Source organism: Cynocephalus volans, chromosome 14 (genome assembly GCF_027409185.1).
Source record: "Cynocephalus volans isolate mCynVol1 chromosome 14, mCynVol1.pri, whole genome shotgun sequence".
NCBI classification, from domain to species: Eukaryota; Metazoa; Chordata; class Mammalia; order Dermoptera; family Cynocephalidae; genus Cynocephalus; species Cynocephalus volans.
In genome coordinates this window covers 64,725,611-64,797,699 of record NC_084473.1, presented here as the reverse complement: position 1 = coordinate 64,797,699, position 72,089 = coordinate 64,725,611, and the positions used below count along the sequence as shown (strand labels likewise).

General features: G+C 43.7%; 3 protein-coding genes and 1 pseudogene across 3 annotated transcripts; all 4 read left to right on the top strand.

Moving 5' to 3' along the window:
- Positions 1-16,821: 16,821 nt before the first annotated feature.
- On the top strand, positions 16,822-23,166 carry LOC134362760 (uncharacterized protein C2orf78-like; the record flags this gene model as incomplete). The annotated part of the gene is made up of 3 exons (XM_063078004.1): positions 16,822-16,918; positions 19,830-20,591; positions 21,434-23,166. Coding segments are annotated over exons 1-3 (2,592 nt in total), but the record flags the coding sequence as incomplete, so codon positions are not given.
- Positions 23,167-28,515: 5,349 nt separating this feature from the next.
- Positions 28,516-41,647, top strand: LOC134362751 (uncharacterized protein C2orf78-like; the record flags this gene model as incomplete). Its single annotated transcript, XM_063077992.1, has 4 exons — positions 28,516-28,612; positions 31,492-32,253; positions 33,096-34,043; positions 40,851-41,647. Coding segments are annotated over exons 1-4 (2,604 nt in total), but the record flags the coding sequence as incomplete, so codon positions are not given.
- A 5,349-nt stretch (positions 41,648-46,996) lies between these two features.
- On the top strand, positions 46,997-53,308 carry LOC134362761 (uncharacterized protein C2orf78-like; annotated as a pseudogene).
- A 5,345-nt stretch (positions 53,309-58,653) lies between these two features.
- On the top strand, positions 58,654-64,968 carry LOC134362765 (uncharacterized protein C2orf78-like; the record flags this gene model as incomplete). The annotated part of the gene is made up of 3 exons (XM_063078007.1): positions 58,654-58,750; positions 61,632-62,393; positions 63,236-64,968. Coding segments are annotated over exons 1-3 (2,592 nt in total), but the record flags the coding sequence as incomplete, so codon positions are not given.
- Positions 64,969-72,089: the final 7,121 nt, after the last annotated feature.

Here is a 72,089-nt window from a genome sequence, read left to right as displayed (position 1 = left end):
AGTTTTCCGATGCTCTTTACTGTGGTTTTTCCTTGGTGGTCGTGGTGGGGATCAAAGGCTGCTTTAGAGAGAAGGAAAGGAAACTTGGGTGGAAGAACAGGAAATAAAGGGATAAGACCTGAGGAGAGAGGAAGCAGCCCGGTTCAGGACTAGGAAGGCCATAAGGGGAGAGGTTTTATGGGCTCATAGAAAGAATCAGAAATAGGGGAAATGGCAAAAGTGAGATGCAGAGTCTGAGGTTAGGTGAAAAGAGTAAAATTTGGATAAAGTTGAAGAAGGCTGAAGAGCAGTCTGGGCTGAACAGAAGAAATGTAAAAAATCTCTGACACAGGATGGCTTTATGTCTCATGACCTACCAGATAGCTTTTGAGAAAATACGATCAGGACATATCTCCAACGGGTTTGGGTTACCTTATGCATGTGTGAGTAGAGCTGGGAAAGGTGAATACTAAACACAGGGGAATCTCCCAGGGGAGTGGCAAGAGCTCACAGATTTCCTGCAGGCAGGTGATAACCTGGGGCCTAGCAAAGTGAATCGCAGCAGCATGAGGCTCACCCAAAACAGGGCCTGGAATATAAATCTCTATGCACTCAACACCTATGAACCGGGCCGGAAAGATGTATTACTTCAGTTAAACTTGGCAACGTGCAAGGCCAATATTATTTACCGCCCTGCCACTTCAGTAGCAGGTTCAGCTGGGGCTGGGGTCGCATTGCACGCAAAGGAGCAAGGCCTCCATTGGAAGCCTACGAGCCCCCCAAGTCCTCAGTGTTTGCAAGCGCCCACAGGCGGTCAACCTGGCTTTCAGAGCACAGCATCTGGAGGTTTCGGGTGGACGAGATCAGCTTCTGGAGGGGCCTGAATATTAAGGTGAAAAGCCCAGCAAGTTCTCCACCGACACGGGCGCCTGCTGCCTTCCCGGACCATCCCCATCAACCGAAACGCTGGAGAAAACTCGTCCCGGAGCGTCCATTTCTAGGTGAGAGCGGGGGTGCGCGTGCGCACTTGGCGGCCCTCCGAGGGCCCGGGACGCGGGCGCCCAAAGGTCCAGAGCGCTCGTCGGGCGTCCTGGTGGCGCGCGCGGGAGGGAGACCGGGTGGGAGACGGCGGGGGGAGCGCAGGAAAGGCAGGGAGGGGGGCAAGGGAGAAATGCGGCAGCCGATCGTCACCACGGGAGAGTTAGTACTTTACAGCAGTAAAACTGGTCTTTGAGGTATGATTCGCTCAACGTAAAATCGACCGTTTAAAAGCGCACAGTTCGGTGGCACTTCGTACATTCCCAAGGTTGTGCACCCGTCACCACTGCCTCATCCATACCATTTTCATCATCCTAAAAAGAGTCCTCTCTACCCCCTCCCTCCTACTCCTGCTCCAGGCAACCGGTAATTTCTACTGATTTGCCTTTTGGGGACATTTCATATACATGCTGTAAATGGAATCACATAGTGTAACCTTTGGTATCTGGCTCCTTTCACTCAGCATAATGTTTGCAAGTTCATCCGTGTTGTAGACTGTCACTATGTCATTCCTTTTCACGACTGCAGAATATTCTATTTTCTGGACATACCACCTCAGTTCATCTGTTCAAGAGCTGCTGGACACTGGGTTGTTTCTTTAGTCCTTTACACGTAGAGAGAGTTTATGCTGTGCCAGGCAGCACCTGGCTAAGGTACTCACCCCATTTCACAGATAAAGCGATAGTGTCAAGCATTTGCCCAAAATTAAGTGCTAGCAATTGGGGGAGCAATTTGAACCCAGGCATTCAGACTTGGGAGGTAATAGATTGACATGACAGAACATTAGAAAGATGCAAAAGGCTATTCAGTGGAAATTCACCATTTTCCCCATTTCTCAGCCAAGCACTTCGCCCCTCCCTCAGAGACATCTACTTTTGCCACTTTTTGGATCCTTCCAGAGAACTTATTTATATGTAGCCCAACATGATGTTCGCATCCCAATTTATTGAGTAATCCGTCCGACTGACTTGAAATATCATTTTTGTGTTATTCTAAATGCTTCTGTTTATTTGCACTACCCTTTTTAGAACTGTCCTGGCTTTTTTTGCTTACTGTTTATATTTGCCATTTCTCTAGAATCATTTCTATCATCTTCTTTTTCATTTTAAAGTATTTCTTGTGTTTTCATTTACCCTTGTGTTGCGTTTAGTTTGGTGTTTAGTTCTTAGAATATTTAAAATTTTTAATTGTGTACTGAGTTCTCTCAGCTCTTTTCGTTCTGATTTATGTCATTTAGGTCTGGGGATGTTACACTGAGACAAGCCCAGTTATCCTGATGGGTACGAAATGCAGGGAATGGGTCTCTGGAACAAGATAACACCCTGACTATGAAAACGGAGGCTTTAGTCAGGGTAGGGCTTAACCAAGTTCCAGAGTGTTAGACTGAAGCTCTTTAGGTTCTTCCTCCTACATTTGAGATTCATTTTAGAGGTTAAGATGATGCTGAGACTGGGAGCTAGAGTTAAGTGGCTAGAAACTGTGGAGAGAAAATCGTTACAGAGGCAAGGAACCAGGAGAGACCAAACTATGAGAAGCATTTGCCTAAATAGAATTGAATGTTGCAACTGAGCATTTTCATATGTAAACACGTTGTTGTTCTTACCACGCTCCTCCCTATCCATATCACCCACCCAAACATGTAGTAGCTATGGATGCCCTTGATTTCTGTGGGACCACAGAGAAAATCGACACTGGTTGGCTTGCAGACACTTCGTATACATTGTTAGCCTCACATTCCATGTTAGTATTATGGAAGTAAGCTATGTGAGAGGGGAAGCTAAGCTCAAAGGGAAAAACACTTGGAAACTTAAACCATATGTCTACCCTGCCACACCTTTCACAATTTCTTCTCAGATAAGCATCACCCCGACAGACGCACACATACAATCACTGAAATTGCGTAAGAAGCAGTAGGAGCATGACGGGAAGAGATGGGAAAAATAAGTCTATAAAAGCAATACTGATCGTCACAGGTCCCACCTATCAATGTATCTTCTTCTGGGCTCTTAGCATCTTGTATCGAATGCTACCTTCTCACTGCCACTAGAAAAGTCCCCAGAAAGATGGTTCTAGGCGTGCCTGAAAGCTTGCCACCAAGAAAAATGATTCTAGCCACGCATTTCCTCCCCCAAACCAGCTTAATCCACATATCAACCGTTAGCAACTCAGCCTTAACTGCCTTTATCACGTTCACAAGAGAAGTTGGTGAGAAAAGCACTAAACAGGGGAACAAAAGCAAAGGCAACCAGGCCAAGTGGGCTGACAGCAACATCTGTTCCTTATGCTCAGGCACATAAGTTACACCACACTTAATGTGGTATAGCTCACCACAATGCCTTTTTCACGGACCCCTCTTTAATTTTCTCCACAAAATCCATCAGGTCAAGTTAGTTTGTGATGTTTCAATATAAGCTAATCAAGAGAAAAGAACATGCAATATGTCTTCCAGGGTTGGATTCTTGAAACATAGGACTAGGGATCGAAAAAAAAAATGTAGAAAAACCAAAGCATTTAAAAGCAATCCCTATTCTACAAACATAATAATGAATGGCATACATAAGGTAATATGACATAAAACAAAAAAAGCAAATCCATTTATGACTATTCTCTTCAGTGTACAAATCCATGGCAGGTTCTGGATTCTCTAGCTACATAAAACATATACACGTCAAAAACATATATCTACACACACACACACACACACACACACACACACACACACACACACACACACACACACACACACACACACATTGAATTGTCTGTTCTGCTAGTACAAAATGAGGCCAAAGAATGTCAACTTGTTTCTTACAGAAACCAAAAAGTACACGAGTCTCTTTATTCCTGTGCCCTTGCCTTACCCGTTCCCTATTTTCCATCGATGTCTTCTTTCTCTAACTATTCTTCTCTTCATTTTGCCTGGCATTGCACTCAAGCATGGCATAGGAAAAATCCTAGATGCCCAAGATTCTCCAGTGGCTGTTTTCAAGGGAGAGGAAGCTACAGTAACTGCCACACTGGTTTCTCTCGAGTGAGAAGAGAGAAAATATCCCAAATGCTTCCCACGTATAAAAGAGCAGGATGGCAGAATGTCTATGAAGAGGTGCAAGGAGCCAGAGGTAGCAACTTATGGGCAAAAGAATTGTGACCACAGAGCAGAAGAAGGAACGTCTGCAATTACCTGTATCATCTACCACTCTGGTGTTGGCTTTGACTAGGCAGAGTCCATTATTCAAAGCATCGGGCATTGAAGGGAAGACCGCTGCTTCTTGAATTTTGCAGGAAGTAACATCCACGAGTATAAGAAGGCAACATCAAGGCTCATCTCAGAAACAATGCCTAAAATGAAGGGGAAGAAAGGAGAGCAGAAGAGAGTTGCAAGTCCGATCTGGCGCCACCTGGCCCGGCCCAGCCCAGCCCAGCCCCGCCCAGCCCAGCCCAGCCCAAGGAAGGTAGGATTCAAGGAGAAGAAACTAAGAGAAGAGCCGTGGATTACATCATTCCCTACAAGGCACACTCACCCTAGTCTTCAACCAAGGCACAGAAAGAGCCCTTTAATCCCTTCCTTTGCTCCCTGAAAGTTGCAGTAATTTCACTAAGCAAAATAACTGAAATAGTTTCAGAACAACTGCTATTGCTTACACTATGTGTCCCTTTCCTTCCTCCCCAAGGATATTAATTAACTGAATATGTAATATCTACTTAAAAATGTATAATATTATATATTCCATTAAAAATAACATACAAAATATAAATGACTCTTAGTTAATTATATTAACGAACATCTATAAGAAGCACTGAGATGATCTAGGGGAACGTGGAACTATCATGTCTGCCTTGCAGTATTGAACCTCCCCAGAGTTCAGACATTTAGATGCTGCTCCTGCCACTCTCTCCGTCCAATCTCACCTTCCTGTTGGAAATTTGACCTCCCTATTGGCTACCGGATACCTTTAAACTGCCTGTTTTGTGACATCATTTGCCCACCAACCTACTGCCACGTGGTAGAATCTTGGGGTTTCCATGGAGTTGTGTGTCAGTAAACTCGAATCATCGCCAGTGGCCAGTGGCCAGTGATCAGTAACCTCTGTACTGGACACATGCGCCCTTTGGCTTCTGCCACCCAGACATCCTCCAGTATCGTCTCCTCATCCTGTGTGTCCTCAGTTGACGTTTCCTCGTCTCTCTCCATGTCAGGTAAGGACAGGAACTTCCTAGTGTTTCATTGGATTTCTTCCCCCTAAAGTTAGTAGTACAGTTAAAGACACTTTAGAATAATGGGGTAAAGTATTGAACCAGAAATCTGGAAACCTCATTTCAGTTTTGGCTCTGGCATGTACTAGCTGTGTAACTTCGGACAAACCATTTACTCTCTCACAAAATCTGTTTCCTCATATGTTATATTAGGATAATAGATCGGTAATTCTTTCTGGACCCTTTCCTTTCTAATGTTAGATCTTAAAGAGCTTGTGCACAGAAAATGAAATTAGACACTTCTTGAGACTGTTTGCTTCAAGAGAAACAGAGAAAAAGCCTCGGTGGTGTAGAAAACTAACAACATCTACCAAGAGGTTTCATCTGTAATTGTCTCCCTGTAGTAATATATTAACTCCAGTATTTCAAATTCAGTGCTGTTCAAAAAGTAACATTCACTTGTTGTGGCGTTTTCTGTGTAAACTAGGTGAAGACATATAGGGAGAGGGGATGGAGAGTAGCGGGCCAGAAGGAGACAGATGTTCTTGGGGCAAGGAAGTTTGGCAACTGTTTTCATCCAGCACAGGCCAACAGGAACTGACAGGGGCAAGTGAATGTAAAAATGAGGAAGGAGAAACTAGATGAAAGAGGTGGAGAGCACGCAGGAGTTCTCAGGAAAAAAGAAGGCAGTTTGTGATGGAATGCTGAAGGGGACTCGAGATTTTATATGAAAGGGGCACGAGCATAGAGGGAAATCTCCTCAGAGCAGGGCAAAATGAAGTCAGCAAGTGCTTAGATGACCGGACTAAGAAGGAAACTAAGGCTACAGCAGGGTGTCACTAGGAAAAGCAGCTCACCAGGAAAGTCATATGTAGTTGCCTGGTTTTTTTCTGTTTCTTCTTTGAACTCAGATGACACTTGACAGTTTTATAAATGAACAGTGAAGAAATGGTTTAGAAATGATGTTTCGCATAAACAAAAAATTAAGAAAAGTGGTTATCTAGGGGGCTGGAGGGAACAGAATTTTAAGTGTTTTTTTTCCTGATTTTTAAACCGTATGGATTATTCTAATATTGAAAATAAAATTGTGTGTTTCAAAAATGATGTATCCTAACTTGCATCAGAAGGACAAATTCCTTTGCGTGCTAAGTAGGTGTCAAGTAAAGGCTGCTTTTCATCTTTACAATTATTTTCTTCCTGAATCAGAGTGCGTACTGATGAACAGTCATTAACCATTTTTAGACTTAAGAATATAAAGAACGACCTACCTAAGAAGAAAAAGAAAACGTCAAGCACCACATCTGTAATTCTGCATTTATCCAAACAAATTCGTGGAGTCCTTTGTGTTGTTTTTAAAACTGGATTCTTTTTAGGTGATCTTTTTAGGCTTTGGGGTGACATTTTCTTAGATGTTGACGATGATTATAATCTATGTTTGCAGGATAAATATAAAAATCTTCATGATACTTTTCTTTCTCCTTATGTGGCTCTATCAATTGAACTATCTCTTTCAACTAGGATTAATATCTGCTACTTGCTGGGTAATATTCAGAGAAATAGGAATGATCACAATAAAGGAATTCCTTTATGGTTATTGTTTTGCCCTCTGCTTTTACCAGTTTTTATTAAAATATTTGCCGGCAGATATTATGGCTATCTATACATTCGCATTTACTGCATTTTCCTGCTTATTACACCTTTATATTAATATGGCTTCTCTGTCTATGTGTATTGGTTCATTCAAAGTCACCTTCTATCGTGGTCTGTTCTTGGTTAGCAGTATTGTCTGAAGTAGAGGAGCCAATATTCACTTTCATAATATTACATCTATGGTAACAGAACTTCATTTATGATTAAAATTACTAAGCTTTGATTCCTGCTGTAGTCATTATAGCTCAACTTTCATTAATACCTATGTGTTCCTTTTCGTAGTGGGATGTTATGCGTTTTTCATGATTTTTGTCCTATTGTCTTTCCACAACTTCATGATCTTCCTTTCTACAAGTCATATGTATTACCTTCATACATGTATGAATGATACCAGGTATTATTATGATGATCACTTTTTAGATGAGTAACCTAAAGCTCACAGAGTTTCAATAACGTTTTTTTTTTTTTTTTTTCCCAAAAGCATTTCTTGAGAAACACTCAGGTAGTCATTTTGACTTTGGATCAGAAGCTAGGTTTGAAGAGGGTAAGGAATGGTCCTTTACATTTACCAACTGGACGGGCTTACACGTGAACTCTAGGAAATGGCATGTGACCTACCCAAGCAAAATGAGACCGAAGATTACAATAGTAGTAGCTGTACAGTTTTCTAATGGACAAAATAAAATTGCCTGTATTTAACGTTGTATTTCTCCCTGTTTCTGTCTGGCCTTTGCTCAGAGCAAGAGTACTAGCAATGGAGTCAGGGTCTGTAACCTGGTAATGATACTAACAAAATGAGAGAACCTGACTAAGTCAATCTGACCTCTGTGAGCCTCAGTTTCCTCACTTGTAATATGAGAATGTTCAAACTGAAGTTTGCTAAGGGCCTCCTACTTCTGAAATGCTTCGATTCTAGGAGATAATTACGAGGCCATGCTAGTACCCGCTGAAGGGAAAGAGAGGGCAAGGAGAAGTTTGCTTCTAACCTGGGAACAACATATGTAGCAGACCACTTGGGTCTTCTGCACATCTGTGCCCAGGTTGGAGCAGAGGCAGTTCCTCAGAAGAGTACCAAAGTGTTCCAGCACTTATGGACATCATCAGTTTTGATTTTTGGTATCTCAGTGACCATTGGTATTAGAGACTTCCTGATTGCAACAAGCTTAACATAATGCTGTTCCTTAAAGAAAGTGAAAGTTTATCAATCTCATCGATCTTTCATCACCCTTTTGTTTCCTGCAGAAAATTTCCAAAATCCATCTGTACTTGGAGCTTCAAATTCAATTCAGCTCTCTCTTCCTGTGGTGAACAATGCAGTTTCCATAAAAGGAAGTGTCTGCAACTTTTCCAGCACCCGTGCACCAGCTGTCAATTCGGCATGGCTACTGCCATCAGCCTCTGGCACCTCTTTCCAGCCACTCATAGGTAGTGCCTACCCTTACCCACATTCTAGCACAGCTATGTTGTCTGGGGTGACTGGCCAGAGCCAGATCTCCACTTCAGCTGCCTCCTATCCAGGTATTCTTAAGTGGGATACCACAGGAAGCACTGAAAAGAAGTCATCTTCACTTGAACACTACACTGTGATTGTCATTGACCAAGACACAGCTGTTTTTCTCACGTCTATGGCAGCTCAGTATGATAAAACTTCAGTTGCCAATACTGTGGTCCCTGTGTATCCATCACTGTCTGCCAGCCTTGCTCAGGGGACACCATCTCAGATTCCAAATCAGGGACATAGCCTGTCACTTCCCTACCAGGAAGGAAGCCAGATGTATTACTATAATGAAGGCACATTGGGGACTCTACAGTGTGGAGAGCTTGGCCCCTGCCTGCAGTCCTATGGCTCTGTGTCGTACACGGGAAGCAGGGCCTCTGCCCCTCAACCAGAGACAGTGATGGTGCTGGAGGAGTTTCAGGCCACAAATGTCCTAACACCAGTCTCCACGTCTGGAACCTACAACTCGGTGTCCGCTCAATCCATGGCAGAAATACCTTTTCAAGGTGAGTCCAAACAGCAAGAAGGGAGAGGACTTAAGTCAGCATTGCAAAGGAGGGTCACGTCTGCAGCTGAGAAGTGGTGAGTCCACAGATAGGTAGAGTTTAGGTCCTGAGAGTTTAACCACCACCATTGCTCAGTGCTCTCCACTTTCAGACTCTATATAGGTGGGAAGGTGGGATACTACAATGCCATCTATGCTACACACAAGAGAACATCAAGAACACACCAAGGGATGCCTCACTGTTTGCTGCCGTGCTCCTCAGTCTCCCTACACCACCACACTGTAATTAAGGGCCTTCCCTGATCTACTGCTTTAGTCTCTTTGGAAGGCACTTCAGAATTCTTATGTGGTAGTGACAGTTTAATTTCCCTTAATGTACACCAGGATTTCAGACCTTGTGTTCAGAGATCCTGCCCATAGCAAGCCGGCTCAGAATGCGTCCTTGCTTGTGTATTTCATGAGCAAGGGCTCCACTCTCTGTCCCGGTCCTTGACATGAAGTGTTCTTATTCCCTCAGAAGAGTGGAGAGAATTGAAAGGACTGTATATGAGAATACTAGGCTGTATAAAACATTTCATAGTTCAAAAATCACGTTCACTTTTTAGTCACTTACCACAACCCTATGAAATACCAAGAAAACCAACAAACCATGAGATCAAATGATCACAAGCAAAGTAGACCGGTCCCTGCCTATCTTTTAACACAAGGTCCTGTCCATGGTCCTTAAGAAGAGCTAGTGGAAATGCCTTGCCCACTGTTGGAAGGTGCCTGATTGCTGTGTATGTATGTAGGGGGAGTATCTCACTTACCCAGGGGCTGACGTTTTCCTTGATTCCTTTGTAGTGATGGAAACTTCCTTTGGGATGGAGACTTCCCTGGGATTGCAACCTTCAAGCAAGGAACAAGCAGAGCATAAGAATTCGGATGAGATGAAAACCAAGGTTTCGAAGCCTCTGGATGACGACCAGATCCCAATAGAAAACCAAGATCTTCCACTACTCCCTTTAGAAATCCCTGACATTCACCAGATTCTGGCGTGCATTGATCCTCCTGGACAAAAGGAACCTCCTGGTCCTGACAATGCCAGTCTCGGAAAGAACAGCCTTAGTCTTGAGGGCCAAGGGACACTTGAAAATGGGATTGAGCCCAGCAGTGGTTTTCAGAACACTCCTAAACTGGTGGAAGATATTCACCTTCCCCAGCTCTCGAATTCCTTGAAATACCTTGACCAATCCAAAGATCTCACAGCCATCAAAGCCAAAGACACCAGAGCCATCAAGATGAATCAGGTGCAGGACAAGACGAGTACCATAACGGGTCCCTTCAATCAGGTCAGGAAGAACAGGCGTAAAGCCTCTGAGCATATGAGTGGTGCTCCCAGAGCCAAAAGCCAGCCAAAGAACCCAGAGTGCCTGTTAGGGGAAGAAGTGGTTGTTTGCAGTGCTGCAGCCAGTGACAGGGCTCCTGTGAATGCGGTCAAGCATCCTAAGAGCGAACCTGAGAATGGTGCCTCTAGCAGGATGAGCAAAACTAAGAGCCACGGGCAGGAAAAAAACAAAAGATCAAGAGAAAATCAGTCCAGGAAAGCTGAAGAGAGTAAGCAGCCAGGGAACAAAGTCCAGGCAGAAGGGAAGCCAACTATTCCCAGGATGAAGCGGAAGAAAAATCAACCTGACCTTAGCCAAGAGGTCTTCAAAAAGCCTCGAAGCAGCCTAGGCATGCACATGCTGGAGTCTGTGCAGGTTTTTCATGCACTGGGGAGGAAGAATGACAAGAAAGCTGGGCTCTCTTCCTCTCGGGCCCTAGGAAACTCTAGCAACACCAGAGAACCCCAGCCAGCCCGAGCTATCAAACGACAGCCGGATACCCCATGGAAGGGTAAAAGTCCTGAGAAAACTCAAGTCAAAGCCCAGAAACGAGATGGCAGTGCTGAAGAGGAGTCTCCATCTCCATCCCAGTTTGAGCTGCCACCTCCTGGGAAGGTCAGGCTGATACCTTTGCCTTTTCTGACCCTGGACAGGCCTCGACCTCGACCTGCTCCTCGGAGGCCACAGTCTCTGGCCTCACATAGGCCTGCTATGGCTTACTCTGCCCAGCCTGGTGCTACTAACTCAGCCAATCCATCCCAACCAGCTCCTGCCAATGCATCCTTGACAGGTCCTGCCAGGCCAGCTCAGCCAATTCCAATCAACACAACCCAACCAGGTTTGACCAACCCTAGGTCGCCCAGTGTCCCTCAGAGGGCTGCTTCTGGGCCCGCACCGGACAAAACATCATCCTGCACTTCTCTGCGGCAGGGGCCCGTTTACACTGCTGTGACTAAACTCCAGCCACCACCCAAGCCTCAAACCCAATATCCACTCCAAGACTTGCGCTACCAACGAATTCCATGGAGGAATCCAAATGTTCCTGAGCCAGAAATGTCAACGCCCATTACAAAAGAGCAGAGGCCAGAGCGCGAGGCCATGAAGAAGCTGGCTCAGCAAGAGCGTGAGAATGCTGCCAAATGTACATCTTTGGGGAAAGTGCAGTATTTCATCGAGAAGGAAAAAGAGATGGAAATGGCTAGATACTATGGCTATGCAAAATAAGAGCTTCTAAGATTGTTGGTGCCACTTTGGGTACCAGCTGGATTTCCGCATATATATGGAGATAGACACAAGATAGATATAGATAGATAGATAGGAATATAGATAGATATAATATGCACATAGATAGATAGATACAAATTTCCCTCTTCTGATATATTTTTAAACCTTAATGAAACTGAATAAACACATGTCCTAGAATTAATAGCTGAGTAATACAAAAGCCTGTTGAGTTTTCCGATGCTCTTTACTGTGGTTTTTCCTTGGTGGTCGTGGTGGGGATCAAAGGCTGCTTTAGAGAGAAGGAAAGGAAACTTGGGTGGAAGAACAGGAAATAAAGGGATAAGACCTGAGGAGAGAGGAAGCAGCCCAGTTCAGGACTAGGAAGGCCATAAGGGGAGAGGTTTTATGGGCTCATAGAAAGAATCAGAAATAGGGGAAATGGCAAAAGTGAGATGCAGAGTCTGAGGTTAGGTGAAAAGAGTAAAATTTGGATAAAGTTGAAGAAGGCTGAAGAGCAGTCTGGGCTGAACAGAAGAAATGTAAAAAATCTCTGACACAGGATGGCTTTATGTCTCATGACCTACCAGATAGCTTTTGAGAAAATACGATCAGGACATATCTCCAACGGGTTTGGGTTACCTTATGCATGTGTGAGTAGAGCTGGGAAAGGTGAATACTAAACACAGGGGAATCTACCAGGGGAGTGGCAAGAGCTCACAGATTTCCTGCAGGCAGGTGATAACCTGGGGCCTAGCAAAGTGAATCGCAGCAGCATGAGGCTCACCCAAAACAGGGCCTGGAATATAAATCTCTATGCACTCAACACCTATGAACCGGGCCGGAAAGATGTATTACTTCAGTTAAACTTGGCAACGTGCAAGGCCAATATTATTTACCGCCCTGCCACTTCAGTAGCAGGTTCAGCTGGGGCTGGGGTCGCATTGCACGCAAAGGAGCAAGGCCTCCATTGGAAGCCTACGAGCCCCCCAAGTCCTCAGTGTTTGCAAGCGCCCACAGGAGGTCAACCAGGCTTTCAGAGCACAGCATCTGGAGGTTTCGGGTGGACGAGATCAGCTTCTGGAGGGGCCTGAATATTAAGGTGAAAAGCCCAGCAAGTTCTCCACCGACCCCCGGGCGCGTGCTGCCTTCCCGGACCATCCCCATCAACCGAAACGCTGGAGAAAACTCGTCCCGGAGCTTCCATTTCTAGGTGAGAGCGGGGGTGCGCTTGCGCACTTGGCGGCCCTCCGAGGGCCCGGGACGCGGGCGCCCAAAGGTCCAGAGCGCTCGTCGGGCGTCCTGGTGGCGCGCGCGGGAGGGAGACCGGGTGGGAGACGGCGGGGGGAGCGCAGGAAAGGCAGGGAGGGGGGCAAGGGAGAAATGCGGCAGCCGATCGTCACCACGGGAGAGTTAGTACTTTACAGCAGTAAAACTGGTCTTTGAGGTATGATTCGCTCAACGTAAAATCGACCGTTTAAAAGCGCACAGTTCGGTGGCACTTCGTACATTCCCACGGTTGTGCACCCGTCACCACTGCCTCATCCATACCATTTTCATCATCCTAAAAAGAGTCCTCTCTACCCCCTCCCTCCTACTCCTGCTCCAGGCGACCGGTAATTTCTACTGATTTGCCTTTTGGGGACATTTCATATACATGCTGTAAATGGAATCACATAGTGTAACCTTTGCTATCTGGCTCCTTTCACTCAGCATAATGTTTGCAAGTTCATCCATGTTGTAGACTGTCACTATGTCATTCCTTTTCACGACTGCAGAATATTCTATTTTCTGGACATACCACCTCAGTTCATCTGTTCAAGAGCTGCTGGACACTGGGTTGTTTCTTTAGTCCTTTACACGTAGAGAGAGTTTATGCTGTGCCAGGCAGCACCTGGCTAAGGTACTCACCCCATTTCACAGATAAAGCGATAGTGTCAAGCATTTGCCCAAAATTAAGTGCTAGCAATTGGGGGAGCAATTTGAACCCAGGCATTCAGACTTGGGAGGTAATAGATTGACATGACAGAACATTAAAAAGATGCAAAAGGCTATTCAGTGGAAATTCACCATTTTCCCCATTTCTCAGCCAAGCACTTCGCCCCTCCCTCAGAGACATCTACTTTTGCCACTTTTTGGATCCTTCCAGAGAACTTATTTATATGTAGCCCAACATGATGTTCGCATCCCAATTTATTGAGTAATCCGTCCGACTGACTTGAAATATCATTTTTGTGTTATTCTAAATGCTTCTGTTTATTTGCACTACCCTTTTCAGAACTGTCCTGGCTTTTTTTGCTTACTGTTTATATTTGCCATTTCTCTAGAATCATTTCTATCATCTTCTTTTTCATTTTAAAGTATTTCTTGTGTTTTCATTTACCCTTGTGTTGCGTTTAGTTTGGTGTTTAGTTCTTAGAATATTTAAAATTTTTAATTGTGTACTGAGTTCTCTCAGCTCTTTTCGTTCTGATTTATGTCATTTAGGTCTGGGGATGTTACACTGAGACAAGCCCAGTTATCCTGATGGGTACGAAATGCAGGGAATGGGTCTCTGGAACAAGATAACACCCTGACTATGAAAACGGAGGCTTTAGTCAGGGTAGGGCTTAACCAAGTTCCAGAGTGTTAGACTGAAGCTCTTTAGGTTCTTCCTCCTACATTTGAGATTCATTTTAGAGGTTAAGATGATGCTGAGACTGGGAGCTAGAGTTAAGTGGCTAGAAACTGTGGAGAGAAAATCGTTACAGAGGCAAGGAACCAGGAGAGACCAAACTATGAGAAGCATTTGCCTAAATAGAATTGAATGTTGCAACTGAGCATTTTCATATGTAAACACGTTGTTGTTCTTACCACGCTCCTCCCTATCCATATCACCCACCCAAACATGTAGTAGCTAAGGATGCCCTTGATTTCTGTGGGACCACAGAGAAAATCGACACTGGATGGCTTGCAGACACTTCGTATACATTGTTAGCCTCACATTCCATGTTAGTATTATGGAAGTAAGCTATGTGAGAGGGGAAGCTAAGCTCAAAGGGAAAAACACTTGGAAACTTAATCCATATGTCTACCCTGCCACACCTTTCACAATTTCTTCTCAGATAAGCATCACCCCGACAGACGCACACATACAATCACTGAAATTGCGTAAGAAGCAGTAGGAGCATGACGGGAAGAGATGGGAAAAATAAGTCTATAAAAGCAATACTGATCGTCACAGGTCCCACCTATCAATGTATCTTCTTCTTGGCTCTTAGCATCTTGTATCGAATGCTACCTTCTCACTGCCACTAGAAAAGTCCCCAGAAAGATGGTTCTAGGCGTGCCTGAAAGCTTGCCACCAAGAAAAATGATTCTAGCCACGCATTTCCTCCCCCAAACCAGCTTAATCCACATATCAACCGTTAGCAACTCAGCCTTAACTCCCTTTATCACGTTCACAAGAGAAGTTGGTGAGAAAAGCACTAAACAGGGGAACAAAAGCAAAGGCAACCAGGCCAAGTGGGCTGACAGCAACATCTGTTCCTTATGCTCAGGCACATAAGTTACACCACACTTAATGTGGTATAGCTCACCACAATGCCTTTTTCACGGACCCCTCTTTAATTTTCTCCACAAAATCCATCAGGTCAAGTTAGTTTGTGATGTTTCAATATAAGCTAATCAAGAGAAAAGAACATGCAATATGTCTTCCAGGGTTGGATTCTTGAAACATAGGACTAGGGGTCGAAAAAAAAATGTAGAAAAACCAAAGCATTTAAAAGCAATCCCTATTCTACAAACATAATAATGAATGGCATACATAAGGTAATATGACATAAAACAAAAAAAGCAAATCCATTTATGACTATTCTCTTCAGTGTACAAATCCATGGCAGGTTCTGGATTCTCTAGCTACATAAAACATATACACGTCAAAAACATATATCTACACACACACAAACACACACACACACACACACACACACACACACACACACACACACACACACACACACACACACACACACCACACACATTGAATTGTCTGTTCTGCTAGTACAAAATGAGGCCAAAGAATGTCAACTTGTTTCTTACAGAAACCAAAAAGTACACGAGTCTCTTTTTTCCTGTGCCCTTGCCTTACCCGTTCCCTATTTTCCATCGATGTCTTCTTTCTCTAACTATTCTTCTCTTCATTTTGCCTGGCATTGCACTCAAGCATGGCATAGGAAAAATCCTAGATGCCCAAGATTCTCCAGTGGCTGTTTTCAAGGGAGAGGAAGCTACAGTAACTGCCACACTGGATTCTCTCGAGTGAGAAGAGAGAAAATATCCCAAATGCTTCCCACGTATAAAAGAGCAGGATGGCAGAATGTCTAGGAAGAGGTGCAAGGAGCCAGAGGAAGCAACTTATGGGCAAAAGAATTGTGACCACAGACCAGAAGAAGGAACGTCTGCAATTACCTGTATCATCTACCACTCTGGTGTTGGCTTTGACTAGGCAGAGTCCATTATTCAAAGCATCGGGGCATTGAAGGGAAGGCCGCTGCTTCTTGAATTTTGCAGGAAGTAACATCCACGAGTATAAGAAGGCGACATCAAGGCTCATCTCAGAAACAATGCCTAAAATGAAGGGGAGGAAAGGAGAGCAGAAGAGAGTTGCAAGTCCGATCTGGCGCCACCTGGCCCGGCCCAGCCCAGCCCAGCCCCGCCCAGCCCAGCCCAGCCCAAGGAAGGTAGGATTCAAGGAGAAGAAACTAAGAGAAGAGCCGTGGATTACATCATTCCCTACAAGGCACACTCACCCTAGTCTTCAACCAAGGCACAGAAAGAGCCCTTTAATCCCTTCCTTTGCTCCCTGAAAGTTGCAGTAATTTCACTAAGCAAAATAACTGAAATAGTTTCAGAACAACTGCTATTGCTTACACTATGTGTCCCTTTCCTTCCTCCCCAAGGATATTAATTAACTGAATATGTAATATCTACTTAGAAATGTATAATATTATATATTCCATTAAAAATAACATACAAAATATAAATGACTCTTAGTTAATTATATTAACGAACATCTATAAGAAGCACTGAGATGATCTAGGGGAACGTGGAACTATCATGTCTGCCTTGCAGTATTGAACCTCCCCAGAGTTCAGACATTTAGATGCTGCTCCTGCCACTCTCTCCGTCCAATCTCACCTTCCTGTTGGAAATTTGACCTCCCTATTGGCTACCGGATACCTTTAAACTGCCTGTTTTGTGACATCATTAGCCCACCAACCTACTGCCACCTGGTAGAATCTTGGGGTTTCCATGGAGTTGTGTGTCAATAAACTCGAATCATCGCCAGTGGCCAGTGGCCAGTGATCAGTAACCTCTGTACTGGACACATGCGCCCTTTGGCTTCTGCCACCCAGACATCCTCCAGTATCGTCTCCTCATCCTGTGTGTCCTCAGTTGACGTTTCCTCGTCTCTCTCCATGTCAGGTAAGGACAGGAACTTCCTAGTGTTTCATTGGATTTCTTCCCCCTAAAGTTAGTAGTACAGTTAAAGACACTTTAGAATAATGGGGTAAAGTATTGAACCAGAAATCTGGAAACCTCATTTCAGTTTTGGCTCTGGCATGTACTAGCTGTGTAACTTCGGACAAACCATTTACTCTCTCACAAAATCTGTTTCCTCATATGTTATATTAGGATAATAGATCGGTAATTCTTTCTGGACCCTTTCCTTTCTAATGTTAGATCTTAAAGAGCTTGTGCACAGAAAATGAAATTAGACACTTCTTGAGACTGTTTGCTTCAAGAGAAACAGAGAAAAAGCCTCGGTGGTGTAGAAAACTAACAACATCTACCAAGAGGTTTCATCTGTAATTGTCTCCCTGTAGTAATATATTAACTCCAGTATTTCAAATTCAGTGCTGTTCAAAAAGTAACATTCACTTGTTGTGGCGTTTTCTGTGTAAACTAGGTGAAGACATATAGGGAGAGGGGATGGAGAGTAGCGGGCCAGAAGGAGACAGATGTTCTTGGGGCAAGGAAGTTTGGCAACTGTTTTCATCCAGCACAGGCCAACAGGAACTGACAGGGGCAAGTGAATGTAAAAATGAGGAAGGAGAAACTAGATGAAAGAGGTGGAGAGCACGCAGGAGTTCTCAGGAAAAAAGAAGGCAGTTTGTGATGGAATGCTGAAGGGGACTCGAGATTTTATATGAAAGGGGCACGAGCATAGAGGGAAATCTCCTCAGAGCAGGGCACAATGAAGTCAGCAAGTGCTTAGATGACCGGACTAAGAAGGAAACTAAGGCTACAGCAGGGTGTCACGAGGAAAAGCAGCTCACCAGGAAAGTCATATGTAGTTGCCTGGTTTTTTCTGTTTCTTCTTTGAACTCAGATGACACTTGACAGTTTTATAAATGAACAGTGAAGAAATGGTTTAGAAATGATGTTTCGCATAAACAAAAAATTAAGAAAAGTGGTTATCTAGGGAGCTGGAGGGAACAGAATTTTAAGTGTTTTTTTTCCCCTGATTTTTAAACCGTATGGATTTTTCTCATATTGAAAATATGTGAAAATTGAAAATTTTCTCAATTGAAAATTGTGTGTTTCAAAAATGATGTATCCTAACTTGCATCAGAAGGAAAAATTCCTTTGCGTGCTAAGTAGGTGTCAAGTAAAGGCTGCTTTTCATCTTTACAATTATTTTCTTCCTGAATCAGAGTGCGTACTGATGAACAGTCATTAACCATATTTAGACTTAAGAATATAAAGAACGACCTACCTAAGAAGAAAAAGAAAACGTCAAGCACCACATCTGTAATTCCGCATTTATCCAAACAAATTCGTGGAGTCCTTTGTGTTGTTTTTAAAACTGGATTCTTTTTAGGTGATCTTTTTAGGCTTTGGGGTGACATTTTCTTAGATGTTGACGATGATTATAATCTATGTTTGCAGGATAAATATAAAAATCTTCATGATACTTTTCTTTCTCCTTATGTGGCTCTATCAATTGAACTATCTCTTTCAACTAGGATTAATATCTGCTACTTGCTGGGTAATATTCAGAGAAATAGGAATGATCACAATAAAGGAATTCCTTTATGGTTATTGTTTTGCCCTCTGCTTTTACCAGTTTTTATTAAAATATTTGCCGGCAGATATTATGGCTATCTATACATTCGCATTTACTGCATTTTCCTGCTTATTACACCTTTATATTAATATGGCTTCTCTGTCTATGTGTATTGGTTCATTCAAAGTCACCTTCTATCGTGGTCTGTTCTTGGTTAGCAGTATTGTCTGAAGTAGAGGAGCCAATATTCACTTTCATAATATTACATCTATGGTAACAGAACTTCATTTATGATTAAAATTACTAAGCTTTGATTCCTGCTGTAGTCATTATAGCTCAACTTTCATTAATACCTATGTGTTCCTTTTCGTAGTGGGATGTTATGCGTTTTTCATGATTTTTGTCCTATTGTATTTCCACAACTTCATGATCTTCCTTTCTACAAGTCAAATGTATTACCTTCATACATGTATGAATGATACCAGGTATTATTATGATGATCACTTTTTAGATGAGTAACCTAAAGCTCACAGAGTTTCAATAACGTTTTTTTTTTTTTTTCCCAAAAACATTTCTTGAGAAACACTCAGGTAGTCATTTTGACTTTGGATCAGAAGCTAGGTTTGAAGAGGGTAAGGAATGGTCCTTTACATTTACCAACTGGACGGGCTTACATGTGAACTCTAGGAAATGGCATGTGACCTACCCAAGCAAAATGAGACCGAAGATTACAATAGTAGTAGCTGTACAGTTTTCTAATGGACAAAATAAAATTGCCTGTATTTAACGTTGTATTTCTCCCTGTTTCTGGCCTTTGCTCAGAGCAAGACTACTAGCAATGGAGTCAGGGTCTGTAACCTGGTAATGATACTAACAAAATGAGAGAACCTGACTAAGTCAATCTGACCTCTGTGAGCCTCAGTTTCCTCACTTGTAATATGAGAATGTTCAAACTGAAGTTTGCTAAGGGCCTCCTACTTCTGAAATGCCTCGATTCTAGGAGATAATTACGAGACCATGCTAGTACCCGCTGAAGGGAAAGACAGGGCAGGGAGAAGTTTGCTTCTAACCTGGGAACAACATATGTAGCAGACCACTTGGGTCTTCTGCACATCTGTGCCCAGGTTGGAGCAGAGGCAGTTCCTCAGAAGAGTACCAAAGTGTTCCAGCACTTACGGACATCATCAGCTTTGATTTTTGGTATCTCAGTGAGCATTGGTATTAGAGACTTCCTGATTGCAACAAGCTTAACATAATGCTGTTCCTTAAAGAAAGTGAAAGTTTATCAATCTCATCGATCTTTCATCGCCCTTTTGTTTCCTGCAGAAAATTTCCAAAATCCATCTGTACTTGGAGCTGCAAATTCTCTTCAGCTCTCTCTTCCTGTGGTGAACAATGCAGTTTCCATAAAAGGAAGTGTCTGCAACTTTTCCAGCACCCGTGCACCAGCTGTCAATTCGGCATGGCTACTGCCATCAGCCTCTGGCACCTCTTTCCAGCCACTCATAGGTAGTGCCTACCCTTACCCACATTCTAGCACAGCTATGTTGTCTGGGGTGACTGGCCTGAGCCAGATCTCCACTTCAGCTGCCTCCTATCCAGGTATTCTTAAGTGGGATACCATAGGAAGCACTGAAAAGAAGTCATCATCACTTGAAGACTACACTGTGATTGTCATTGACCTAGACACAGCTGTTTCTGCCACGTCTATGGCAGCCCAGTATGATAAAACTTCAGTTGCCAATACTGTGGTCCCTGTGTATCCATCACTGTCTGCCAGCCTTGTTCAGGGGACACCATCTCAGATTCCAAATCAGGGACATTGCCTGTCACTTCCCTACCAGGAAGGAAGCCAGATGTTTTACTATAATCAAGGCAAATTGGGGCCTCTACTGTGTGGAGAGCTTGGCCCCTGCCTGCAGTCCTATGGCTCTGTGTCATACACGGGAAGCAGGGCCTCTGCCCCTCAACCAGAGATAGTGATGGTGCTGGAGGAGTTTCAGGCCACAAATGTCCTAACACCAGTCTCCACGTCTGGAACCTACAACTCGGTGTCCGCTCAATCCATGGCAGAAATTCCGTTTCAAGGTGAGTCCAAACAGCAAGAAGGGAGAGGACTTAAGTCAGCATTGCAAAGGAGGGTCACGTCTGCAGCTGAGAAGTGGTGAGTCCACAGATAGGTAGAGTTTAGGTCCTGAGAGTTTAACCACCACCATTGCTCAGTGCTCTCCACTTTCAGACTCTATATAGGTGGGAAGGTGGGATACTACAATGCCATCTATGCTACACACAAGAGAACATCAAGAACACACCAAGGGATGCCTCACTGTTTGCTGCCATGCTCCTCAGTCTCCCTACACCACCACACTGTAATTACGGGCCTTCCCTGATCTACTGCTTTAGTCTCTTTGGAAGGCACTTCAGAATTCTTATGTGGTAGTGACAGTTTAATTTCCCTTAATGTACACCAGGATTTCAGACCTTGTGTTCAGAGATCCTGCCCATAGCAAGCCGGCTCAGAATGCGTCCTTGCTTGTGTATTTCATGAGCAAGGGCTCCACTCTCTGTCCCGGTCCTTGACATGAAGTGTTCTTATTCCCTCAGAAGAGTGGAGAGAATTGAAAGGACTGTATATGAGAATACTAGGCTGTATAAAACATTTCATAGTTCAAAAATCACGTTCACTTTTTAGTCACTTACCACAACCCTATGAAATACCAAGAAAACCAACAAACCATGAGATCAAATGATCACAAGCAAAGTAGACCGGTCCCTGCCTATCTTTTAACACAAGGTCCTGTCCATGGTCCTTAAGAAGTGCTAGTGGAAATGCCTTGCCCACTGTTGGAAGGTGCCTGATTGCTGTGTATGTATGTAGGGGGAGTATCTCACTTACCCAGGGACTGAGTTTTTCCTTGATTCCTTTGTAGTGATGGAATCTTCCTTTGGGATGGAGACTTCCCTGGGATTGCAACCTTCAAGCAAGGAACAAGCAGAGCATAAGAATTCGGATGAGATGAAAACCAAGGTTTCGAAGCCTCTGGATGACGGCCAGATCCCAATAGAAAACCAAGATCTTCCACTACTCCCTTTAGAAATCCCTGACATTCAGCAGATTCTGGCGTGCATTGATCCTCCTGGACAAAAGGAGCCTCCTGGTCCTGACAATGCCAGTCTCGGAAAGAACAGCCTTAGTCTTGAGGACCAAGGGACACTTGAAAATGGGATTGAGCCCAGCAGTGGTTTTCAGAACACCCCTAAACTGGTGGAAGATATTCACCTTCCCCAGCTCTTGAATTCCTTGAAATATCTTGACCAATCCAAAGATCTCACAGCCATCAAAGCCAAAGACACCAGAGCCATCAAGATGAATCAGGTGCAGGACAAGACGAGTACCATAACGGGTCCCTTCAATCAGGTCAGGAAGAACAGGCGTAAAGCCTCTGAGCATATGAGTGGTGCTCCCAGAGCCAAAAGCCAGCCAAAGAACCCAGAGTGCCTGTTAGGGGAAGAAGTGGTTGTTTGCAGTGCTGCAGCCAGTGACAGGGCTCCTGTGAATGCGGTCAAGCATCCTAAGAGCGAACCTGAGAATGGTGCCTCTAGCAGGGTGAGTAAAACTAAGAGCCACAGGCAGGAAAAAAACGAAAGATCAAGAGAAAATCAGTCCAGGAAAGCTGAAGAGAGTAAGCAGCCAGGGAACAAAGTCCAGGCAGAAGGGAAGCCAACTATTCCCAGGATGAAGCGGAAGAAAAATCAACCTGACCTTAGCCAAGAGGTCTTCAAAAAGCCTCGAAGCAGCCTAGGCATGCACATGCTGGAGTCTGTGCAGGTTTTTCATGCACTGGGGAGGAAGAATGACAAGAAAGCTGGGCTCTCTTCCTCTCGGGCCCTAGGAAACTCTAGCAACACCAGAGAACCCCAGCCAGCCCGAGCTATCAAACGACAGCCGGATACCCCATGGAAGGGTAAAAGTCCTGAGAAAACTCAAGTCAAGGCCCAGAAACGAGATGGCAGTGCTGAAGAGGAGTCTCCATCTCCATCCCAGTTTGAGCTGCCACCTCCTGGGAAGGTCAGGCTGATACCTTTGCCTTTTCTGACCCTGGACAGGCCTCGACCTCGACCTGCTCCTCGGAGGCCACAGTCTCTGGCCTCACATAGGCCTGGTATGGCTTACTCTGCCCAGCCTGGTGCTACTAACTCAGCCAATCCATCCCAACCAGCTCCTGCCAATGCATCCTTGACAGGTCCTGCCAGGCCAGCTCAGCCAATTCCAATCAACACAACCCAACCAGGTTTGACCAACCCTAGGTCGCCCAGTGTCCCTCAGAGGGCTGCTTCTGGGCCCGCACCGGACAAAACATCATCCTGCACTTCTCTGCGGCAAGGGCCCGTTTCCACTGCTGTGACCAAACTCCAGCCACCACCCAAGCCTCAAACCCAATATCCACTCCAAGACTTGCGCTACCAACGAATTCCATGGAGGAATCCAAATGTTCCTGAGCCAGAAATGTCAACGCCCATTACAAAAGAGCAGAGGCCAGAGCGCGAGGCCATGAAGAAGCTGGCTGAGCACGAGCGTGAGAATGCTGCCAAATGTACATCTTTGGGGAAAGTGCAGTATTTCATCGAGAGGGAAAAAGAGATGGAAATGGGTAGATACTATGGCTATGCAAAATAAGAGCTTCTAAGATTGTTGGTGCCACTTTGGGTACCAGCTGGTTTTCCGCATATATATGGAGATAGACACAAGATAGATATAGATAGATAGATAGGAATATAGATAGATATAATATGCACATAGATAGATAGATACAAATTTCCCTCTTCTGATATATTTTTAAACCTTAATGAAACTGAATAAACACATGTCCTAGAATTAATAGCTGAGTAATACAAAAGCCTGTTGAGTTTTCCGATGCTCTTTACTGTGGTTTTTCCTTGGTGGTCGTGGTGGGGATCAAAGGCTGCTTTAGAGAGAAGGAAAGGAAACTTGGGTGGAAGAACAGGAAATAAAGGGATAAGACCTGAGGAGAGAGGAAGCAGCCCAGTTCAGGACTAGGAAGGCCATAAGGGGAGAGATTTTATGGGCTCATAGAAAGAATCAGAAATAGGAGAAATGGCAAAAGTGAGATGCAGAGTCTGAGGTTAGGTGAAAAGAGTAAAATTTGGATAAAGTTGAAGAAGGCTGAAGAGCAGTCTGGGCTGAACAGAAGAAATGTAAAAAATCTCTGACACAGGATGGCTTTATGTCTCATGACCTACCAGATAGCTTTTGAGAAAATACGATCAGGACATATCTCCAACGGGTTTGGGTTACCTTATGCATGTGTGAATAGAGCTGGGAAAGGTGAATACTAAACACAGGGGAATCTACCAGGGGAGTGGCAAGAGCTCACAGATTTCCTGCAGGCAGGTGATAACCTGGGGCCTAGCAAAGTGAATCGCAGCAGCATGAGGCTCACCCAAAACAGGGCTTGGAATATAAATCTCTATGCACTCAACACCTATGAACCGGGCCGGAAAGATGTATTACTTCAGTTAACCTTGGCAACGTGCAAGGCCAATATTATTTATCACCCTGCCACTTCAGTAGCAGGTTCAGCTGGGGCTGGGGTCGCATTGCACGCAAAGGAGCAAGGCCTCCATTGGAAGCCTACGAGTCCCCCAAGTCCTCAGTGTTTGCAAGCGCCCACAGGAGGTCAACCTGGCTTTCAGAGCACAGCATCTGGAGGTTTTGGGTGGACGAGATCAGTTTCTGGAGGGGCCTGAATATTAAGGTGAAAAGCCCAGCAAGTTCTCCACCGACACGGGCGCCTGCTGCCTTCCCGGACCATCCCCATCAACCGAAACGCTGGAGAAAACTCGTCCCGGAGCTTCCATTTCTAGGTGAGAGCGGGGGTGCGCGTGCCCACTTGGTGGCCCTCCGATGGCTCTGAACGCGGGCGCCCAAAGGTCCAGAGCGCTCATCGGGCGTCCTGGTGGCGCGCGCGGGAGGGAGACCGGGTGGGAGACGGCGGGGGGAGCGCAGGAAAGGCAGGGAGGGGGGCAAGGGAGAAATGCGGCAGCCGATCGTCACCACGGGAGAGTTAGTACTTTACAGCAGTAAAACTGGTCTTTGAGGTATAATTCGCTCAACGTAAAATCGACCGCTTAGAAGCGCACAGTTCGGTGGCACTTCGTACATTCACAAGGTTGTGCACCCATCACCACTGCCTCATCCATACCATTTTCATCATCCTAAAAGAGTCCTCTCTACCCCCTCCCTCCTACTCCTGCTCCAGGCAACCGGCAATTTCTACTGATTTGCCTTTTGGAGACATTTCATATACATGCTGTAAATGGAATCACATAGTGTAACCTTTGGTATCTGGCTCCTTTCACTCAGCATAATGTTTGCAAGTTCATCCATGTTGTAGACTGTCACTATGTCATTCCTTTTCACGACTGCAGAATATTCTATTTTCTGGACATACCACCTCAGTTCATCTGTTCAAGAGCTGCTGGACACTGGGTTGTTTCTTTAGTCCTTTACATGTAGAGAGAGTTTATTCTGTGCCAGGCAGCACCTGGCTAAGGTACTCACCCCATTTCACAGATAAAGCGATAGTGTCAAGCATTTGCCCAAAATTAAGTGCTAGCAATTGGGGGAGCAATTTGAACCCAGGCATTCAGACTTGAGAGGTAATAGATTGACATGACAGAACATTAGAAAGATGCAAAAGGCTATTCAGTGGAAAATCACCATTTTCCCCATTTCTCAGCCAAGCACTTCACCCCTCCCACAGAGACATCTACTTTTGCCACTTTTTGGATCCTTCCAGAGAACTTATTTATATGTAGCCCAACATGAGGTACGCATCCCAATTTATTGAGTAATCCGTCCGACTGACTTGAAATATCATTTTTGTGTTATTCTAAATGCTTCTGTTTATTTGCACTACCCTTTTCAGAACTGTCCTGGCTTTTTTTGCTTACCTTTTATACTTGCCATTTCTCTAGAATCATTTCTATCATCTTCTTTTTCATTTTAAAGTATTTCTTGTGTTTTCATTTACCCTTGTGTTGCGTTTAGTTTGGTGTTTAGTTCTTAGAATATTTAAAATTTTTAATTGTGTACTGAGTTCTCTCAGCTCTTTTCGTTCTGATTCATGTCATTTAGGTCTGGGGATGTTACACTGAGACAAGCCCAGCTATCCTGATGGGTACGAAATGCAGGGAATGGGTCTCTGGAACAAGATAACACCCTGACTATGAAAACGGAGGCTTTAGTCAGGGTAGGACGTAACGAAGTTCCAGAGTGTTAGACTGAAGCTCTTTAGGTTCTTCCTCCTAAATTTGAGATTCATTTTGGAGGTTAAGATGATGCTGAGACTGGGAGCTAGAGTTAAGTGGCTAGAAACTGTGGAGAGAAAATCGTGACAGAGGCAAGGAACCAGGAGAGACCAAACTATGAGAAGCATTTGCCTAAATAGAATTGAATGTTGCAACTGAGCATTTTCATATGTAAACACGTTGTTGTTCTTACCACGCATCTCCCTATCCATATCACCCACCCAAACATGTAGTAGCTATGGATGCCATTGATTTCTGTGTGACCATAGAGAAAATAGACACTGCTTGGCTTGCAGACACTTCGTATACATTGTTAGCCTCACATTCCATGTTAGTATTATGGAAGTAAGCTATGTGAGAGGGGAAGCTAAGCTCAAAGGGAAAAACACTTGGAAACTTAAACCATATGTCTACCCTGCCACACCTTTCACAATTTCTTCTCAGATAAGCATCACCCCCACAGATGCACACATACAATCACTGAAATTGCGTAAGAAGCAGTAGGAGCATGACGGGAAGAGATGGGAAAAATAAGTCTATAAAAGCAATACTGATCGTTACAGGTCCCACCTATCAATGTATCTTCTTCCGGGCTCTTAGCATCTTGTATCGAATGCTACCTTCTAACTGCCACTAGAAAAGTCCCCATAACGATATTTCTAGGCGTGCCTGAAAGCTTGCCACCAAGAAAAATGATTCTAGCCACGCATTTCCTCCCCCAAACCAGCTTAATCCACATATCAACCGTTAGCAACTCAGTCTTAACTCACTTTATCATTGTCACAAGAGAAGGTGGTGAGAAAAGCACTAAACAGGGGAACAAAAACAAAGGCAACCAGGCCAAGTGGGCTGACAGCAACATCTGTTCTTTATGCTCAGGCACATAAGTTACACCACACTTAATGTGGTATAGCTCACCAAAATGCCTTTTTCACAGACCCCTCTTTAATTTTCTCCACAAAATCCATCAGGTCAAGTTAGTTTGTGATGTTTCAATATAAGCTAATCAAGAGAAAAGAACATGCAATATGTCTTCCAGGTTGGATTTTTGAAACATAGGACTAGGGGTGGAAAAAAAACATGTAGAAAAACCAAAGCATTTAGAAACAATCCCTATTCTACAAACATAATAATGAATGGCATACATTAGGTAATATGACATAAAACAAAAAAAGCAAATCCATTTATGACTATTCTCTTCAGTGTACAAATCCATGGCAGCTTCTGGATTCTCTAGCTACATAAAACATATACACGTCAAAAACATTTATCTACACACACACACACACACACACACACACACACACACACACACACACACACACACACACACACACACACACACAGACACATTGAATTGTCTGTTCTGCTAGTACAAAATGAGGCCAAAGAATGTCAACTTGTTTTTTACAGAAACCAAAAAGTACACGAGTCTCTTTTTTCCTGTGCCCTTGCCTTACCCGTTCCCTATTTTCCATCGATGTCTTCTTTCTCTAAGTATTCTTCTCTTCATTTTGCCTGGCATTGCACTCAAGCATGGCATAGGAAAAATCCTAGATGCCCAAGATTCTCCAGTGGCTGTTTTCAAGGGAGAGGAAGCTACAGTATCTGCCACACTGGATTCTCTCGAGTGAGAAAATAGAAAACATCCCAAATGCTTCCCACGTATAAAAGAGCAGGATGGCAGAATGTCTATGAAGAAGGGCAAGGAGCCAGAGGTAGCAACTTATGGGCAAAAGAATTGTGACCACAGACCAGAAGAAGGAACGTCTGCAGTTACCTGTATCATCTACCACTCTGGTGTTGGCTTTGACTAGGCAGAGTCCATTATTCAAAGCATCGGGGCATTGAAGGGAAGACCGCTGCTTCTTGAAGTTTGCAGGAAGTAACATCCACGAGTATAAGAAGGCAACATCAAGGCTCATCTCAGAAACAATGCCTAAAATGAAGGGGAAGAAAGGAGAGCAGAAGAGAGTTGCAAGTCCGATCTGGCGCCACCTGGCCCGGCCCAGCACAGCCCAGCCCAAGGAAGGTAGGATTCAAGGAGAAGAAACTAAGAGAAGAGCCGTGGATTACATCATTCCCTACAAGGCACACTCACCCTAGTCTTCAACCAAGGCACAGAAAGAGCCCTTTAATCCCTTCCTTTGCTCCCTGAAAGTTGCAGTAATTTCACTAAGCAAAATAACTGAAATAGTTTCAGAACAACTGCTATTGCTTACACTATGTGTCCCTTTCCTTCCTCCCCAAGGATATTAATTAACTGAATATGTAATATCTACTTAGAAATGTATAAGATTATATATTCCATTAAAAATAACATACAAAATATAAATGACTCTTAGTTAATTATATTAATGAACATCTATAAGAAGCACTGAGATGATCCAGGGGAACGTGGAACTATCATGTCTGCCTTGCAGTATTGAACCTCCCCAGAGTTCAGACATTTAGATGCTGCTCCTGCCACTCTCTCCGTCCAATCTCACCTTCCTGTTGGAAATTTGACCTCCCTATTGGCTACTGGATACCTTTAAACTGCCTGTTTTGTGACATCATTTGCCCACCAACCTACTGCCACGTGGTAGAATCTTGGGGTTTCCATGGAGTTGTGTGTCAATAAACTCGAATCATCGCCAGTGGCCAGTGGCCAGTGATCAGTAACCTCTGTACTGGACACATGCGCCCTTTGGCTTCTGCCACCCAGACATCCTCCAGAATCGTCTCCTCATCCTGTGTGTCCTCAGTTGACGTTTCCTCGTCTCTCTCCATGTCAGGTAAGGACAGGAACTTTCTAGGGTTTCATTGGATTTCTTCCCCCTAAAGTTAGTAGTACCGTCAAGACACTTTAGAATAATGGGGTAAAGTATTGAACCAGAAATCTGGAAACCTCATTTCAGTTTTGGCTCTGACATGTACTAGCTGTGTAACTTCGGACAAACCATTTACTCTCTCACAAAATCTGTTTCCTCATATGTTATATTAGGATAATAGATTGGTTATTCTTTCTGGACCCTTTCCTTTCTAATGTTAGATCTTAAAGAGCTTGTGCACAGAAAATGAAATTAGACACTTCTTGAGACTGTTTGCTTCAAGAGAAACAGAGAAAAAGCCTCGGTGGTGTAGAAAACTAACAACATCTACCAAGAGGTTTCACCTGTAATTGTCTCCCTGTACTAATATATTAACTTCAGTATTTCAAATTCAGTGCTGTTCAAAAAGTAACATTCACTTGTTGTGGCATTTTCTGTGTAAACTAGGTGAAGACATATAGGGAGAGGGGATGGAGAGTAGCGGGCCAGAAGGAGACAGATGTTCTTGGGGCAAGGAAGTTTGGCAACTGTTTTCATCCAGCACAGGCCAACAGGAACTGACAGGGGCAAGTGAATGTAAAAATGAGGAAGGAGAAACTAGATGAAAGAGGTGGAGAGCACGCAGGAGTTCTCAGGAAAAAAGAAGGCAGTTTGTGATGGAATGCTGAAGGGGACTCGAGATTTTATATGAAAGGGGCACGAGCATAGAGGGAAATCTCCTCAGAGCAGGGCAAAATGAAGTCAGCAAGTGCTTAGATGACCGGACTAAGAAGGAAACTAAGGCTACAGCAGGGTGTCACTAGGAAAAGCAGCTCACCAGGAAAGTCATATTTAGTTGCCTGGTTTTTTTCTGTTTCTTCTTTGAACTCAGATGACACTTGACAGTTTTATAAATGAACAGTGAAGAAATGGTTTAGAAATGATGTTTCGCATAAACAAAAAATTAAGAAAAGTGGTTATCTAGGGGGCTGGAGGGAACAGAATTTTAAGTGTTTTTTTTCCTGAGTTTTAAACCGTATGGATTTTTCTCATATTGAAAATAAAATTGTGTGTTTCAAAAATGATGTATCCTAACTTGCATCAGAAGGACAAATTCCTTTGCGTGCTAAGTAGGTGTCAAGTAAAGGCTGCTTTTCATCTTTACAATTATTTTCTTCCTGAATCAGAGTGCGTACTGATGAACAGTCATTAACCATTTTTAGACTTAAGAATATAAAGAACGACCTACCTCAGAAGAAAAAGAAAAAGTCAAGCACCACATCTGTAATTTCGCTTTTATCCAAACAAATTCGTGGAGTCCTTTGGGTTGTTTTTAAAACTGGATTCTGTTTAGGTGATCTTTTTAGGCTTTGGGGAGACATTTTCTTAGATGTTGACGATGATTATAATCTATGTTTGCAGGATAAATATAAAAACCTTCATGATACTTTTCTTTCTCCTTATGTGGCTCTATCAATTGAACTATCTATTTCAACTAGGATTAATATCTGCTACTTGCTGGGTAATATTCAGAGAAATAGGAATGAGCACAATAAAGGAATTCCTTTATGGTTATTGTTTTGCCCTCTGCTTTTACCAGTTTTTATTAAAATATTTGCCGGCAGATATTATGGCTCCCTATACATTCGCATTTACTGCATTTTCCTGCTAATTACACCTTTATATTAATATGGCTGCTCTGTCTATGTGTATTGGTTCATTCAAAGTCACCTTCTTTCGTGGTCTGTTCTTGGTTAGCAGTATTGTCTGAAGTAGAGGAGCCAATATTCACTTTCATAATATTACATCTATGGTAACAGAACTTCATTTTTGATTAAAATTACTAAGCTTTCATTCCTGCTGTAGTCATTATAGCTCAACTTTCATTAATACCTATGTGTTCCTTTTCGTAGTGGGATGTTATGCGTTTTTCATGATTTTTGTCGTATTGTCTTTCCAGAACTTCATGATCTCCCTTTCTACAAGTCATATGTATTACCTTCATACATATATGAATGATACCCGGTATTATTATGATGATCACTTTTTAGATGAGTAACCTAAAGTTCAAAGAGTTTCAATAACGTTTTTTTTTTTTTCCCAAAAGCATTTCTTGAGAAACACTCAGGTAGTCATTTTGACTTTGGATCAGAAGCTAGGTTTGAAGAGGGTAAAGAATGGTCCTTTACATTTACCAACTGGACGGGCTTACATGTGAACTCTAGGAAATGGCATGTGACCTACCCAAGCAAAATGAGACCGAAGATTACAATAGTAGTAGCTGTACAGTTTTCTAATGGACAAAATAAAATTGCCTGTATTTAACGTTGTATTTCTCCCTGTTTCTGGCCTTTGCTCAGAGCAAGACTACTAGCAATGGAGTCAGGGTCTGTAACCTGGTAATGATACTAACAAAATGAGAGAACCTGACTAAGTCAATCTGACCTCTGTGAGCCTCAGTTTCCTCACTTGTAATATGAGAATGTTCAAACTGAAGTTTGCTAAGGGCCTCCTACTTCTGAAATGCCTCGATTCTAGGAGATAATTACGAGACCATGCTAGTACCCGCTGAAGGGAAAGACAGGGCAGGGAGAAGTTTGCTTCTAACCTGGGAACAACATATGTAGCAGACCACTTGGGTCTTCTGCACATCTGTGCCCAGCTTGGAGCAGAGGCAGTTCCTCAGAAGAGTACCAAAGTGTTCCAGCACTTACGGACATCATCAGCTTTGATTTTTGGTATCTCAGTGAGCATTGGTATTAGAGACTTCCTGATTGCAACAAGCTTAACATAATGCTGTTCCTTAAAGAAAGTGAAAGTTTATCAATCTCATCGATCTTTCATCGCCCTTTTGTTTCCTGCAGAAAATTTCCAAAATCCATCTGTACTTGGAGCTTCAAATTCTCTTCAGCTCTCTCTTCCTGTGGTGAACAATGCAGTTTCCATAAAAGGAAGTGTCTGCAACTTTTCCAGCACCCGTGCACCAGCTGTCAATTCGGCATGGCTACTGCCATCAGCCTCTGGCACCTCTTTCCAGCCACTCATAGGTAGTGCCTACCCTTACCCACATTCTAGCACAGCTATGTTGTCTGGGGTGACTGGCCTGAGCCAGATCTCCACTTCAGCTGCCTCCTATCCAGGTATTCTTAAGTGGGATACCATAGGAAGCACTGAAAAGAAGTCATCATCACTTGAAGACTACACTGTGATTGTCATTGACCTAGACACAGCTGTTTCTGCCACGTCTATGGCAGCCCAGTATGATAAAACTTCAGTTGCCAATACTGTGGTCCCTGTGTATCCATCACTGTCTGCCAGCCTTGTTCAGGGGACACCATCTCAGATTCCAAATCAGGGACATTGCCTGTCACTTCCCTACCAGGAAGGAAGCCAGATGTTTTACTATAATCAAGGCAAATTGGGGCCTCTACTGTGTGGAGAGCTTGGCCCCTGCCTGCAGTCCTATGGCTCTGTGTCATACACGGGAAGCAGGGCCTCTGCCCCTCAACCAGAGATAGTGATGGTGCTGGAGGAGTTTCAGGCCACAAATGTCCTAACACCAGTCTCCACGTCTGGAACCTACAACTCGGTGTCCGCTCAATCCATGGCAGAAATACCTTTTCAAGGTGAGTCCAAACAGCAAGAAGGGAGAGGACTTAAGTCAGCATTGCAAAGGAGGGTCACGTCTGCAGCTGAGAAGTGGTGAGTCCACAGATAGGTAGAGTTTAGGTCCTGAGAGTTTAACCACCACCATTGCTCAGTGCTCTCCACTTTCAGACTCTATATAGGTGGGAAGGTGGGATACTACAATGCCATCTATGCTACACACAAGAGAACATCAAGAACACACCAAGGGATGCCTCACTCTTTGCTGCCGTGCTCCTCAGTCTCCCTACACCACCACACTGTAATTAAGGGCCTTCCCTGATCTACTGCTTTAGTCTCTTTGGAAGGCACTTCAGAATTCTTATGTGGTAGTGACAGTTTAATTTCCCTTAATGTACACCAGGATTTCAGACCTTGTGTTCAGAGATCCTGCCCATAGCAAGCCGGCTCAGAATGCGTCCTTGCTTGTGTATTTCATGAGCAAGGGCTCCACTCTCTGTCCCGGTCCTTGACATGAAGTGTTCTTATTCCCTCAGAAGAGTGGAGAGAATTGAAAGGACTGTATATGAGAATACTAGGCTGTATAAAACATTTCATAGTTCAAAAATCACGTTCACTTTTTAGACACTTACCACAACCCTATGAAATACCAAGAAAACCGACAAACCATGAGATCAAATGATCACAAGCAAAGTAGACCGGTCCCTGCCTATCTTTTAACACAAGGTCCTGTCCATGGTCCTTAAGAAGTGCTAGTGGAAATGCCTTGCCCACTGTTGGAAGGTGCCTGATTGCTGTGTATGTATGTAGGGGGAGTATCTCACTTACCCAGGGACTGAGTTTTTCCTTGATTCCTTTGTAGTGATGGAATCTTCCTTTGGGATGGAGACTTCCCTGGGATTGCAACCTTCAAGCAAGGAACAAGCAGAGCATAAGAATTCGGATGAGATGAAAACCAAGGTTTCGAAGCCTCTGGATGACGACCACATCCCAATAGAAAACCAAGATCTTCCACTACTCCCTTTAGAAATCCCTGACATTCACCAGATTCTGGCGTGCATTGATCCTCCTGGACAAAAGGAGCCTCCTGGTCCTGACAATGCCAGTCTCGGAAAGAACAGCCTTAGTCTTGAGGACCAAGGGACACTTGAAAATGGGATTGAGCCCAGCAGTGGTTTTCAGAACACCCCTAAACTGGTGGAAGATATTCACCTTCCCCAGCTCTTGAATTCCTTGAAATATCTTGACCAATCCAACGATCTCACAGCCATCAAAGCCAAAGACACCAGAGCCATCAAGATGAATCAGGTGCAGGACAAGACGAGTACCATAACGGGTCCCTTCAATCAGGTCAGGAAGAACAGGCGTAAAGCCTCTGAGCATATGAGTGGTGCTCCCAGAGCCAAAAGCCAGCCAAAGAACCCAGAGTGCCTGTTAGGGGAAGAAGTGGTTGTTTGCAGTGCTGCAGCCAGTGACAGGGCTCCTGTGAATGCGGTCAAGTATCCTAAGAGCGAACCTGAGAATGGTGCCTCTAGCAGGGTGAGTAAAACTAAGAGCCACAGGCAGGAAAAAAACGAAAGATCAAGAGAAAATCAGTCCAGGAAAGCTGAAGAGAGTAAGCAGCCAGGGAACAAAGTCCAGGCAGAAGGGAAGCCAACTATTCCCAGGATGAAGCGGAAGAAAAATCAACCTGACCTTAGCCAAGAGGTCTTCAAAAAGCCTCGAAGCAGCCTAGGCATGCACATGCTGGAGTCTGTGCAGGTTTTTCATGCACTGGGGAGGAAGAATGACAAGAAAGCTGGGCTCTCGAGTCAATGCCATAAACCTATCTCTCGGGAGTTTCAAGATGGCGGCGGCTGCGGCGGCTGGCGCGGAGTAGCTGAGGTGGAAAAGGTGGCCACTGGGCCTCAGGCAGCCGGGAAACTTGTGGACCTTCCTCTGGCCATCTCTTAAGGGAGGACTGCTGCTGCTGGCCGGTCGTGGGGGCTCAACGCCACTTTGCCCCCGGCAGGAGAGGCTGCCTCATTTACAGGCAACAGCTTTGAAGTGTGGAGCAGGAAAAGAACTGATTCTTAGCTGCAAAAGCGAGTCTTGAAACAGGGAACACGGCGCCAGGGCTGCTGTGGATGCAGCCAGGATCCCGGAGGCTGGGGCCGCACTGAAGGCGGCCAGCTGCCCTATTCAGGATTCGAGGTTTCAGGCCGGCATTAAAGAAGATTCCTGGGAGCGCCCGAGCGGCGCCGCGACTGAACAGCCCGAGGCGGCAGCGCCTAGAACACGGAAGGCAACAAACCAGAGACAGAGCGAGCGCCCGACCTGGCACAGCACTGTGAGTGATCCCTGGCACAGCTCTGTTCGGGGGGTGAATGCCCACGCGGCTTCCGCCTGCACCACCAGGCCACTCACTACCCCGGTGCTGCCTCCATTTTCCCAGGTGCGGGCAGCTCCGCCCTGCTCGGCCATCACTGAGCCCATTTGCTTGGCCTGGCGCGGGGCTTTCCGGACCCTGCGGGCCGACCTCCTCTCCCACTCCCTCCGCGGTTCTCTGGCGGGACTGGGGGTGTGGGGCGTCCCGACCAGTTTTGGGAGGGCTAGGAAGTACGGGCGGGCCGACTGTCACTCCACCACACCCTGGACTCCGGCCCCGGTAAACTTCCTGTTACTGGGAGGCAGATACCATCTCTGCGACCACCAGTTTGGAAAAAAGCCTAACGAATTTCTGGTTGGGAATAGTGCGGTAGGAGAGTTCCCAGGTCCGCTTGAACCTGCCGGAGAGCAGGCTGCAGGCGGGCACTTGACTCGGTTTATACCGGGGGGATACAAAGGTGAACAAGACCCGAGAAAGATCTACACAGTGCTACAAAGGCACCCAGAGAGACCGGTCGTCTGTGCCTAGCAGAAACCTGGTAGACCTCCTGGGCGAGGCGGTGCTGAGCAGGGTCTTGAAGGCCCAGCTGATAGACGAGGGGTGCAGAAGACACGCCCCAGCCCAGCACAGTGTTCACAGAGGGGGGAGACGTGCGGCCAGGGAGGCGGAGTCTCGACAGAAACCACACACCAGGTGGGGTCGCCACTGCACGATCTAACAGCCTGGGCCAGAGCACACGGAAAGGGGAGAAGTCCTGTACAGAAAGTGAAAGCTCAACAGAGATCACACACCCTGTGGTACGTGATCCACCAGCCCAGCAGAGTACAAGCTGACCAGAAAGGTGGATCCCCGGAGAAGCCCAAGACCCGAGGCAACCACACACACAAGACACTAGAGGCCAACTGAGCAGTCACGGCGGGAGCCATACCAAATTGGCAACCACAGCAACATCCTAGTTAGTCATTAGTCTTAAACCGGTGGACTGTGAAACCCCCTGCAACAATGAATAAACACCAAAAAAAAGACACCAGAAATACAAAAAATCAAGAAAGTACACCACCAAAAGTTAATAAATCTCATACTCTAGATCCTATAGAACAAGAAGCCCTTGAAATAACTGACAAGGAATTTCGAGTGATAATTCTAAGGAAACTGAATGAGATACAAGAAAACTCAGCTAGACATCATGATGAAATGAGGAAAAGTATACAGGATCTGAAAGAGGAAATATACAAGGAAATCAATGTCCTGAAAAAAAATGTAGCAGAACTTGCTGAACTGAAGAAGTTATTCAGCGAAATAAAAAACACAACGGAGAGTTTAACCAGCAGGCTTGTCGAAGTTGAAGAGAGAACCTCTGAACTTGAAGATGGGCTGTTTGAAATAACACAAGCAGACAAAAAGAAAGAAAAAAGAATCAAGGACATGGAAGAAAATCTGAGAGAGATATCAGACAACCTCAAGCGCTCAAATATCCGAGTCATGGGTATTCCAGAAGGGGAAGAAAATGGAGATTCCATTGAAAACATATTCAAAAAAATAGTGGCAGAAAACTTCCCAGGTATAGGAAAAATCACAGATCTTCAGATCCAGGAAGCTCAACGATCTCCAAACGTATTCAACCCAAAAAGGCCTTCTCCAAGACATGTCATAGTCAAATTGGCAAAACTCAGAGACAAAGAGAGAATCTTAAAAGCTGCAAGAGAGAAGCGTCAAATCACCTATAAGGGAGCCCCAATCAGGTTAACATCAGACTTTTCATCACAAACCCTAAAAGCTAGAAAGGAATGGGATGATATTTTCAAAATACTAAAAGACAAAGATTGCCAGCCAAGAATACTCTACCCTGCAAGGCTATCCTTCCGAAATGAGGGGCAAATAGTATATTTCTCAGACAAACAAAAACTGCGGGAGTTCACTACCACAAGACCACCCTTACAAGAAATCCTCAAGGGAGTACTGGGTTTGGTTCCTGAAAAATAACTACCACTGCCATAAAAACCTAAGAAAAATCTAAACCCGCTAGTACAATAAAAATGGCATTCATGAAGAGAAAACAAGCTAACAAAAACACTATCTACAACCTAAGGAACCAACAAACAAAGAAACCAAACAGTAAATCAGAAAGCAAGGAACAAAAGACACCTAAGACAACCAAACAACCAATAAAATGCTAGGAATAAATCAACACCTTTCAATAACAACTCTTAATGTTAAAGGCTTAAATTCCCCAATTAAAAGACACAGACTGGCTGACTGGATCAAAAAACAGGACCCAACTATATGCTGCCTACAAGAGACCCACCTCACCCATAAAGATTCACACAGACTAAGAGTGAAAGGATGGAAAAAGATTTACCATGCAAACAGAAAAGAAAAACGAGCTGGAGTGGCTATTCTTATATCTGACAAAATAGACTTTAAACTAAAAACCATAAAAAGAGACAATGAGGGACACTACTTAATGATAAAAGGACTGATCCATCAAGAAGACATAACAATCATAAATATGTACGCACCCAATGTTGGAGCAGCCAGATTTATAAAACAAACTCTATTAGACCTAAAGAAGGAAATAGACACTAATACCATAATAGCAGGGGACCTGAACACTCCACTGTCAATATTAGACAGATCATCTAGGCAAAGAATCAGTAGAGAAACACAAGATCTAAACAAGACTCTAGACCAATTGGAATTGGCAGATATCTACAGAACATTCCACCCAACAACCTCAGAATATTCATTCTTCTCATCAGCACATGGATCATTCTCCAGGATAGATCACATATTAGGTCACAAATCAAGTCTCAGTAAATTCAAAAAAATTGGAATTATCCCATGTATCTTCTCAGACCACAATGGATTAAAACTAGAAATTAATAACAAACAAAACTCTGGAAACTATACAAACACATGGAAATTAAACAGCATTCTACTTAATGACATATGGGTCCAAGAAGAAATCAAGCAGGAAATCAAAAAGTTTATTGAAACTAATGAAAACAATGATACATCATACCAAAACCTGTGGGATACTGCAAAAGCAGTATTGAGGGGAAAATTTATTGCATTAAATGCTCACTTCAGAAGAATGGAAAGATGGCAAGTGAACAACCTAACACTTCACCTTAAAGAACTAGAAAAACAAGAACAATCCAATCCTAAAGTTAGCAGACGGAAAGAAATCATTAAGATCAGAGCAGAACTGAATGAAATTGAAAACCAAAAAACAATTCAAAAGATCAACGAATCAAAAAGTTGGTTTTTTGAAAAGATAAATAAAATTGACAAACCATTAGCATGGCTAACAAAAAAAAGAAGAGAGAAGACTCAAATAACAAAAATTAGAAATGAAAAAGGCGATATTACAACTGATTCATCTGAAATACAAGGAATCATTCGAGACTACTATAAACAACTGTACGCCAACAAATTTGAAAATCTGGAGGAAATGGATAAATTTCTGGACACACACAAGCTCCCAAAACTGAACCGTGAAGACGTAGAAAATCTGAACAGACCAATAACAATAAAGGAGATTGAAGCTGTTATCAGAAGGCTCCCAACAAAGAAAAGCCCAGGACCAGATGGATTCACAGCAGAATTTTACCAAACATTCAAAGAGGAATTGACACCGATTCTTTACAAACTATTCCAAAAGATTGAAACGGACGCAAATCTCCCAAACTCATTCTATGAAGCAAACATCATCCTGATACCAAAACCAGGTAAAGATATAACCAAAAAAGAAAACTACAGGCCGATATCCTTGATGAATATAGATGCAAAAATCCTCACTAAAATACTAGCAAACAGAATACAGCAACACATACGAAAAATTATTCATCACGATCAAGTGGGATTCATCCCAGGGATGCAAGGTTGGTTCAACATACGCAAATCAATAAATGTGATACACCATATTAATAAACTCAAACACAAGGACCATATGATCATCTCTATAGATGCTGAAAAAGCATTTGATAAAGTTCAGCACTCATTCATGACAAAGACCCTCAATAAGTTAGGTATAGAGGGAAAGTATCTCAACATAATTAAAGCCATATATGACAAACCCACTGCCAATATCATCCTGAATGGGGAAAAGCTGAAAGCTTTTCCTTTAAGAACAGGCACTAGACAAGGATGCCCACTCTCACCACTCCTATTCAACATAGTGTTGGAAGTACTAGCCAGAGCAATCAGAGAAGAGAAGGAAATAAAGGGCATCCAGATTGGAAAAGATGAAGTCAAACTGTCCCTGTTTGCAGATGACATTATCATATATATCGAACAGCCTAAAACCTCTACAAAAAAACTGTTGGAATTGATAAATGATTTCAGCACAGTAGCAGGATACAAAATCAACACACAAAAATCAGTAGCATTTCTTTTCTCCAATAGTGAACATGCAGAAGGAGAAATCAAGAAAGCCTGCCCATTTACAATAGCCACCAAAAAAATAAAATACTTAGGAATTGAGTTAACCAAGGATGTGAAAAATCTCTATAATGAGAACTACAAACCACTGCTGAGAGAAATTAGAGAGGATACAAGAAGATGGAAAGATATTCCATGCTCTTGGATTGGAAGAATCAACATAGTGAAAATGTCCATACTACCCAAAGTGATATACAAATTCAATGCAATCCCCATCAAAATTCCAAAGACATTTTTCTCAGAAATGGAAAAAACTATTCAGACATTTATATGGAACAATAAAAGACCACGAATAGCCAAAGCAATGCTCAGCAAAAAAAATAAAGCTGGAGGCATAACACTACCTGACTTTAAGCTATACTACAAAGCTATAATAACCAAAACAGCATGGTACTGGCATAAAAACAGACACACTGACCAATGGAATAGAATAGAGAATCCAGAAATCAACCCACACACTTACTGCCATCTGATCTTTGACAAAGGCACCAAGCCTATTCAGTGGCGAAGGGACTGCCTCTTCAGCAAGTGGTGCTGGGATAACTGGATATCGATATGCAGGAGAATGAAACTAGATCCATACCTCTCACCGTATACTAAAATCAACTCAAAATGGATTAAGGATTTAAATATACACCCTGAGACAATAAAACTTCTTAAAGAAAACATAGGAGAAACACTTCAGGAAATAGGACTGGGCACAGACTTCATGAATACGACCCCAAAAGCACGGGCAACCAAAGGAAAAATAAACAAATGGGATTATATCAAACTAAAAAGCTTCTGCACAGCAAAAGAAACAATTAAAAGAGTTAAAAGACAACCAACAGAGTGGGAGAAAATATTTGCAAAATATACATCTGACAAAGGATTAATATCCAGAATATATAAGGAACTCAAACAACTTTACAAGAAGAAAACAAGCAACCCAATTAAAAAATGGGCAAAAGAGCTAAGTAGGCATTTCTCTAAGGAAGATATCCAAATGGCCAACAGACATATGAAAAAATGCTCAACATCACTCAGCATCCGGGAAATGCAAATCAAAACCACATTGAGATACCATCTAACCCCAGTTAGGATGGCTAAAATCCAAAAGACTGTGAACGATAAATGCTGGCGAGGCTGCGGAGAAAAAGGAACTCTCATACATTGTTGGTGGGACTGCAAAATGGTGCAGCCTCTATGGAAAATGGTATGGAGGTTCCTTAAACAATTGCAAATAGATCTACCATACGACCCAGCCATCCCACTGTTGGGAATATACCCAGAGGAATGGAAATCATCAAGTCGAAGGTATACCTGTTCCCCAATGTTCATCGCAGCACTCTTTACAATAGCCAAGAGTTGGAACCAGCCCAAATGCCCATCATCAGATGAGTGGATACGGAAAATGTGGTACATCTACACAATGGAATACTACTCAGCTATAAAAACGAATGAAATACTGCCATTTGCAACAACATGGATGGACCTTGAGAGAATTATATTAAGTGAAACAAGTCAGGCACAGAAAGAGAAATACCACATGTTCTCACTTATTGGAGGGAGCTAAAAATTAATATATAAATTCACACACACACATACACACACACACACAAACCGGGGGGGGGAAGAAGATATAACAACCACAATTATTTGAAGTTGATACAACAAGCAAACAGAAAGGACATTGTTGGGGGGGAGGGGGGGAGGGAGAAGGGAGGGAGGTTTTGGTGATGGGAAGCAATAATCAGCTACAATGTATATCGACAAAATAAAATTTAAAAAAAAAAAAAAAAAAAAAAAAAAAAAAAAAAAAGAAAGCTGGGCTCTCTTCCTCTCGGGCCCTAGGAAACTCTAGCAACACCAGAGAACCCCAGCCAGCCCGAGCTATCAAACGACAGCCGGATACCCCATGGAAGGGTAAAAGTCCTGAGAAAACTCAAGTCAAGGCCCAGAAACGAGATGGCATTGCTGAAGAGGAGTCTCCATCTCCATCCCAGTTTGAGCTGCCACCTCCTGGGAAGGTCAGGCTGATACCTTTGCCTTTTCTGACCCTGGACAGGCCTCGACCTCGACCTGCTCCTCGGAGGCCACAGTCTCTGGCCTCACATAGGCCTGCTATGGCTTACTCTGCCCAGCCTGGTGCTACTAACTCAGCCAATCCATCCCAACCAGCTCCTGCCAATGCATCCTTGACAGGTCCTGCCAGGCCAGCTCAGCCAATTCCAATCAACACAACCCAACCAGGTTTGACCAACCCTAGGTCGCCCAGTGTCCCTCAGATGGCTGCTTCTGGGCCCGCACCCGACAAAGCATCATCCTGCACTTCTCTGCAGCAGGGGCCCGTTTCCACTGCTGTGACCAAACTCCAGCCACCACCCAAGCCTCAAACCCAATATCCACTCCAAGACTTGCGCTACCAACGAATTCCATGGAGGAATCCAAATGTTCCTGAGCCAGAAATGTCAACGCCCATTACAAAAGAGCAGAGGCCAGAGCGCGAGGCCATGAAGAAGCTGGCTGAGCACGAGCGTGAGAATGCTGCCAAATGTACATCTTTGGGGAAAGTGCAGTATTTCATCGAGAGGGAAAAAGAGATGGAAATGGGTAGATACTATGGCTATGCAAAATAAGAGCTTCTAAGATTGTTGGTGCCACTTTGGGTACCAGCTGGTTTTCCGCATATATATGGAGATAGACACAAGATAGATATAGATAGATAGATAGGAATATAGATAGATATAATATGCACATAGATAGATAGATACAAATTTCCCTCTTCTGATATATTTTTAAACCTTAATGAAACTGAATAAACACATGTCCTAGAATTAATAGCTGAGTAATAAAAAAGCCTGTTGAGTTTTCCGATGCTCTTTACTGTGGTTTTTCCTTGGTGGTCGTGGTGGGGATCAAAGGCTGCTTTAGAGAGAAGGAAAGGAAACTTGGGTGGAAGAACAGGAAATAAAGGGATAAGACCTGAGGAGAGAGGAAGCAGCCCAGTTCAGGACTAGGAAGGCCATAAGGGGAGAGATTTTATGGGCTCATAGAAAGAATCAGAAATAGGAGAAATGGCAAAAGTGAGATGCAGAGTCTGAGGTTAGGTGAAAAGAGTAAAATTTGGATAAAGTTGAAGAAGGCTGAAGAGCAGTCTGGGCTGAACAGAAGAAATGTAAAAAATCTCTGACACAGGATGGCTTTATGTCTCATGACCTACCAGATAGCTTTTGAGAAAATACGATCAGGACATATCTCCAACGGGTTTGGGTTACCTTATGCATGTGTGAATAGAGCTGGGAAAGGTGAATACTAAACACAGGGGAATCTACCAGGGGAGTGGCAAGAGCTCACAGATTTCCTGCAGGCAGGTGATAACCTGGGGCCTAGCAAAGTGAATCGCAGCAGCATGAGGCTCACCCAAAACAGGGCTTGGAATATAAATCTCTATGCACTCAACACCTATGAACCGGGCCGGAAAGATGTATTACTTCAGTTAACCTTGGCAACGTGCAAGGCCAATATTATTTATCACCCTGCCACTTCAGTAGCAGGTTCAGCTGGGGCTGGGGTCGCATTGCACGCAAAGGAGCAAGGCCTCCATTGGAAGCCTACGAGCCCCCCAAGTCCTCAGTGTTTGCAAGCGCCCACAGGAGGTCAACCTGGCTTTCAGAGCACAGCATCTGGAGGTTTTGGGTGGACGAGATCAGTTTCTGGAGGGGCCTGAATATTAAGGTGAAAAGCCCAGCAAGTTCTCCACCGACACGGGCGCCTGCTGCCTTCCCGGACCATCCCCATCAACCGAAACGCTGGAGAAAACTCGTCCCGGAGCTTCCATTTCTAGGTGAGAGCGGGGGTGCGCGTGCCCACTTGGTGGCCCTCCGATGGCTCTGAACGCGGGCGCCCAAAGGTCCAGAGCGCTCATCGGGCGTCCTGGTGGCGCGCGCGGGAGGGAGACCGGGTGGGAGACGGCGGGGGGAGCGCAGGAAAGGCAGGGAGGGGGGCAAGGGAGAAATGCGGCAGCCGATCGTCACCACGGGAGAGTTAGTACTTTACAGCAGTAAAACTGGTCTTTGAGGTATAATTCGCTCAACGTAAAATCGACCGCTTAGAAGCGCACAGTTCGGTGGCACTTCGTACATTCACAAGGTTGTGCACCCATCACCACTGCCTCATCCATACCATTTTCATCATCCTAAAAGAGTCCTCTCTACCCCCTCCCTCCTACTCCTGCTCCAGGCAACCGGCAATTTCTACTGATTTGCCTTTTGGAGACATTTCATATACATGCTGTAAATGGAATCACATAGTGTAACCTTTGGTATCTGGCTCCTTTCACTCAGCATAATGTTTGCAAGTTCATCCATGTTGTAGACTGTCACTATGTCATTCCTTTTCACGACTGCAGAATATTCTATTTTCTGGACATACCACCTCAGTTCATCTGTTCAAGAGCTGCTGGACACTGGGTTGTTTCTTTAGTCCTTTACATGTAGAGAGAGTTTATTCTGTGCCAGGCAGCACCTGGCTAAGGTACTCACCCCATTTCACAGATAAAGCGATAGTGTCAAGCATTTGCCCAAAATTAAGTGCTAGCAATTGGGGGAGCAATTTGAACCCAGGCATTCAGACTTGAGAGGTAATAGATTGACATGACAGAACATTAGAAAGATGCAAAAGGCTATTCAGTGGAAATTCACCATTTTCCCCATTTCTCAGCCAAGCACTTCACCCCTCCCTCAGAGACATCTACTTTTGCCACTTTTTGGATCCTTCCAGAGAACTTATTTATATGTAGCCCAACATGAGGTACGCATCCCAATTTATTGAGTAATCCGTCCGACTGACTTGAAATATCATTTTTGTGTTATTCTAAATGCTTCTGTTTATTTGCACTACCCTTTTCAGAACTGTCCTGGCTTTTTTTGCTTACCTTTTATACTTGCCATTTCTCTAGAATCATTTCTATCATCTTCTTTTTCATTTTAAAGTATTTCTTGTGTTTTCATTTACCCTTGTGTTGCGTTTAGTTTGGTGTTTAGTTCTTAGAATATTTAAAATTTTTAATTGTGTACTGAGTTCTCTCAGCTCTTTTCGTTCTGATTCATGTCATTTAGGTCTGGGGATGTTACACTGAGACAAGCCCAGCTATCCTGATGGGTACGAAATGCAGGGAATGGGTCTCTGGAACAAGATAACACCCTGACTATGAAAACGGAGGCTTTAGTCAGGGTAGGACGTAACGAAGTTCCAGAGTGTTAGACTGAAGCTCTTTAGGTTCTTCCTCCTAAATTTGAGATTCATTTTGGAGGTTAAGATGATGCTGAGACTGGGAGCTAGAGTTAAGTGGCTAGAAACTGTGGAGAGAAAATCGTGACAGAGGCAAGGAACCAGGAGAGACCAAACTATGAGAAGCATTTGCCTAAATAGAATTGAATGTTGCAACTGAGCATTTTCCTATGTAAACACGTTGTTGTTCTTACCACGCATCTCCCTATCCATATCACCCACCCAAACATGTAGTAGCTATGGATGCCATTGATTTCTGTGTGACCATAGAGAAAATAGACACTGCTTGGCTTGCAGACACTTCGTATACATTGTTAGCCTCACATTCCATGTTAGTATTATGGAAGTAAGCTATGTGAGAGGGGAAGCTAAGCTCAAAGGGAAAAACACTTGGAAACTTAAACCATATGTCTACCCTGCCACACCTTTCACAATTTCTTCTCAGATAAGCATCACCCCCACAGATGCACACATACAATCACTGAAATTGCGTAAGAAGCAGTAGGAGCATGACGGGAAGAGATGGGAAAAATAAGTCTATAAAAGCAATACTGATCGTTACAGGTCCCACCTATCAATGTATCTTCTTCCGGGCTCTTAGCATCTTGTATCGAATGCTACCTTCTAACTGCCACTAGAAAAGTCCCCATAACGATATTTCTAGGCGTGCCTGAAAGCTTGCCACCAAGAAAAATGATTCTAGCCACGCATTTCCTCCCCCAAACCAGCTTAATCCACATATCAACCGTTAGCAACTCAGTCTTAACTCACTTTATCATTGTCACAAGAGAAGGTGGTGAGAAAAGCACTAAACAGGGGAACAAAAACAAAGGCAACCAGGCCAAGTGGGCTGACAGCAACATCTGTTCTTTATGCTCAGGCACATAAGTTACACCACACTTAATGTGGTATAGCTCACCAAAATGCCTTTTTCACAGACCCCTCTTTAATTTTCTCCACAAAATCCATCAGGTCAAGTTAGTTTGTGATGTTTCAATATAAGCTAATCAAGAGAAAAGAACATGCAATATGTCTTCCAGGTTGGATTTTTGAAACATAGGACTAGGGGTGGAAAAAAAACATGTAGAAAAACCAAAGCATTTAGAAACAATCCCTATTCTACAAACATAATAATGAATGGCATACATTAGGTAATATGACATAAAACAAAAAAAGCAAATCCATTTATGACTATTCTCTTCAGTGTACAAATCCATGGCAGCTTCTGGATTCTCTAGCTACATAAAACCTATACACGTCAAAAACATTTATCTACACACACACACACACACACACACACACACACACACACACACACACACACACACACACACACACACACACACACACACATTGAATTGTCTGTTCTGCTAGTACAAAATGAGGCCAAAGAATGTCAACTTGTTTTTTACAGAAACCAAAAAGTACACGAGTCTCTTTTTTCCTGTGCCCTTGCCTTACCCGTTCCCTATTTTCCATCGATGTCTTCTTTCTCTAAGTATTCTTCTCTTCATTTTGCCTGGCATTGCACTCAAGCATGGCATAGGAAAAATCCTAGATGCCCAAGATTCTCCAGTGGCTGTTTTCAAGGGAGAGGAAGCTACAGTATCTGCCACACTGGATTCTCTCGAGTGAGAAAATAGAAAACATCCCAAATGCTTCCCACGTATAAAAGAGCAGGATGGCAGAATGTCTATGAAGAAGGGCAAGGAGCCAGAGGTAGCAACTTATGGGCAAAAGAATTGTGACCACAGACCAGAAGAAGGAACGTCTGCAATTACCTGTTTCTTCTACCACTCTGGTGTTGGCTTAGACTAGGCAGAGTCCATTATTCAAAGCATCGGGGCATTGAAGGGAAGACCGCTGCTTCTTGAAGTTTGCAGGAAGTAACATCCACGAGTATAAGAAGGCAACATCAAGGCTCATCTCAGAAACAATGCCTAAAATGAAGGGGAAGAAAGGAGAGCAGAAGAGAGTTGCAAGTCCGATCTGGCGCCACCTGGCCCGGCCCAGCACAGCCCAGCCCAAGGAAGGTAGGATTCAAGGAGAAGAAACTAAGAGAAGAGCCGTGGATTACATCATTCCCTACAAGGCACACTCACCCTAGTCTTCAACCAAGGCACAGAAAGAGCCCTTTAATCCCTTCCTTTGCTCCCTGAAAGTTGCAGTAATTTCACTAAGCAAAATAACTGAAATAGTTTCAGAACAACTGCTATTGCTTACACTATGTGTCCCTTTCCTTCCTCCCCAAGGATATTAATTAACTGAATATGTAATATCTACTTAGAAATGTATAAGATTATATATTCCATTAAAAATAACATACAAAATATAAATGACTCTTAGTTAATTATATTAATGAACATCTATAAGAAGCACTGAGATGATCCAGGGGAACGTGGAACTATCATGTCTGCCTTGCAGTATTGAACCTCCCCAGAGTTCAGACATTTAGATGCTGCTCCTGCCACTCTCTCCGTCCAATCTCACCTTCCTGTTGGAAATTTGACCTCCCTATTGGCTACTGGATACCTTTAAACTGCCTGTTTTGTGACATCATTTGCCCACCAACCTACTGCCACGTGGTAGAATCTTGGGGTTTCCATGGAGTTGTGTGTCAATAAACTCGAATCATCGCCAGTGGCCAGTGGCCAGTGATCAGTAACCTCTGTACTGGACACATGCGCCCTTTGGCTTCTGCCACCCAGACATCCTCCAGTATCGTCTCCTCATCCTGTGTGTCCTCAGTTGACGTTTCCTCGTCTCTCTCCATGTCAGGTAAGGACAGGAACTTTCTAGGGTTTCATTGGATTTCTTCCCCCTAAAGTTAGTAGTACCGTCAAGACACTTTAGAATAATGGGGTAAAGTATTGAACCAGAAATCTGGAAACCTCATTTCAGTTTTGGCTCTGACATGTACTAGCTGTGTAACTTCGGACAAACCATTTACTCTCTCACAAAATCTGTTTCCTCATATGTTATATTAGGATAATAGATTGGTTATTCTTTCTGGACCCTTTCCTTTCTAATGTTAGATCTTAAAGAGCTTGTGCACAGAAAATGAAATTAGACACTTCTTGAGACTGTTTGCTTCAAGAGAAACAGAGAAAAAGCCTCGGTGGTGTAGAAAACTAACAACATCTACCAAGAGGTTTCACCTGTAATTGTCTCCCTGTACTAATATATTAACTTCAGTATTTCAAATTCAGTGCTGTTCAAAAAGTAACATTCACTTGTTGTGGCATTTTCTGTGTAAACTAGGTGAAGACATATAGGGAGAGGGGATGGAGAGTAGCGGGCCAGAAGGAGACAGATGTTCTTGGGGCAAGGAAGTTTGGCAACTGTTTTCATCCAGCACAGGCCAACAGGAACTGACAGGGGCAAGTGAATGTAAAAATGAGGAAGGAGAAACTAGATGAAAGAGGTGGAGAGCACGCAGGAGTTCTCAGGAAAAAAGAAGGCAGTTTGTGATGGAATGCTGAAGGGGACTCGAGATTTTATATGAAAGGGGCACGAGCATAGAGGGAAATCTCCTCAGAGCAGGGCAAAATGAAGTCAGCAAGTGCTTAGATGACCGGACTAAGAAGGAAACTAAGGCTACAGCAGGGTGTCACTAGGAAAAGCAGCTCACCAGGAAAGTCATATTTAGTTGCCTGGTTTTTTTCTGTTTCTTCTTTGAACTCAGATGACACTTGACAGTTTTATAAATGAACAGTGAAGAAATGGTTTAGAAATGATGTTTCGCATAAACAAAAAATTAAGAAAAGTGGTTATCTAGGGGGCTGGAGGGAACAGAATTTTAAGTGTTTTTTTTCCTGAGTTTTAAACCGTATGGATTTTTCTCATATTGAAAATAAAATTGTGTGTTTCAAAAATGATGTATCCTAACTTGCATCAGAAGGACAAATTCCTTTGCGTGCTAAGTAGGTGTCAAGTAAAGGCTGCTTTTCATCTTTACAATTATTTTCTTCCTGAATCAGAGTGCGTACTGATGAACAGTCATTAACCATTTTTAGACTTAAGAATATAAAGAACGACCTACCTCAGAAGAAAAAGAAAAAGTCAAGCACCACATCTGTAATTTCGCTTTTATCCAAACAAATTCGTGGAGTCCTTTGGGTTGTTTTTAAAACTGGATTCTGTTTAGGTGATCTTTTTAGGCTTTGGGGAGACATTTTCTTAGATGTTGACGATGATTATAATCTATGTTTGCAGGATAAATATAAAAACCTTCATGATACTTTTCTTTCTCCTTATGTGGCTCTATCAATTGAACTATCTATTTCAACTAGGATTAATATCTGCTACTTGCTGGGTAATATTCAGAGAAATAGGAATGAGCACAATAAAGGAATTCCTTTATGGTTATTGTTTTGCCCTCTGCTTTTACCAGTTTTTATTAAAATATTTGCCGGCAGATATTATGGCTCCCTATACATTCGCATTTACTGCATTTTCCTGCTAATTACACCTTTATATTAATATGGCTGCTCTGTCTATGTGTATTGGTTCATTCAAAGTCACCTTCTTTCGTGGTCTGTTCTTGGTTAGCAGTATTGTCTGAAGTAGAGGAGCCAATATTCACTTTCATAATATTACATCTATGGTAACAGAACTTCATTTTTGATTAAAATTACTAAGCTTTCATTCCTGCTGTAGTCATTATAGCTCAACTTTCATTAATACCTATGTGTTCCTTTTCGTAGTGGGTTGTTATGCGTTTTTCATGATTTTTGTCGTATTGTCTTTCCAGAACTTCATGATCTCCCTTTCTACAAGTCATATGTATTACCTTCATACATATATGAATGATACCCGGTATTATTATGATGATCACTTTTTAGATGAGTAACCTAAAGTTCAAAGAGTTTCAATAACGTTTTTTTTTTTTCCCAAAAGCATTTCTTGAGAAACACTCAGGTAGTCATTTTGACTTTGGATCAGAAGCTAGGTTTGAAGAGGGTAAAGAATGGTCCTTTACATTTACCAACTGGACGGGCTTACATGTGAACTCTAGGAAATGGCATGTGACCTACCCAAGCAAAATGAGACCGAAGATTACAATAGTAGTAGCTGTACAGTTTTCTAATGGACAAAATAAAATTGCCTGTATTTAACGTTGTATTTCTCCCTGTTTCTGGCCTTTGCTCAGAGCAAGACTACTAGCAATGGAGTCAGGGTCTGTAACCTGGTAATGATACTAACAAAATGAGAGAACCTGACTAAGTCAATCTGACCTCTGTGAGCCTCAGTTTCCTCACTTGTAATATGAGAATGTTCAAACTGAAGTTTGCTAAGGGCCTCCTACTTCTGAAATGCCTCGATTCTAGGAGATAATTACGAGACCATGCTAGTACCCGCTGAAGGGAAAGACAGGGCAGGGAGAAGTTTGCTTCTAACCTGGGAACAACATATGTAGCAGACCACTTGGGTCTTCTGCACATCTGTGCCCAGCTTGGAGCAGAGGCAGTTCCTCAGAAGAGTACCAAAGTGTTCCAGCACTTACGGACATCATCAGCTTTGATTTTTGGTATCTCAGTGAGCATTGGTATTAGAGACTTCCTGATTGCAACAAGCTTAACATAATGCTGTTCCTTAAAGAAAGTGAAAGTTTATCAATCTCATCGATCTTTCATCGCCCTTTTGTTTCCTGCAGAAAATTTCCAAAATCCATCTGTACTTGGAGCTTCAAATTCTCTTCAGCTCTCTCTTCCTGTGGTGAACAATGCAGTTTCCATAAAAGGAAGTGTCTGCAACTTTTCCAGCACCCGTGCACCAGCTGTCAATTCGGCATGGCTACTGCCATCAGCCTCTGGCACCTCTTTCCAGCCACTCATAGGTAGTGCCTACCCTTACCCACATTCTAGCACAGCTATGTTGTCTGGGGTGACTGGCCTGAGCCAGATCTCCACTTCAGCTGCCTCCTATCCAGGTATTCTTAAGTGGGATACCATAGGAAGCACTGAAAAGAAGTCATCATCACTTGAAGACTACACTGTGATTGTCATTGACCTAGACACAGCTGTTTCTGCCACGTCTATGGCAGCCCAGTATGATAAAACTTCAGTTGCCAATACTGTGGTCCCTGTGTATCCATCACTGTCTGCCAGCCTTGTTCAGGGGACACCATCTCAGATTCCAAATCAGGGACATTGCCTGTCACTTCCCTACCAGGAAGGAAGCCAGATGTTTTACTATAATCAAGGCAAATTGGGGCCTCTACTGTGTGGAGAGCTTGGCCCCTGCCTGCAGTCCTATGGCTCTGTGTCATACACGGGAAGCAGGGCCTCTGCCCCTCAACCAGAGATAGTGATGGTGCTGGAGGAGTTTCAGGCCACAAATGTCCTAACACCAGTCTCCACGTCTGGAACCTACAACTCGGTGTCCGCTCAATCCATGGCAGAAATACCTTTTCAAGGTGAGTCCAAACAGCAAGAAGGGAGAGGACTTAAGTCAGCATTGCAAAGGAGGGTCACGTCTGCAGCTGAGAAGTGGTGAGTCCACAGATAGGTAGAGTTTAGGTCCTGAGAGTTTAACCACCACCATTGCTCAGTGCTCTCCACTTTCAGACTCTATATAGGTGGGAAGGTGGGATACTACAATGCCATCTATGCTACACACAAGAGAACATCAAGAACACACCAAGGGATGCCTCACTCTTTGCTGCCGTGCTCCTCAGTCTCCCTACACCACCACACTGTAATTAAGGGCCTTCCCTGATCTACTGCTTTAGTCTCTTTGGAAGGCACTTCAGAATTCTTATGTGGTAGTGACAGTTTAATTTCCCTTAATGTACACCAGGATTTCAGACCTTGTGTTCAGAGATCCTGCCCATAGCAAGCCGGCTCAGAATGCGTCCTTGCTTGTGTATTTCATGAGCAAGGGCTCCACTCTCTGTCCCGGTCCTTGACATGAAGTCTTCTTATTCCCTCAGAAGAGTGGAGAGAATTGAAAGGACTGTATATGAGAATACTAGGCTGTATAAAACATTTCATAGTTCAAAAATCACGTTCACTTTTTAGACACTTACCACAACCCTATGAAATACCAAGAAAACCGACAAACCATGAGATCAAATGATCACAAGCAAAGTAGACCGGTCCCTGCCTATCTTTTAACACAAGGTCCTGTCCATGGTCCTTAAGAAGAGCTAGTGGAAATGCCTTGCCCACTGTTGGAAGGTGCCTGATTGCTGTGTATGTATGTAGGGGGAGTATCTCACTTACCCAGGGACTGAGTTTTTCCTTGATTCCTTTGTAGTGATGGAATCTTCCTTTGGGATGGAGACTTCCCTGGGATTGCAACCTTCAAGCAAGGAACAAGCAGAGCATAAGAATTCGGATGAGATGAAAACCAAGGTTTCGAAGCCTCTGGATGACGACCACATCCCAATAGAAAACCAAGATCTTCCACTACTCCCTTTAGAAATCCCTGACATTCAGCAGATTCTGGCGTGCATTGATCCTCCTGGACAAAAGGAGCCTCCTGGTCCTGACAATGCCAGTCTCGGAAAGAACAGCCTTAGTCTTGAGGACCAAGGGACACTTGAAAATGGGATTGAGCCCAGCAGTGGTTTTCAGAACACCCCTAAACTGGTGGAAGATATTCACCTTCCCCAGCTCTTGAATTCCTTGAAATATCTTGACCAATCCAACGATCTCACAGCCATCAAAGCCAAAGACACCAGAGCCATCAAGATGAATCAGGTGCAGGACAAGACGAGTACCATAACGGGTCCCTTCAATCAGGTCAGGAAGAACAGGCGTAAAGCCTCTGAGCATATGAGTGGTGCTCCCAGAGCCAAAAGCCAGCCAAAGAACCCAGAGTGCCTGTTAGGGGAAGAAGTGGTTGTTTGCAGTGCTGCAGCCAGTGACAGGGCTCCTGTGAATGCGGTCAAGCATCCTAAGAGCGAACCTGAGAATGGTGCCTCTAGCAGGGTGAGTAAAACTAAGAGCCACAGGCAGGAAAAAAACGAAAGATCAAGAGAAAATCAGTCCAGGAAAGCTGAAGAGAGTAAGCAGCCAGGGAACAAAGTCCAGGCAGAAGGGAAGCCAACTATTCCCAGGATGAAGCGGAAGAAAAATCAATCTGACCTTAGCCAAGAGGTCTTCAAAAAGCCTCGAAGCAGCCTAGGCATGCACATGCTGGAGTCTGTGCAGGTTTTTCATGCACTGGGGAGGAAGAATGACAAGAAAGCTGGGCTCTCTTCCTCTCGGGCCCTAGGAAACTCTAGCAACACCAGAGAACCCCAGCCAGCCCGAGCTATCAAACGACAGCCGGATACCCCATGGAAGGGTAAAAGTCCTGAGAAAACTCAAGTCAAGGCCCAGAAACGAGATGGCAGTGCTGAAGAGGAGTCTCCATCTCCATCCCAGTTTGAGCTGCCACCTCCTGGGAAGGTCAGGCTGATACCTTTGCCTTTTCTGACCCTGGACAGGCCTCGACCTCGACCTGCTCCTCGGAGGCCACAGTCTCTGGCCTCACATAGGCCTGCTATGGCTTACTCTGCCCAGCCTGGTGCTACTAACTCAGCCAATCCATCCCAACCAGCTCCTGCCAATGCATCCTTGACAGGTCCTGCCAGGCCAGCTCAGCCAATTCCAATCAACACAACCCAACCAGGTTTGACCAACCCTAGGTCGCCCAGTGTCCCTCAGAGGGCTGCTTCTGGGCCCGCACCCGACAAAACATCATCCTGAACTTCTCTGCGGCAGGGGCCCGTTTCCACTGCTGTGACCAAACTCCAGCCACCACCCAAGCCTCAAACCCAATATCCACTCCAAGACTTGCGCTACCAACGAATTCCATGGAGGAATCCAAATGTTCCTGAGCCAGAAATGTCAACACCCATTACAAAAGAGCAGAGGCCAGAGCGCGAGGCCATGAAGAAGCTGGCTGAGCACGAGCGTGAGAATGCTGCCAAATGTACATCTTTGGGGAAAGTGCAGTATTTCATCGAGAGGGAAAAAGAGATGGAAATGGGTAGATACTATGGCTATGCAAAATAAGAGCTTCTAAGATTGTTGGTGCCACTTTGGGTACCAGCTGGTTTTCCGCATATATATGGAGATAGACACAAGATAGATATAGATAGATAGATAGGAATATAGATAGATATAATATGCACATAGATAGATAGATACAAATTTCCCTCTTCTGATATATTTTTAAACCTTAATGAAACTGAATAAACACATGTCCTAGAATTAATAGCTGAGTAATAAAAAAGCCTGTTGAGTTTTCCGATGCTCTTTACTGTGGTTTTTCCTTGGTGGTCGTGGTGGGGATCAAAGGCTGCTTTAGAGAGAAGGAAAGGAAACTTGGGTGGAAGAACAGGAAATAAAGGGATAAGACCTGAGGAGAGAGGAAGCAGCCCAGTTCAGGACTAGGAAGGCCATAAGGGGAGAGATTTTATGGGCTCATAGAAAGAATCAGAAATAGGAGAAATGGCAAAAGTGAGATGCAGAGTCTGAGGTTAGGTGAAAAGAGTAAAATTTGGATAAAGTTGAAGAAGGCTGAAGAGCAGTCTGGGCTGAACAGAAGAAATGTAAAAAATCTCTGACACAGGATGGCTTTATGTCTCATGACCTACCAGATAGCTTTTGAGAAAATACGATCAGGACATATCTCCAACGGGTTTGGGTTACCTTATGCATGTGTGAATAGAGCTGGGAAAGGTGAATACTAAACACAGGGGAATCTACCAGGGGAGTGGCAAGAGCTCACAGATTTCCTGCAGGCAGGTGATAACCTGGGGCCTAGCAAAGTGAATCGCAGCAGCATGAGGCTCACCCAAAACAGGGCTTGGAATATAAATCTCTATGCACTCAACACCTATGAACCGGGCCGGAAAGATGTATTACTTCAGTTAACCTTGGCAACGTGCAAGGCCAATATTATTTATCACCCTGCCACTTCAGTAGCAGGTTCAGCTGGGGCTGGGGTCGCATTGCACGCAAAGGAGCAAGGCCTCCATTGGAAGCCTACGAGCCCCCCAAGTCCTCAGTGTTTGCAAGCGCCCACAGGAGGTCAACCTGGCTTTCAGAGCACAGCATCTGGAGGTTTTGGGTGGACGAGATCAGTTTCTGGAGGGGCCTGAATATTAAGGTGAAAAGCCCAGCAAGTTCTCCACCGACACGGGCGCCTGCTGCCTTCCCGGACCATCCCCATCAACCGAAACGCTGGAGAAAACTCGTCCCGGAGCTTCCATTTCTAGGTGAGAGCGGGGGTGCGCGTGCCCACTTGGTGGCCCTCCGATGGCTCTGAACGCGGGCGCCCAAAGGTCCAGAGCGCTCATCGGGCGTCCTGGTGGCGCGCGCGGGAGGGAGACCGGGTGGGAGACGGCGGGGGGAGCGCAGGAAAGGCAGGGAGGGGGGCAAGGGAGAAATGCGGCAGCCGATCGTCACCACGGGAGAGTTAGTACTTTACAGCAGTAAAACTGGTCTTTGAGGTATAATTCGCTCAACGTAAAATCGACCGCTTAGAAGCGCACAGTTCGGTGGCACTTCGTACATTCACAAGGTTGTGCACCCATCACCACTGCCTCATCCATACCATTTTCATCATCCTAAAAGAGTCCTCTCTACCCCCTCCCTCCTACTCCTGCTCCAGGCAACCGGCAATTTCTACTGATTTGCCTTTTGGAGACATTTCATATACATGCTGTAAATGGAATCACATAGTGTAACCTTTGGTATCTGGCTCCTTTCACTCAGCATAATGTTTGCACGTTCATCCGTGTTGTAGACTGTCACTATGTCATTCCTTTTCACGACTGCAGAATATTCTATTTTCTGGACATACCACCTCAGTTCATCTGTTCAAGAGCTGCTGGACACTGGGTTGTTTCTTTAGTCCTTTACATGTAGAGAGAGTTTATTCTGTGCCAGGCAGCACCTGGCTAAGGTACTCACCCCATTTCACAGATAAAGCGATAGTGTCAAGCATTTGCCCAAAATTAAGTGCTAGCAATTGGGGGAGCAATTTGAACCCAGGCATTCAGACTTGAGAGGTAATAGATTGACATGACAGAACATTAGAAAGATGCAAAAGGCTATTCAGTGGAAATTCACCATTTTCCCCATTTCTCAGCCAAGCACTTCACCCCTCCCTCAGAGACATCTACTTTTGCCACTTTTTGGATCCTTCCAGAGAACTTATTTATATGTAGCCCAACATGAGGTACGCATCCCAATTTATTGAGTAATCCGTCCGACTGACTTGAAATATCATTTTTGTGTTATTCTAAATGCTTCTGTTTATTTGCACTACCCTTTTCAGAACTGTCCTGGCTTTTTTTGCTTACCTTTTATACTTGCCATTTCTCTAGAATCATTTCTATCATCTTCTTTTTCATTTTAAAGTATTTCTTGTGTTTTCATTTACCCTTGTGTTGCGTTTAGTTTGGTGTTTAGTTCTTAGAATATTTAAAATTTTTAATTGTGTACTGAGTTCTCTTAGCTCTTTTCGTTCTGATTCATGTCATTTAGGTCTGGGGATGTTACACTGAGACAAGCCCAGCTATCCTGATGGGTACGAAATGCAGGGAATGGGTCTCTGGAACAAGATAACACCCTGACTATGAAAACGGAGGCTTTAGTCAGGGTAGGACGTAACGAAGTTCCAGAGTGTTAGACTGAAGCTCTTTAGGTTCTTCCTCCTAAATTTGAGATTCATTTTGGAGGTTAAGATGATGCTGAGACTGGGAGCTAGAGTTAAGTGGCTAGAAACTGTGGAGAGAAAATCGTGACAGAGGCAAGGAACCAGGAGAGACCAAACTATGAGAAGCATTTGCCTAAATAGAATTGAATGTTGCAACTGAGCATTTTCCTATGTAAACACGTTGTTGTTCTTACCACGCATCTCCCTATCCATATCACCCACCCAAACATGTAGTAGCTATGGATGCCATTGATTTCTGTGTGACCATAGAGAAAATAGACACTGCTTGGCTTGCAGACACTTCGTATACATTGTTAGCCTCACATTCCATGTTAGTATTATGGAAGTAAGCTATGTGAGAGGGGAAGCTAAGCTCAAAGGGAAAAACACTTGGAAACTTAAACCATATGTCTACCCTGCCACACCTTTCACAATTTCTTCTCAGATAAGCATCACCCCCACAGATGCACACATACAATCACTGAAATTGCGTAAGAAGCAGTAGGAGCATGACGGGAAGAGATGGGAAAAATAAGTCTATAAAAGCAATACTGATCGTTACAGGTCCCACCTATCAATGTATCTTCTTCCGGGCTCTTAGCATCTTGTATCGAATGCTACCTTCTAACTGCCACTAGAAAAGTCCCCATAACGATATTTCTAGGCGTGCCTGAAAGCTTGCCACCAAGAAAAATGATTCTAGCCACGCATTTCCTCCCCCAAACCAGCTTAATCCACATATCAACCGTTAGCAACTCAGTCTTAACTCACTTTATCATTGTCACAAGAGAAGGTGGTGAGAAAAGCACTAAACAGGGGAACAAAAACAAAGGCAACCAGGCCAAGTGGGCTGACAGCAACATCTGTTCTTTATGCTCAGGCACATAAGTTACACCACACTTAATGTGGTATAGCTCACCAAAATGCCTTTTTCACAGACCCCTCTTTAATTTTCTCCACAAAATCCATCAGGTCAAGTTAGTTTGTGATGTTTCAATATAAGCTAATCAAGAGAAAAGAACATGCAATATGTCTTCCAGGTTGGATTTTTGAAACATAGGACTAGGGGTGGAAAAAAAACATGTAGAAAAACCAAAGCATTTAGAAACAATCCCTATTCTACAAACATAATAATGAATGGCATACATTAGGTAATATGACATAAAACAAAAAAAGCAAATCCATTTATGACTATTCTCTTCAGTGTACAAATCCATGGCAGCTTCTGGATTCTCTAGCTACATAAAACCTATACACGTCAAAAACATTTATCTACACACACACACACACACACACACACACACACACACACACACACACACACACACACACACACACACACACACACATTGAATTGTCTGTTCTGCTAGTACAAAATGAGGCCAAAGAATGTCAACTTGTTTTTTACAGAAACCAAAAAGTACACGAGTCTCTTTTTTCCTGTGCCCTTGCCTTACCCGTTCCCTATTTTCCATCGATGTCTTCTTTCTCTAAGTATTCTTCTCTTCATTTTGCCTGGCATTGCACTCAAGCATGGCATAGGAAAAATCCTAGATGCCCAAGATTCTCCAGTGGCTGTTTTCAAGGGAGAGGAAGCTACAGTATCTGCCACACTGGATTCTCTCGAGTGAGAAAATAGAAAACATCCCAAATGCTTCCCACGTATAAAAGAGCAGGATGGCAGAATGTCTATGAAGAAGGGCAAGGAGCCAGAGGTAGCAACTTATGGGCAAAAGAATTGTGACCACAGACCAGAAGAAGGAACGTCTGCAATTACCTGTATCTTCTACCACTCTGGTGTTGGCTTAGACTAGGCAGAGTCCATTATTCAAAGCATCGGGGCATTGAAGGGAAGACCGCTGCTTCTTGAAGTTTGCAGGAAGTAACATCCACGAGTATAAGAAGGCAACATCAAGGCTCATCTCAGAAACAATGCCTAAAATGAAGGGGAAGAAAGGAGAGCAGAAGAGAGTTGCAAGTCCGATCTGGCGCCACCTGGCCCGGCCCAGCCCAGCCCAGCCCAAGGAAGGTAGGATTCAAGGAAAAGAAACTAAGAGAAGAGCCGTGGATTACATCATTCCCTACAAGGCACACTCACCCTAGTCTTCAACCAAGGCACAGAAAGAGCCCTTTAATCCCTTCCTTTGCTCCCTGAAAGTTGCAGTAATTTCACTAAGCAAAATAACTGAAATAGTTTCAGAACAACTGCTATTGCTTACACTATGTGTCCCTTTCCTTCCTCCCCAAGGATATTAATTAACTGAATATGTAATATCTACTTAGAAATGTATAAGATTATATATTCCATTAAAAATAACATACAAAATATAAATGACTCTTAGTTAATTATATTAATGAACATCTATAAGAAGCACTGAGATGATCCAGGGGAACGTGGAACTATCATGTCTGCCTTGCAGTATTGAACCTCCCCAGAGTTCAGACATTTAGATGCTGCTCCTGCCACTCTCTCCGTCCAATCTCACCTTCCTGTTGGAAATTTGACCTCCCTATTGGCTACTGGATACCTTTAAACTGCCTGTTTTGTGACATCATTTGCCCACCAACCTACTGCCACGTGGTAGAATCTTGGGGTTTCCATGGAGTTGTGTGTCAATAAACTCGAATCATCGCCAGTGGCCAGTGGCCAGTGATCAGTAACCTCTGTACTGGACACATGCGCCCTTTGGCTTCTGCCACCCAGACATCCTCCAGTATCGTCTCCTCATCCTGTGTGTCCTCAGTTGACGTTTCCTCGTCTCTCTCCATGTCAGGTAAGGACAGGAACTTTCTAGGGTTTCATTGGATTTCTTCCCCCTAAAGTTAGTAGTACCGTCAAGACACTTTAGAATAATGGGGTAAAGTATTGAACCAGAAATCTGGAAACCTCATTTCAGTTTTGGCTCTGACATGTACTAGCTGTGTAACTTCGGACAAACCATTTACTCTCTCACAAAATCTGTTTCCTCATATGTTATATTAGGATAATAGATTGGTTATTCTTTCTGGACCCTTTCCTTTCTAATGTTAGATCTTAAAGAGCTTGTGCACAGAAAATGAAATTAGACACTTCTTGAGACTGTTTGCTTCAAGAGAAACAGAGAAAAAGCCTCGGTGGTGTAGAAAACTAACAACATCTACCAAGAGGTTTCACCTGTAATTGTCTCCCTGTACTAATATATTAACTTCAGTATTTCAAATTCAGTGCTGTTCAAAAAGTAACATTCACTTGTTGTGGCATTTTCTGTGTAAACTAGGTGAAGACATATAGGGAGAGGGGATGGAGAGTAGCGGGCCAGAAGGAGACAGATGTTCTTGGGGCAAGGAAGTTTGGCAACTGTTTTCATCCAGCACAGGCCAACAGGAACTGACAGGGGCAAGTGAATGTAAAAATGAGGAAGGAGAAACTAGATGAAAGAGGTGGAGAGCACGCAGGAGTTCTCAGGAAAAAAGAAGGCAGTTTGTGATGGAATGCTGAAGGGGACTCGAGATTTTATATGAAAGGGGCACGAGCATAGAGGGAAATCTCCTCAGAGCAGGGCAAAATGAAGTCAGCAAGTGCTTAGATGACCGGACTAAGAAGGAAACTAAGGCTACAGCAGGGTGTCACTAGGAAAAGCAGCTCACCAGGAAAGTCATATTTAGTTGCCTGGTTTTTTTCTGTTTCTTCTTTGAACTCAGATGACACTTGACAGTTTTATAAATGAACAGTGAAGAAATGGTTTAGAAATGATGTTTCGCATAAACAAAAAATTAAGAAAAGTGGTTATCTAGGGGGCTGGAGGGAACAGAATTTTAAGTGTTTTTTTTCCTGAGTTTTAAACCGTATGGATTTTTCTCATATTGAAAATAAAATTGTGTGTTTCAAAAATGATGTATCCTAACTTGCATCAGAAGGACAAATTCCTTTGCGTGCTAAGTAGGTGTCAAGTAAAGGCTGCTTTTCATCTTTACAATTATTTTCTTCCTGAATCAGAGTGCGTACTGATGAACAGTCATTAACCATTTTTAGACTTAAGAATATAAAGAACGACCTACCTCAGAAGAAAAAGAAAAAGTCAAGCACCACATCTGTAATTTCGCTTTTATCCAAACAAATTCGTGGAGTCCTTTGGGTTGTTTTTAAAACTGGATTCTGTTTAGGTGATCTTTTTAGGCTTTGGGGAGACATTTTCTTAGATGTTGACGATGATTATAATCTATGTTTGCAGGATAAATATAAAAACCTTCATGATACTTTTCTTTCTCCTTATGTGGCTCTATCAATTGAACTATCTATTTCAACTAGGATTAATATCTGCTACTTGCTGGGTAATATTCAGAGAAATAGGAATGAGCACAATAAAGGAATTCCTTTATGGTTATTGTTTTGCCCTCTGCTTTTACCAGTTTTTATTAAAATATTTGCCGGCAGATATTATGGCTCCCTATACATTCGCATTTACTGCATTTTCCTGCTAATTACACCTTTATATTAATATGGCTGCTCTGTCTATGTGTATTGGTTCATTCAAAGTCACCTTCTTTCGTGGTCTGTTCTTGGTTAGCAGTATTGTCTGAAGTAGAGGAGCCAATATTCACTTTCATAATATTACATCTATGGTAACAGAACTTCATTTTTGATTAAAATTACTAAGCTTTCATTCCTGCTGTAGTCATTATAGCTCAACTTTCATTAATACCTATGTGTTCCTTTTCGTAGTGGGATGTTATGCGTTTTTCATGATTTTTGTCGTATTGTCTTTCCAGAACTTCATGATCTCCCTTTCTACAAGTCATATGTATTACCTTCATACATATATGAATGATACCCGGTATTATTATGATGATCACTTTTTAGATGAGTAACCTAAAGTTCAAAGAGTTTCAATAACGTTTTTTTTTTTTTTTCCCAAAAGCATTTCTTGAGAAACACTCAGGTAGTCATTTTGACTTTGGATCAGAAGCTAGGTTTGAAGAGGGTAAAGAATGGTCCTTTACATTTACCAACTGGACGGGCTTACATGTGAACTCTAGGAAATGGCATGTGACCTACCCAAGCAAAATGAGACCGAAGATTACAATAGTAGTAGCTGTACAGTTTTCTAATGGACAAAATAAAATTGCCTGTATTTAACGTTGTATTTCTCCCTGTTTCTGGCCTTTGCTCAGAGCAAGACTACTAGCAATGGAGTCAGGGTCTGTAACCTGGTAATGATACTAACAAAATGAGAGAACCTGACTAAGTCAATCTGACCTCTGTGAGCCTCAGTTTCCTCACTTGTAATATGAGAATGTTCAAACTGAAGTTTGCTAAGGGCCTCCTACTTCTGAAATGCCTCGATTCTAGGAGATAATTACGAGACCATGCTAGTACCCGCTGAAGGGAAAGACAGGGCAGGGAGAAGTTTGCTTCTAACCTGGGAACAACATATGTAGCAGACCACTTGGGTCTTCTGCACATCTGTGCCCAGCTTGGAGCAGAGGCAGTTCCTCAGAAGAGTACCAAAGTGTTCCAGCACTTACGGACATCATCAGCTTTGATTTTTGGTATCTCAGTGAGCATTGGTATTAGAGACTTCCTGATTGCAACAAGCTTAACATAATGCTGTTCCTTAAAGAAAGTGAAAGTTTATCAATCTCATCGATCTTTCATCGCCCTTTTGTTTCCTGCAGAAAATTTCCAAAATCCATCTGTACTTGGAGCTTCAAATTCTCTTCAGCTCTCTCTTCCTGTGGTGAACAATGCAGTTTCCATAAAAGGAAGTGTCTGCAACTTTTCCAGCACCCGTGCACCAGCTGTCAATTCGGCATGGCTACTGCCATCAGCCTCTGGCACCTCTTTCCAGCCACTCATAGGTAGTGCCTACCCTTACCCACATTCTAGCACAGCTATGTTGTCTGGGGTGACTGGCCTGAGCCAGATCTCCACTTCAGCTGCCTCCTATCCAGGTATTCTTAAGTGGGATACCATAGGAAGCACTGAAAAGAAGTCATCATCACTTGAAGACTACACTGTGATTGTCATTGACCTAGACACAGCTGTTTCTGCCACGTCTATGGCAGCCCAGTATGATAAAACTTCAGTTGCCAATACTGTGGTCCCTGTGTATCCATCACTGTCTGCCAGCCTTGTTCAGGGGACACCATCTCAGATTCCAAATCAGGGACATTGCCTGTCACTTCCCTACCAGGAAGGAAGCCAGATGTTTTACTATAATCAAGGCAAATTGGGGCCTCTACTGTGTGGAGAGCTTGGCCCCTGCCTGCAGTCCTATGGCTCTGTGTCATACACGGGAAGCAGGGCCTCTGCCCCTCAACCAGAGATAGTGATGGTGCTGGAGGAGTTTCAGGCCACAAATGTCCTAACACCAGTCTCCACGTCTGGAACCTACAACTCGGTGTCCGCTCAATCCATGGCAGAAATACCTTTTCAAGGTGAGTCCAAACAGCAAGAAGGGAGAGGACTTAAGTCAGCATTGCAAAGGAGGGTCACGTCTGCAGCTGAGAAGTGGTGAGTCCACAGATAGGTAGAGTTTAGGTCCTGAGAGTTTAACCACCACCATTGCTCAGTGCTCTCCACTTTCAGACTCTATATAGGTGGGAAGGTGGGATACTACAATGCCATCTATGCTACACACAAGAGAACATCAAGAACACACCAAGGGATGCCTCACTCTTTGCTGCCGTGCTCCTCAGTCTCCCTACACCACCACACTGTAATTAAGGGCCTTCCCTGATCTACTGCTTTAGTCTCTTTGGAAGGCACTTCAGAATTCTTATGTGGTAGTGACAGTTTAATTTCCCTTAATGTACACCAGGATTTCAGACCTTGTGTTCAGAGATCCTGCCCATAGCAAGCCGGCTCAGAATGCGTCCTTGCTTGTGTATTTCATGAGCAAGGGCTCCACTCTCTGTCCCGGTCCTTGACATGAAGTGTTCTTATTCCCTCAGAAGAGTGGAGAGAATTGAAAGGACTGTATATGAGAATACTAGGCTGTATAAAACATTTCATAGTTCAAAAATCACGTTCACTTTTTAGACACTTACCACAACCCTATGAAATACCAAGAAAACCGACAAACCATGAGATCAAATGATCACAAGCAAAGTAGACCGGTCCCTGCCTATCTTTTAACACAAGGTCCTGTCCATGGTCCTTAAGAAGAGCTAGTGGAAATGCCTTGCCCACTGTTGGAAGGTGCCTGATTGCTGTGTATGTATGTAGGGGGAGTATCTCACTTACCCAGGGACTGAGTTTTTCCTTGATTCCTTTGTAGTGATGGAATCTTCCTTTGGGATGGAGACTTCCCTGGGATTGCAACCTTCAAGCAAGGAACAAGCAGAGCATAAGAATTCGGATGAGATGAAAACCAAGGTTTCGAAGCCTCTGGATGACGACCACATCCCAATAGAAAACCAAGATCTTCCACTACTCCCTTTAGAAATCCCTGACATTCAGCAGATTCTGGCGTGCATTGATCCTCCTGGACAAAAGGAGCCTCCTGGTCCTGACAATGCCAGTCTCGGAAAGAACAGCCTTAGTCTTGAGGACCAAGGGACACTTGAAAATGGGATTGAGCCCAGCAGTGGTTTTCAGAACACCCCTAAACTGGTGGAAGATATTCACCTTCCCCAGCTCTTGAATTCCTTGAAATATCTTGACCAATCCAACGATCTCACAGCCATCAAAGCCAAAGACACCAGAGCCATCAAGATGAATCAGGTGCAGGACAAGACGAGTACCATAACGGGTCCCTTCAATCAGGTCAGGAAGAACAGGCGTAAAGCCTCTGAGCATATGAGTGGTGCTCCCAGAGCCAAAAGCCAGCCAAAGAACCCAGAGTGCCTGTTAGGGGAAGAAGTGGTTGTTTGCAGTGCTGCAGCCAGTGACAGGGCTCCTGTGAATGCGGTCAAGCATCCTAAGAGCGAACCTGAGAATGGTGCCTCTAGCAGGGTGAGTAAAACTAAGAGCCACAGGCAGGAAAAAAACGAAAGATCAAGAGAAAATCAGTCCAGGAAAGCTGAAGAGAGTAAGCAGCCAGGGAACAAAGTCCAGGCAGAAGGGAAGCCAACTATTCCCAGGATGAAGCGGAAGAAAAATCAACCTGACCTTAGCCAAGAGGTCTTCAAAAAGCCTCGAAGCAGCCTAGGCATGCACATGCTGGAGTCTGTGCAGGTTTTTCATGCACTGGGGAGGAAGAATGACAAGAAAGCTGGGCTCTCTTCCTCTCGGGCCCTAGGAAACTCTAGCAACACCAGAGAACCCCAGCCAGCCCGAGCTATCAAACGACAGCCGGATACCCCATGGAAGGGTAAAAGTCCTGAGAAAACTCAAGTCAAGGCCCAGAAACGAGATGGCATTGCTGAAGAGGAGTCTCCATCTCCATCCCAGTTTGAGCTGCCACCTCCTGGGAAGGTCAGGCTGATACCTTTGCCTTTTCTGACCCTGGACAGGCCTCGACCTCGACCTGCTCCTCGGAGGCCACAGTCTCTGGCCTCACATAGGCCTGCTATGGCTTACTCTGCCCAGCCTGGTGCTACTAACTCAGCCAATCCATCCCAACCAGCTCCTGCCAATGCATCCTTGACAGGTCCTGCCAGGCCAGCTCAGCCAATTCCAATCAACACAACCCAACCAGGTTTGACCAACCCTAGGTCGCCCAGTGTCCCTCAGAGGGCTGCTTCTGGGCCCGCACCCGACAAAACATCATCCTGCACTTCTCTGCGGCAGGGGCCCGTTTCCACTGCTGTGACCAAACTCCAGCCACCACCCAAGCCTCAAACCCAATATCCACTCCAAGACTTGCGCTACCAACGAATTCCATGGAGGAATCCAAATGTTCCTGAGCCAGAAATGTCAACGCCCATTACAAAAGAGCAGAGGCCAGAGCGCGAGGCCATGAAGAAGCTGGCTGAGCACGAGCGTGAGAATGCTGCCAAATGTACATCTTTGGGGAAAGTGCAGTATTTCATCGAGAGGGAAAAAGAGATGGAAATGGGTAGATACTATGGCTATGCAAAATAAGAGCTTCTAAGATTGTTGGTGCCACTTTGGGTACCAGCTGGTTTTCCGCATATATATGGAGATAGACACAAGATAGATATAGATAGATAGATAGGAATATAGATAGATATAATATGCACATAGATAGATAGATACAAATTTCCCTCTTCTGATATATTTTTAAACCTTAATGAAACTGAATAAACACATGTCCTAGAATTAATAGCTGAGTAATAAAAAAGCCTGTTGAGTTTTCCGATGCTCTTTACTGTGGTTTTTCCTTGGTGGTCGTGGTGGGGATCAAAGGCTGCTTTAGAGAGAAGGAAAGGAAACTTGGGTGGAAGAACAGGAAATAAAGGGATAAGACCTGAGGAGAGAGGAAGCAGCCCAGTTCAGGACTAGGAAGGCCATAAGGGGAGAGATTTTATGGGCTCATAGAAAGAATCAGAAATAGGAGAAATGGCAAAAGTGAGATGCAGAGTCTGAGGTTAGGTGAAAAGAGTAAAATTTGGATAAAGTTGAAGAAGGCTGAAGAGCAGTCTGGGCTGAACAGAAGAAATGTAAAAAATCTCTGACACAGGATGGCTTTATGTCTCATGACCTACCAGATAGCTTTTGAGAAAATACGATCAGGACATATCTCCAACGGGTTTGGGTTACCTTATGCATGTGTGAATAGAGCTGGGAAAGGTGAATACTAAACACAGGGGAATCTACCAGGGGAGTGGCAAGAGCTCACAGATTTCCTGCAGGCAGGTGATAACCTGGGGCCTAGCAAAGTGAATCGCAGCAGCATGAGGCTCACCCAAAACAGGGCTTGGAATATAAATCTCTATGCACTCAACACCTATGAACCGGGCCGGAAAGATGTATTACTTCAGTTAACCTTGGCAACGTGCAAGGCCAATATTATTTATCACCCTGCCACTTCAGTAGCAGGTTCAGCTGGGGCTGGGGTCGCATTGCACGCAAAGGAGCAAGGCCTCCATTGGAAGCCTACGAGCCCCACAAGTCCTCAGTGTTTGCAAGCGCCCACAGGAGGTCAACCTGGCTTTCAGAGCACAGCATCTGGAGGTTTTGGGTGGACGAGATCAGTTTCTGGAGGGGCCTGAATATTAAGGTGAAAAGCCCAGCAAGTTCTCCACCGACACGGGCGCCTGCTGCCTTCCCGGACCATCCCCATCAACCGAAACGCTGGAGAAAACTCGTCCCGGAGCTTCCATTTCTAGGTGAGAGCGGGGGTGCGCGTGCCCACTTGGTGGCCCTCCGATGGCTCTGAACGCGGGCGCCCAAAGGTCCAGAGCGCTCATCGGGCGTCCTGGTGGCGCGCGCGGGAGGGAGACCGGGTGGGAGACGGCGGGGGGAGCGCAGGAAAGGCAGGGAGGGGGGCAAGGGAGAAATGCGGCAGCCGATCGTCACCACGGGAGAGTTAGTACTTTACAGCAGTAAAACTGGTCTTTGAGGTATAATTCGCTCAACGTAAAATCGACCGCTTAGAAGCGCACAGTTCGGTGGCACTTCGTACATTCACAAGGTTGTGCACCCATCACCACTGCCTCATCCATACCATTTTCATCATCCTAAAAGAGTCCTCTCTACCCCCTCCCTCCTACTCCTGCTCCAGGCAACCGGCAATTTCTACTGATTTGCCTTTTGGAGACATTTCATATACATGCTGTAAATGGAATCACATAGTGTAACCTTTGCTATCTGGCTCCTTTCACTCAGCATAATGTTTGCAAGTTCATCCATGTTGTAGACTGTCACTATGTCATTCCTTTTCACGACTGCAGAATATTCTATTTTCTGGACATACCACCTCAGTCCATCTGTTCAAGAGCTGCTGGACACTGGGTTGTTTCTTTAGTCCTTTACATGTAGAGAGAGTTTATTCTGTGCCAGGCAGCACCTGGCTAAGGTACTCACCCCATTTCACAGATAAAGCGATAGTGTCAAGCATTTGCCCAAAATTAAGTGCTAGCAATTGGGGGAGCAATTTGAACCCAGGCATTCAGACTTGAGAGGTAATAGATTGACATGACAGAACATTAGAAAGATGCAAAAGGCTATTCAGTGGAAAATCACCATTTTCCCCATTTCTCAGCCAAGCACTTCACCCCTCCCACAGAGACATCTACTTTTGCCACTTTTTGGATCCTTCCAGAGAACTTATTTATATGTAGCCCAACATGAGGTACGCATCCCAATTTATTGAGTAATCCGTCCGACTGACTTGAAATATCATTTTTGTGTTATTCTAAATGCTTCTGTTTATTTGCACTACCCTTTTCAGAACTGTCCTGGCTTTTTTTGCTTACCTTTTATACTTGCCATTTCTCTAGAATCATTTCTATCATCTTCTTTTTCATTTTAAAGTATTTCTTGTGTTTTCATTTACCCTTGTGTTGCGTTTAGTTTGGTGTTTAGTTCTTAGAATATTTAAAATTTTTAATTGTGTACTGAGTTCTCTCAGCTCTTTTCGTTCTGATTCATGTCATTTAGGTCTGGGGATGTTACACTGAGACAAGCCCAGCTATCCTGATGGGTACGAAATGCAGGGAATGGGTCTCTGGAACAAGATAACACCCTGACTATGAAAACGGAGGCTTTAGTCAGGGTAGGACGTAACGAAGTTCCAGAGTGTTAGACTGAAGCTCTTTAGGTTCTTCCTCCTAAATTTGAGATTCATTTTGGAGGTTAAGATGATGCTGAGACTGGGAGCTAGAGTTAAGTGGCTAGAAACTGTGGAGAGAAAATCGTGACAGAGGCAAGGAACCAGGGGAGACCAAACTATGATAAGCATTTGCCTAAATAGAATTGAATGTTGCAACTGAGCATTTTCATATGTAAACACGTTGTTGTTCTTACCACGCTCCTCCCTATCCATATCACCCACCCAAACATGTAGTAGCTATGGATGCCATTGATTTCTGTGTGACCATAGAGAAAATAGACACTGCTTGGCTTGCAGACACTTCGTATACATTGTTAGCCTCACATTCCATGTTAGTATTATGGAAGTAAGCTATGTGAGAGGGGAAGCTAAGCTCAAAGGGAAAAACACTTGGAAACTTAAACCATATGTCTACCCTGCCACACCTTTCACAATTTCTTCTCAGATAAGCATCACCCCCACAGATGCACACATACAATCACTGAAATTGCGTAAGAAGCAGTAGGAGCATGACGGGAAGAGATGGGAAAAATAAGTCTATAAAAGCAATACTGATCGTTACAGGTCCCACCTATCAATGTATCTTCTTCCGGGCTCTTAGCATCTTGTATCGAATGCTACCTTCTAACTGCCACTAGAAAAGTCCCCATAACGATATTTCTAGGCGTGCCTGAAAGCTTGCCACCAAGAAAAATGATTCTAGCCACGCATTTCCTCCCCCAAACCAGCTTAATCCACATATCAACCGTTAGCAACTCAGTCTTAACTCACTTTATCATTGTCACAAGAGAAGGTGGTGAGAAAAGCACTAAACAGGGGAACAAAAACAAAGGCAACCAGGCCAAGTGGGCTGACAGCAACATCTGTTCTTTATGCTCAGGCACATAAGTTACACCACACTTAATGTGGTATAGCTCACCAAAATGCCTTTTTCACAGACCCCTCTTTAATTTTCTCCACAAAATCCATCAGGTCAAGTTAGTTTGTGATGTTTCAATATAAGCTAATCAAGAGAAAAGAACATGCAATATGTCTTCCAGGTTGGATTTTTGAAACATAGGACTAGGGGTGGAAAAAAAACATGTAGAAAAACCAAAGCATTTAGAAACAATCCCTATTCTACAAACATAATAATGAATGGCATACATAAGGTAATATGACATAAAACAAAAAAAGCAAATCCATTTATGACTATTCTCTTCAGTGTACAAATCCATGGCAGCTTCTGGATTCTCTAGCTACATAAAACCTATACACGTCAAAAACATTTATCTACACACACACACACACACACACACACACACACACACACACACACACACACACACACACACACACACACACACAGACACATTGAATTGTCTGTTCTGCTAGTACAAAATGAGGCCAAAGAATGTCAACTTGTTTTTTACAGAAACCAAAAAGTACACGAGTCTCTTTTTTCCTGTGCCCTTGCCTTACCCGTTCCCTATTTTCCATCGATGTCTTCTTTCTCTAAGTATTCTTCTCTTCATTTTGCCTGGCATTGCACTCAAGCATGGCATAGGAAAAATCCTAGATGCCCAAGATTCTCCAGTGGCTGTTTTCAAGGGAGAGGAAGGTACAGTATCTGCCACACTGGATTCTCTCGAGTGAGAAAATAGAAAACATCCCAAATGCTTCCCACGTATAAAAGAGCAGGATGGCAGAATGTCTATGAAGAAGGGCAAGGAGCCAGAGGTAGCAACTTATGGGCAAAAGAATTGTGACCACAGACCAGAAGAAGGAACGTCTGCAATTACCTGTATCTTCTACCACTCTGGTGTTGGCTTTGACTAGGCAGAGTCCATTATTCAAAGCATCGGGGCATTGAAGGGAAGACCGCTGCTTCTTGAAGTTTGCAGGAAGTAACATCCACGAGTATAAGAAGGCAACATCAAGGCTCATCTCAGAAACAATGCCTAAAATGAAGGGGAAGAAAGGAGAGCAGAAGAGAGTTGCAAGTCCGATCTGGCGCCACCTGGCCCGGCCCAGCACAGCCCAGCCCAAGGAAGGTAGGATTCAAGGAGAAGAAACTAAGAGAAGAGCCGTGGATTACATCATTCCCTACAAGGCACACTCACCCTAGTCTTCAACCAAGGCACAGAAAGAGCCCTTTAATCCCTTCCTTTGCTCCCTGAAAGTTGCAGTAATTTCACTAAGCAAAATAACTGAAATAGTTTCAGAACAACTGCTATTGCTTACACTATGTGTCCCTTTCCTTCCTCCCCAAGGATATTAATTAACTGAATATGTAATATCTACTTAGAAATGTATAAGATTATATATTCCATTAAAAATAACATACAAAATATAAATGACTCTTAGTTAATTATATTAATGAACATCTATAAGAAGGACTGAGATGATCCAGGGGAACGTGGAACTATCATGTCTGCCTTGCAGTATTGAACCTCCCCAGAGTTCAGACATTTAGATGCTGCTCCTGCCACTCTCTCCGTCCAATCTCAACTTCCTGTTGGAAATTTGACCTCCCTATTGGCTACTGGATACCTTTAAAGTGCCTGTTTTGTGACATCATTTGCCCACCAACCTACTGCCACGTGGTAGAATCTTGGGGTTTCCATGGAGTTGTGTGTCAATAAACTCGAATCATCGCCAGTGGCCAGTGGCCAGTGATCAGTAACCTCTGTACTGGACACATGCGCCCTTTGGCTTCTGCCACCCAGACATCCTCCAGTATCGTCTCCTCATCCTGTGTGTCCTCAGTTGACGTTTCCTCGTCTCTCTCCATGTCAGGTAAGGACAGGAACTTTCTAGGGTTTCATTGGATTTCTTAACCCTAAAGGTAGTAGTACCGTCAAGACACTTTAGAATAATGGGGTAAAGTATTGAACCAGAAATCTGGAAACCTCATTTCAGTTTTGGCTCTGACATGTACTAGCTGTGTAACTTCGGACAAACCATTTACTCTCTCACAAAATCTGTTTCCTCATATGTTATATTAGGATAATAGATTGGTTATTCTTTCTGGACCCTTTCCTTTCTAATGTTAGATCTTAAAGAGCTTGTGCACAGAAAATGAAATTAGACACTTCTTGAGACTGTTTGCTTCAAGAGAAACAGAGAAAAAGCCTCGGTGGTGTAGAAAACTAACAACATCTACCAAGAGGTTTCACCTGTAATTGTCTCCCTGTACTAATATATTAACTCCAGTATTTCAAATTCAGTGCTGTTCAAAAAGTAACATTCACTTGTTGTGGCGTTTTCTGTGTAAACTAGGTGAAGACATATAGGGAGAGGGGATGGAGAGTAGCGGGCCAGAAGGAGACAGATGTTCTTGGGGCAAGGAAGTTTGGCAACTGTTTTCATCCAGCACAGGCCAACAGGAACTGACAGGGGCAAGTGAATGTAAAAATGAGGAAGGAGAAACTAGATGAAAGAGGTGGAGAGCACGCAGGAGTTCTCAGGAAAAAAGAAGGCAGTTTGTGATGGAATGCTGAAGGGGACTCGAGATTTTATATGAAAGGGGCACGAGCATAGAGGGAAATCTCCTCAGAGCAGGGCAAAATGAAGTCAGCAAGTGCTTAGATGACCGGACTAAGAAGGAAACTAAGGCTACAGCAGGGTGTCACTAGGAAAAGCAGCTCACCAGGAAAGTCATATTTAGTTGCCTGGTTTTTTTCTGTTTCTTCTTTGAACTCAGATGACACTTGACAGTTTTATAAATGAACAGTGAAGAAATGGTTTAGAAATGATGTTTCGCATAAACAAAAAATTAAGAAAAGTGGTTATCTAGGGGGCTGGAGGGAACAGAATTTTAAGTGTTTTTTTTCCTGAGTTTTAAACCGTATGGATTTTTCTCATATTGAAAATAAAATTGTGTGTTTCAAAAATGATGTATCCTAACTTGCATCAGAAGGACAAATTCCTTTGCGTGCTAAGTAGGTGTCAAGTAAAGGATGCTTTTCATCTTTACAATTATTTTCTTCCTGAATCAGAGTGCGTACTGATGAACAGTCATTAACCATTTTTAGACTTAAGAATATAAAGAACGACCTACCTCAGAAGAAAAAGAAAAAGTCAAGCACCACATCTGTAATTTCGCTTTTATCCAAACAAATTCGTGGAGTCCTTTGGGTTGTTTTTAAAACTGGATTCTGTTTAGGTGATCTTTTTAGGCTTTGGGGAGACATTTTCTTAGATGTTGACGATGATTATAATCTATGTTTGCAGGATAAATATAAAAACCTTCATGATACTTTTCTTTCTCCTTATGTGGCTCTATCAATTGAACTATCTATTTCAACTAGGATTAATATCTGCTACTTGCTGGGTAATATTCAGAGAAATAGGAATGAGCACAATAAAGGAATTCCTTTATGGTTATTGTTTTGCCCTCTGCTTTTACCAGTTTTTATTAAAATATTTGCCGGCAGATATTATGGCTCCCTATACATTCGCATTTACTGCA